Source organism: Helianthus annuus, chromosome 14 (assembly GCF_002127325.2).
Source record: "Helianthus annuus cultivar XRQ/B chromosome 14, HanXRQr2.0-SUNRISE, whole genome shotgun sequence".
In the NCBI taxonomy this organism is placed as follows: Eukaryota; Viridiplantae; Streptophyta; class Magnoliopsida; order Asterales; family Asteraceae; genus Helianthus; species Helianthus annuus.
This window is the reverse complement of record NC_035446.2, coordinates 101,909,624-101,981,712: the sequence shown is the minus strand read 5'-3', so window position 1 is coordinate 101,981,712 and position 72,089 is coordinate 101,909,624. Positions and strand designations below refer to the sequence as shown.

Sequence of the window (72,089 nt, the reverse complement as noted above, 5' to 3'; positions counted from 1 at the left end):
TTAGAGAATTTGTGGAGTGTTAAGTTTTGTTTACCTGTTCTACTTATATAATGATTTTTTTTTGCCGCCATGTAGGATGCAGTCCTATAACGTCAGGTAATTATGGCGTTTTTGAAAAGAAAAATAAATTCAAGTACCGATGTAGTGGGTTTTAATTATAATGTTAGTAATAAATTTTCAGTCGCTTCAGTTTACTGTTTGCTGTTTGTTTAGTTTCATCTGTTTTTATGGTTGTAACACGTCCCATCTAAAAAATGCTTGTAAAACCCCAAAATGCCACAAATTTTATTATAATTGTAGAGTTTGGCGTTTGTGGCATCTTGGCGTTTTACAAGTAATTTTTTAGAGAAATAATGTACTTTTTATAGGAAAATTAGAAAACAAACCACAGAAAGAAAAAAATAGAAGCGAAAAAAATAAATTAAAAATCCTAATCGAATTTCTCTTCTAAATCTTCACTGTCACCAGTCTCTTTCTTCTTTGAAACTATAAAAACCGTCACAAATGTATGGCGTTCTTGACTTTGCTGTGATTTATTTGTTTTTTTGTTGTTGAAGTAGCTTTTTTGTGGATGTTTTGAACATAAAATGATGTGGGATTTTTTGTTTGGTCTTCATCTTTATCTTCATCCCACTCTTCAGTGTCATCGGTCTCTTCATGCCATTCAAATATTCATCAAGAACAAAGCACAGAAAATGACATATGTCTGTCATCAGTCTCTTTTTCTTGAAGATTTGTCCATATCATGCAGCAAAATGTTATTGAGTTACACCCTCAGCTAACAATCCATTCGGTGAAACTTCACGCAAAACAATATTGAATATCCAAGAAACGATGTTTGCCATTTTTTGATTTTTTTAACTTTTTGGCGTTTTTCAGTGAGTGGTATTTGGGAAACCATGGAGTTTGTTTTTTGGTTTAATCAATGGAAGGTGCTGAGACGTTTCTGTTTATAGGATGTCTTTGACGCATAGTTTAGGCGGGATATTATTAATAAGTGCAACTAATAAAATATCCGTCGTTTTCAGTTACTGTTTGTATTTCCTGTTTTGCTCAGTTTTATCTGTTAAGTCTGTAACACGTCCCATCTTTAATAGCGTTTTATCTTTAATGGCGTTTTATCTTTAACATCGTTTTATATTTAATGGCATTTTATTAGTTGGTGTTTTGTATTTAGTTGGCGTTTTATATTTAATGGCGTTTTATGGGAGAAACGATGTTTACCCTTTTTACCCTTAATGAAGCACGTTCCAAGTAATAAAATTGATGTTATTTACGAAAACGCCACCTTTCCAATATTGTCCATAGATTGTTTTGATCTGACGATCCATAAGCGTTCTCACTGTTCTCACACTTTTCCCTAAATCCTGATGTAACGCCTATAAATTTTCTAAACATTCTTACTATGCGGAATGTAGGCCCATTTTTTTTAGCTTCAATTTCTAGAAACAATTATAGTGTCTTGACTTTCATTTGATAGTTACCATCATTTAAACACTTACATATTTCATGCCAATTTTTATAAAATTTCGGCATGACCCGTTCGTAATACGGATAACCGTTACGGTAACAAAACCTGTTTACAATCCATTTTACAACTCTAACTTGAACATAAACAAAACAAGACACTACGTCTGACTCATGAAGCTTACACGGTTTAAAGTTACCGAATGCCTAAAAAGCCAAGTAAAACATGATGACCCGTCTAAGTCGGCGATATAACCTGACGGATGGACGAACCGACATTGCTGACCCGATCTCGGATTTGTCGCCAAACCTTGTTCCATTCATCAGTCCGCGAACCTCTTGTTCCCATTATACCTGAAACCTAACATGCACGTTATGAGTTCTATATATAATATATATTAGATAACTTAAATAGGTGGATTCTAATCTATATTTTTCACAAACTTCCAACGAACTCGACTCCATTAATTTCATAGTCAACTATCGCTTCCAACTTGTGAATCAACCTCCACTAGAATTCACAATTAAGCCACCTGTGATAAAAATCTCATTCAACTATTAGACCATTAATATTTATTTCTAACAGATCCAAAGATTTCATTAATGCTTTACTTAGCCAGAATCCAAATCTTTTTCATTCATGTGGATCAAGTGACCCAAATCTACTTGCTTACCCCAAGTTAAATAATTCGAGACAATAGTTTAACCAGTTACCACTGTAATCTAATCCACTTACTAAATAAACATCATGGTTATGATATTTGTACACAACTTGGAATTATGTGCATATGTACTTATTTAATCCAAAGCATCCCATTTATTAAGATTGTGGTTTGGAAGCCACGTACTAATTTGACTTTTAATAAGTCAACAACCCTTTATTAGATTAACCGTTATCAACACATCTAAAATTCTACCCTTAGTTTAAAAAAAAACATAATAATCACCAGGAAAGTCATGTACCCATGACTTGAATTCATCTTACCAATTAAATAGTTTCTAATCTATGATATAGATACTTACCATACTCGTGGGTTGTGATTCCCTTGTCCATAGTATTCTCCTATGAATACCTCCAATTTAACATTTCATTCTTTAATATTCTCATATAAGTTCCACATTAAACCACAAAATGTTCTACGTATACAAGTACAAGAACCTGCAAACAATAAACCTATGTTCCTGCATACAACTATTAAGTGCAAGAAGCACTTACTTTGACCCGTAAGTAGTTGATACGTATTCCATATGTTCGTCTCGTTGCCTCCCGAGTTCGCGCCCAAAATGGCATGTACCTATCCTTTCATGTCCACGTTTACATGTCATTATTAGCAAACGTTATAACTCATATTATCAATTACTTTATTCATACATCGAGAAATTTTACACATGGTTATATATACCACATACGCGTGTTATAGTACACATTCCACCATACATTAAATTAAATACATTCATACATGCATAATTACCAATGATTACATAACAATACATACAATTTACAATTCGTAATGCCATAGACCATTACTAGTAGGCAACTACTAACATAATATGGCATAGATCCATTATCACATCATTCATAAGATAACCAATTCAACTTACCGTCATGTACGTCATATAATAATCTAGCAAATATTCACATGATCTCCTTATTCTCACAATAGTGTTAGGAAGTCTAACCTTATTATTCATACCTTGTTGACTTTCTAAAAAGTCAACTGTCAATCATACACACTTCCAATCCGATAAACATATAACCACTTAGTCACATTACTTTCATTAATCAATCATTCACTAACATGTATAGCTCAATTCACTGAAAATAGGCTGTTTTGTGACGTCCGTTTACTGTACTTACGAGCTTGCAAAAATTACAATCTTTTTATGTGACGTGCCCCTCGGAGGGGTTATCATTGTGTTAAATTTTTAGAGTCTAACTCTCTACCCAAAATTTATAAAAATTCATTTACTAAGCTGCAATCTGATTCGTCACTTCTGATTGCAGCTTACGGAAAAATTCATTTAAAATTCCTCGTTTATCCGATTGACGAAATTCCAGTTGGGGATTTTTGGACTCACCTGATGCTACCTACAGTAAAAATTTGAGATCATAACTCAATTCTTAAATTAAGTTATGACATTCGTAATGGGCTGCATATTCTGCCAGAAAACGCAGCTTGAACCTTCGACACGGAAAAATTCATAAAACGTTCTTTTTTCGTCAAAAAAATGCAATTCCAGTTGGGTTTGAAAGGTTTTTCCTGGAAGTTCATCACAAACTCAATAAACATCAGTTTGTGACCTGGTTTGACCCGGTTACAATCGATTAAATTTGGCTGTAACTTTCTGGACAGATTCTTTTTCATCAAATCTCTTCCAAAATCTCACCTATGCATTTTATCAAACACTTGGTGTGCATACAACTTATTAAGCATAGTGTACTAGTATTTTAAGCATGTTTCTTCCCAATGTCATCTCATGAATTATCTTATTCATACAAGATCACATTATCAACAATTCTACATCATAATCACTATTAAAACTTAGTTCCTAACATATAGTGTATCAACATAATCATGATATTAATATTTACTTGTTCATCATCATTACCCTCATACTCGTACACTTGGGTTTCACTCTAAATCATACAAATAATTAAAATTAAACAATGATTCATCTTCAACACAATAGGGTTAACAAGTACTCATTCTAATTTCAACTAAATTCATGGATTCATGATAACCCATGTCATCAAACATCATCAAAACATAAAAATTTTACTTACTTGATGTGTAGAATACTTGGGTGATCACCAATCTTACTTCATGCATCAATTTTTCGGCTAATTCCTCTTTCAATTTGAAGGTTCTTCATGAATTAGGGTTTGCACCCCCTTCCCCATCCCTCTGATCGTTCATACGCACACACCCAGTGTGTGTGTGTGTGTGTGAATTTTGATTTAATAAAATTCAATTTCCAATTTGGCAACCTTAGTCCCTCAAATTAGTTACTTAATCACATTGCCACCCAATTCATTCCCTTACTTGTTTTTGTTAGGCATTTAACTAGGTATAATAACCAAGTTATTATATTTCATTTAATTAACATGGCAACATACCTACGTTTTAAATATTTGAGTTTTGGGGTGTTACACCTAACCCTATATATATATATATAGGGAAAGGTTAACATACAAAAAGCCTTATCGTACTTCATGTACGCGACGCGCGTAACCATCGGATCAGGGCAAAAATCACGCATGGATCAGTTAATCACGCATGGGAGCCAGTTAATCACGCATGGGAGCAGTTAATCACGCATGGGATTAGTTTTTTGGAGATAATCACGCATGGGATCATAATTACGCAAGTTAAGTTGATAAAAAAATGTGATAATCACGCATGGGATAATAATTACGCACGTTCTATTTGGTCGCGTACGTTAGTGTACGTTAAGCCCTGAAGTACATTATACTTTCTCTCTCTCTCTCTCTATATATATATATATATATATATATGATACTACACCTATATTATACTATATCACAACTATAAGCATATACGAGACTTATACTACACCTATAGGTCTATACGATCTATACTATACCACACTACACTATACTACATTACACTATACATACTAGGTTATAGCTCGCGTCTCTACCCAGTTTAAGAAATGAAAATACTTTGAATTTCTTCAAATTTATAACAGTTTAAAAAAAATACATTAGAAGAAAAAAAACAAAAGGAAGAAGAAAAACAATAAATAATTCAAATTTCATTAAAAATTTCCTTGTAGACCACATTGGTTGTCTTATTCTTCACATTATCCACTTATAGTTTTCTAAACTTACGACATTCACAAGCATTTCGATTATCATCAACAAAAGAGGCAATTGTATAACAATTATTGTAACACCTCGAAAATTTGCGTCCTATAATGTATTGACACGTGTTATAAGCTTGGACGTGTTAAGGAATACTAAAGAGGGACTAAAGTTGACAAACATAGAAAGTATGTGAATTCAAGGGTTCAAAACGTCAACAAGGGATAAATATACTTTACAGTAACCCTACATGATGCTCGTACCTTCAAACGAATGAATCATGGATCATACGGAACGAAACATGGAAGAAAGTGAGAGATTACAAGCTACAGGGGGTAAATGTGTCAACATGTTTAAGTTATACCTCTGAGTGACCCTTTATCAAACCCGAGGCTTTGTAACGGTAAAGTATGCTCACTAGAATGCACGATATAAATTTCATCAAGTTCCGTTATAATGTGAGAAGGTTATGACCAAATTCGTTTATGAAGGGTTAAAAGCGTCAAACATTGAAAGTTACGACTTTTCGGGTAATAATAAACTAACCGAGGATTAATATGTTGGGTAAAAGTCACGAGGCCTTTATACGTAAATAAGAAAGGCCCAAAATGCAAAGTTACCCCTCCGTAAATCCAAGAGCCAACTGTAATAATTGTAAAAGATTTGAAAAATCTTACAGCAGGTCTCAGGCGGGCCGCGTAAAGGTTAGCAAGGGCTTTACGCGGGCCGCGCTAACAGTAAAAGATATGGGCTCTGACAAGGAGATTCATACGGGCCGCGTAAGAGTTGCAGGACCTCTTACGCAGGCCGCGTCAATGGCCCAGATGCAGAAAATGTGGACAGAAGCACTGTTTGGTGTTTTAACCGATTCTAGACATTATTACAAGAGCATGGGCGCCCCCTAAATGACCCCTAGCACTCAGGGACACTTGTTGATGATCTGGTTACACTTGTAGAGTTGTGTGGCATGATCTAATGCATCTAAGACTACTATATAAAGGCCTTATGTGCAACCATTGCAACCACACCTCATTTCATCACTCCTGATCATTTCTGGAGCTCAAGTGTATTCACTACTCATCTCTGGTCGTGCATAGGATTTCAGTAAGTGTGCCTAACCCTTCTTAGTTGAGTTTTTGCTTAGTTATTACTTAAAAGTCAATCCGTTGTAATTAACGATTGACTCAACGATTAATCACAAATGGTCCTGTGATTAGTCGAATCAAAGGTAGTTATATGTTGGTAATTATGTGGGCATTAAACCCCTAAAAGGGCACCCTCTAATTCCCACTCTAACTAGTCCAAATGTCGGGTCAAAGTCGCTTAGAAAAAGTCAACAGAATGCTAATTTTCGATTTAATGCATAATTAATAATGTAGATGGCATGTAACCTGTTTTATCCCTCATATAACTTGATAATAAGTATTATAACTGGTCTAAGCTTGTTTGATCCGACCATTTACTGTTTTGACCCGGTTCGGAACCGAAAGTCGCAAAACTTTGACTTTTGCTTTGACTTCAGTTCTGACCCGATTTAGTATGTTTTAGATATGCCTTAGGACTCTCTTAGGACCAGGTTACATGATGGTATAACCCTCTGTGGCTGGTTAGTTGTTTGTCCGAGTCAATTGCCCGTTTCCGTTATATGCTTAAAGTTGACCATAATGCCCTTTTGACTTTAAAACGAGAATTTTGGATATGCGAAAGGACAATAACCTTAGTTACTGACTTCTAAACATGTCCCTAAAATTTCATGTCAATCCGAGGTCTAGAATAGGAGTTATGCTAAATAGCGCAATTAAGAAAGCTTTAATGATTAAACGGCGCAATTAGCATAAAGCCTATCTAAACCCAAATTTCGACACCAAACCTTTTACACCCTGATGTAAAATAATATTTTGGGATTTTTAAAGATTTTTAATTATTTTTAACCTGCTCATAACCTACGGTTATGGCGTTGATTTGGTAAATACCGAATATACCCTTTTCGAACATAAAATGAGTTCTACATGGTATTTTGACCCGAATCCAATTGCTACTGATTTCATATAATAAATAAAGTATTTTGAACTTTATAACCTATTCAGAAAACTCAGATTTCCTGTAGAACCCGGAAATCTATTTTATAATCTTTAAAATGACCAAATTACCCCTACGGGGCGTATATTGGGATTAAACTCGTTATGGGCATAATGGAAGGTATCCTACTGATACCACAACCTCTTAGGAGCATATTAACTTAGGTAACCTGTGTAAGACTCTTACGGTTACCCATTACGCCATTTACGCGTTCGGTCCGGTTTATGTAACTAGTTTACATAAATTAGCCGAAACGGGTCCAACTTTGTCGTTTTTACCTCAAAATCCAGAATGTGTCTAGTTTACCCATAATATACAAGTCTCCGAACTTGTTGTGTCCAAACCACATTCCATTCCCGGTTTTCGCCTTTCATGCGATTAAACCGTATTTATCCTTTGAAACTAACCGGTCTAAGCTTAGGCTAAATTAAAGACCCGTTAGGATTCTAATAGGTTATTATAAACCTTCGTTCCAGAATAGGAGACCAGTAAAAGATACTTGCATTTGCTTGTTGTGGTTATTACTTGCTCAGGTAAATACTTTTAACTTATTTCCCCTTATACGGGCTTGGGGTATGGTATATAAAATACCGCTTGGTCGGGAAATTGACCTCAACTCATTTGTAGTTGGGTATTATCAATATGACCCGCTTGAAAATTGGTTTTGTTTGTTTTACGCCTTTGGGAGTTTAATGACCATGTCCTGGATATCTTGGGATCATTTTACGAAATGGCCACGACCTTGACACGCGGGTGTAGGCGTACACCCGACAATGTGTCCATATTTATAAAGGTATAACCGTTGGTTTTCCCGCCACCGTTTTATACTATGTGGTGTGTCAATTAACCTTAAACCCGGCACGAACCGGGCGACTGAACGCATAACGAACATGTAATTCTTTTACAAGATTAGATTTGATTAATTATCCCAAGTTATAAAAGTTTGTGCCACGTGCATTCAAATCAATTTTATTAAACTCTTTTTCCAAAAGTGTCGGTTGAATGTATTTACCAGTGTAAACTGACGTATTTTCCCCAAAAATATTAAATGCAGGTTCTACACGAAATAGGCTGGCCACTCCTTAGCATCGCTAGAGACTCGCAAGCTTGGATGCCATTATCTGTTGAACATTATTTCCTATTTTAATTTGATCCCCTGTGGATTATTTCGACTACTTGTGATACTTGGATATTACATTTGTTGGTTGAAATATATCTATCTTTATGCTTCCGCTGTGCATTTAAATATTGTGTTGTTTGACTATATTGTTGCCAACTACGTCACGGTAATCCCCACCGGGCCCATCGTTGAAACGTGTGAAAATTGGGGTGTGACAGGTTGGTATCAGAGCTAACGTTGAGTTACTATTCATCATCACTCGTCAACACTATATATATAATAGAATGATGGAATCTAACTTATAATAAAAGAATCCAAATAATGCCACATGGCATTCTCTCCTTCAACCTCATAAATTTTATTTATATTTCTTTAATAAATTTCTTTTTAATATTAATATTAATTAATTAATTAATAACCAATATATAGATATCATTTATTTTTATCCTTATCTTTATCTAAAATTAATAAATAACTTCAATTTTGCTATTTAGACCCTTTGTTTTTTTTTTTTACTTTTAACCTAAAGTTTTTCATTTTTTTCCAATTTAATATCAACTCTTTTTTATTTTCAATTTTGGTCCACCATACTTTTCATATTCCCCAAGTTTTTTCGTTTTGTTCTAAATTTTGTGAGTTAACGCACCGTAAGGTGCGTGTGGGGTTCAACATTTTTCGTATATCTTTTTCCCGTTTGGTTGGCCCATCGCGTGACATCTATTTTTCTGCGTTTGACAAGTTCGTCCAACACGCGTGTCCTGGATGGACTTAGTTATTTTTTCTATGTTTTACGTTTCGGTTTAATTTCTTAGCAACGAACGTGCGTGATTCAAAGATTTTACGTCTGTTTTTCGGTCGGCGTTATTTTTTCCGTTTTTTATTTATTTTGTTTTTACGAGCTTTTCCGGTGTTGGTAGTCGCTGACAGTGGTATAGCATTGCTACTACTTAACACAGTTTGATAACAACCGCTGCAACGCAGGGGCTTACTACTAGTAATATAAATAAACTTCAATATTTAATATAACATATAATTGACTTATGTATAATATTAAGAGTATTATGAAATGTATTAAAATAAAAAACATACTATTTGAAATGTTAGATAAATGAGTTCTTTCAACAGAATAGTTAAACTTATTATAATGTGGTTTATGAATTGTTATATGATTTAATTTTTTTAATTTTCTTGTATGCATAGCAAAATATAAAGAATATAAATCTTAGAGGTAGAAGTTTCAAGAGCGGAAGGAAATTTAGATGATTGTCCCTTTGATCGTTTGAACATATACCGATATACATGAAATTGAGGCTAAATATTAATGTAGATGGTATAAAGGTAATTTCACGTATAATGGGATGAAAATAGCAAACAATTCTCTAATTACCCTAGGTAAGAAAATATAGGGGTATAGTGGTAAGGGTGAGAGGGGCACTCCTCTCTTAAGGGAGTCTCCTCTCTTACTCACGGCCAATCAGCACACACCACGTCAATTCCTCTCTTAAGTTCCCATTTTGCACTCAAATGTTGGCATCACTCCACTCACACAATTATTTTTTATAAAAAAAGAAGAAAAAAATATGATTGGTGGAAAAGGAGTGGACCCACATTAACAACCAATCACCCCCTCTCTCTCCTATCTCTCATACGGTAACCTCTCACCGATCCCCCTCCCCGCTTACGTTCCCCAAGCCGATGGCGGTGGTGTTCCCGCTCGGGGACTGAGGTCCCCGCTCCCCTCCCCGAGAAGAGTCCCGCTCACCCTAAGTTTGTATCTATTTACTACTTAAAAAATATAATGTTAAACTTTTTGTGAATACAATAACAACGACAATAAAAGGATTAAATAAACTAACATACTTATTATAATGACTATAATTCATAAATATAATAAAACAATTAAATATTTAATTAGATATAATTAAAACTAAAATAAGCTTCAAAATTATTTGACTATAATGTGAATAGATGATGTGTTATTGTAATGTGAATGATGTAGAAGATGTATTTGTATGAAAAGTGTTGTAATATTTCTTAGAAATGATGATGTATTTATAATGAAGTTGGTTATTTCAATAAGGAAAAAAATCAAATAAATTTTTAAACTTCAGTTAAGCATTCACATCCAATCCATCAAATTATACATACATTCCACTAAAAAACAACTCCTATATCAATATATTTCCACTAAAAACAAATACTTTTTCTCTCTCCTTTCAATTAAATAATATTATCATTACCTTTTTCTCTCACTTCCACTCACAACCACTTTCAAAATATATTAAAAAATTATAACGGGTGAACAGTGTCCCCCCAAATATACAGATGAACAGTAACATTTTCTCTCTCCTCTACTCACAACCACTTTTTATACCCTTTATAATATAAAAACCCCTCCTCACATAATTTGATGGTTAGAATGTGAATGCTCTTATTTAGATAAGGAAACAATTTAATAATAGAAAACAAATTTCATCCACTCCCGTCCAAACAATAGCTAAAGTCCAAATGCATGAAACAATAATTCAAACATGGAAATAACAATTCCAAGACTAACGTCTACAACTTCTAAACTAACGTTCGTTTCTATTCTTGGAATTGAGGTGCCGCTTGTTCAACAAGGGGAATAGAGAATACAACTCCGATCATCTTCTCCGGCATGCTCCGGCGACAACCGCAACTCCGGTTACCTGTAACGGAGTTATTCAATTAATTTGGTTTGCAAAAGAGCAAAATTATAGGTTCCTTTCTCAGTTCTTGACTATTTATTGAAACTGAATTCCAATGCAGCTGTGTGGGGTTTCTAGTTTCTACTTTGTGTGGTTATCCTACAAACATATATATTTTCACTAAATTGATGCTAACGATGCTAAAAAGGTGTTTGATGAAATTCTTTAAGTGTTTTGATTAATGGGCCATGTAAAGGAAGTAAATCAAGTGATGCATGTCAGTTGTTCGATGAAATGTGTGGGGGGTTTTGATGAAACAATGGTTAACCGGGCAGGGTTAACACACTGGTCTCGTCAAGAAGGGTTAATCCCTTCCTCTCGAGGATCGCTGGCTGGATCACCGGTGGTTGATCTCCTACACAAGGAAACAAGCCGTGACTCGTAACAAGGAGGATGGGGTGGGGGGTGCTCCTTGTTACCACTCTCCGGCGTGAGAATCAGTAGTTTGCTTGGGAAGCAAAGTAAGATAGTAGTAGTAGTGAGAGAGTTGTGAAGAGATACCTCAAACCTGGTTTGGGGTTGGTATTTATAGCCGAGGAGTGAAGGAGGATGATGACGGATGGACTGACGACGTGCTGCACCTTTGCAGGTGTGTCAGGCTTGTCGGTTGTGGAGGTTACGCCACGTCAGTTCATTGCTTACGTAGCTCTGACAGGTAACTGCCATTGGTGCCACTTGCACTGTGGTGTCAGTCCCACTTGTTGAGTGCATAGGACGCGGTGCAAGCCGCATCGCTACATGCAGTAACGTCTGAAGTTACCGCGTCTCCTACTTGTGATCAAGGAATACGCGATATGCGGTGCTAGCCGCATCGTCGTCCGCGGAGACTATTTGCCTGCATCCCTTGTCGTGACGAAAATGCCCATATGGTGCGGTGCCAGCCGCACCGTTATGTTCATCTTCTTTTATGCCTAAGGTAAGGCTTTCTTGTATTGATAGAAGTGTTCACTGGATGCGGTGCGAGGCCGCATCGCTGTGAATACTTCCGTTTTCATACACCAGATGTGATGCTATGTCGCATCACTCTACCGTTCTCATGTTCCATGTAAGTCCTCCTTCGTTACTAGATAGATTGGATTCAACCCTTGTGCCGACGCGTTCTCGCATGGGCACAAGCAGGTTGTTAGCTAGTGGGGGTTTTGATAAGGGTAATGGTCACTCGCGGTCGATGCTGACGCGAGATCTGGGACCATACCCCTTCAAGTCCCCCCAGTCTAGTGTTGCTGCCACATACAAGTTGTATGTGGGAGGAGTACTGGACTATGGTGTTTGGAAGGTAGTTTGGAGTCTGGAGAAGATCCTAGACCATGTGTGGTCTTTTCTGTATGTAAATCAAGCTGGAGGTCTGGAAGGGTCGTCTGACGCCTCTTCCGTATCGGTGAAGGAATTTCGTCTGATGCGAAATTCTCAGCCGATTTATGTCACCAGGTGGCTTGCCACCTGTTGTTGTGCCGAAGGTCTCTTGGAGACTTTGTTAGTAATGCTGCACAAACTTCGAACCAACCTCTGAGATGGTGGTTTGAAGGTATGCACAGGTTTTCAACCTCTGAGAGGTGGTCTTGTCTTCAAACCAATTGTTGAATTGGTGCATGAAGAAGAAAAGAAACTTTTGGATCAATCTCTGAGATCGGGATCAAAAGTAGTTGATGCTTGTAAGTGCTTTGCTCAAGCTCTATGTTCAGCATCTAGTCATGAGATGACGATCCCTTTTTTGTTGGGTTTTCGTGTTCGTCGTCATAGCTCTCTAGTAACCGCACGTCCTTTGCGGTTACCTCGTTGCGTCATTGTTGGCCATGTTTGGTCGAACAATGTAGATTTGTACTATGGGTAAATAAACATGGTCATAGGCAAGGGTATGCCCACCATTGTTTATTCTATGCGGCCCATAGGCGGGCAAACAAAGTCATAAGCAGACTTGTTACCGCTGTTCGGACGCTTGCTGTTCGACAAGGGCTCGTTTAGAGCGCTTATCTGCGTTCGTTTTGGAGCCACTTACCTTCCCGCTCCAATACCGAGTTTGCCTTGAAGTAGCTTCGCTCGGTGATGTGGAGTTAGCTTGGCTCTTCCGTAGCAACCAGTCTGCGGAAGCTATGGTTATGTCCGTAGCTCCTCGTGAGTGTCTGCGGTTTTGCATTACCATATTCGCTCGAAGCGGGTGTGTTGCTCGGATGTAGCTCTTGAAGGTTCAGGAGACAGGGTTGCTGATGTGCGCGCGCGTACATTCCCTTCCTTCTTTATGTTAAAGAAGGTGTTCATGTACCCTCTGCGGTTGTGAACCGGACAGGAGGGATTTGAAGCTTGAAGAGAATGAAGGCAATGCGGTTTACCTGTGTCTGAGATGCGGTTCAGTCCAACGAACAACGCCGGTTCTGAGCATCTGACACACCTGAACGGGATCGTGTGTGTCATGTCCGCATATTCCACGTGTGCTCGTGGGTAGTGCGGATAGGTATTATACCCCCTTATAGTGTAGAGATATATATTTTTACCTATTTTTAGGGGTATGTTAAAAAACGACATGCGGTATGGGTTATGGTGCGGTATACCAGAGAAACCGCATGCCGCTTATAATTGGATAATGTAGTCGCTTTTTGTTGCATACGTGGCGGATCTCACGTGTGAGTTGGTGGAAGTTGGGGAGATCTTCCTGGCATGTGCTGAAATGAAAGGACGTTTGCACTGCCCGAGGCATTAAATGCACTGTAGCAAAGAGTGTAAACGTCTCTTATTTGAGGCGCGTGGGCGGCCACGCGCGCGTGATAACCGTCAGCGAAAACGGCGCTTGACACGTGGTGTCGCGCGATTCGTTATTTTTGAACGTGATGATTCGTTTCTCCCTCCGCATTAATTGCGATGGGTATATAAGGGGAAACCGTTCGTGGTTTCCCCTCACTTGTTCGAAATTTCAAAAATTTGCCGGTGAGAGAAAACTTGTTCTTTGTCTTCTCCGACGATATTTCTTGAAGTTCCGGTGAGGTTTTTAGTTTTTCCACTCACGGTCTTCTGTTTCTTTGATATACCTGATGGCTGAACCATCAAGTCCACACAATGTGGAGGGTGAAAACCCTGAACAGCCGGTAGTAGCGGCTGATGAAGACGGATATGATGACGTTGACGTTCCCGGTGGTGGGTTACCGGTGTTGAAGTGGTCAAAGGGTGGTTTTAAACTCCTGATGACCACTGTGCAGATGGCCGACGATTGGGATGCCACCTACCCACAAGAGGGGGATACCGGTGCCGATGCTCCGGCCGGTTATATAACCTTGTGGGCTGATTTTTTCAACGACGGCAACCTTAGGTTGCCGGTGACGGTGTTCGTTGCGGAGGTGTTGGAGTATTATCATCTCCATATCTCCCAACTTAGTCCCTTTGGAATGTTCCGAATTAGGAACTTTGAATATACATTTCGTGCCCATGGCTTGCCCATTACAGTGGAAAATTTCCGGCGATTCTACCAGTTGACGGTGAACACCGGTTTTTTCTCGTTTACTCAACGGCATGGGAGCTTGAAGTTGATGACGCCTCCTAAGGGTGTGACAGGCTGGAAGAAGAAGTTCTTCTATGTGAAAACCTGTGCGGTCTATGCCAGCATGTCTTTCAGGAATGTCAACGTTGGAGTTTCTGATGAAGATATTCCTGTTGCCACCGCAAAGACCGTGGACTGGTTTTCTAGGCTGCGGCCTATTGAACTCAAGAAATTGGATAACAATCAACTGTGGGTATTGCGGATGATGCTCACAAGACCAGATAGGAAGGCAAGGCCCGTTTTGCGGGAAAAGAGTGGTGGTAAGTTCTCTACTCTTTGTTGTTTTCCTTATTTCCTAATCCTTGTAGTAACCTGCATGCATGTGTTGTATCAGCGGATGCGGTTGGCTTGTGGAGAATGTTTGAGTCCGATTTCGAGGGCCGGGTTGAACTTATTGCGGTTGAGCTGAACAAAGGCTTCAACCTTGAAATTTTTAGCAACTTCCGCGTACCGTCGCGTGCGGTGCTGGATGCCCCGGTGATGGGAGACGCAAGAGGTAGTTCGTACGTTGCATTTGTTTTTCCAGTTTATCGTTTTGACTGGTTTTCTTGATTGTGTCAATCCAGGTATCCTTGCGGATTTGGGGAAGTTTGAGAAGCGCATTCCCAAAAAGAATGCGGAGAAGAAACCGGTGAAGAAAACCGCTCGGGGTCGTGGCAAGGGGAGTTCTGAAGGCTCAGTTACCCCTTCTTTAGTTTCTGAAGCCGTAGGTAACTATCGATCTTGTTATCGCGGATATACCGATTACGTGGTAGTATCTGACACCCTTGAGGGTTTGGGTGTTATAGGTAGTGGTGCGGCTGCGGGTGGAACTGTTGCGGTTCCCCCCATTGTTGGTGAGAAAAGAGGACAGAGCAGAAGGCTGCTGGTGGTGGTGAACCAAAGCGTCGGAGACTGCAGACCAAAAGGGCTGCTCCGGCGCAAAAGAAACCTGCAGTTTCTGCTGGTAAATATATCCCTTTTCATTGTTTTGCATGGACAATATGTTGGATTAACAATTGTTGCTCTTTGTGTTGCAGAATCCCGAGATGCAGGGTATTCTTTCTTTGACTTCCTTTCGTCTCCCCTGCATACCGCTGCTGCGGGTGCGGGGGTACCGAAGGAGACTGTTGTGCCCAAGGAGCCTACGGCCCCTTTTGTTGGGCCGGTTCGCGATCCCACCGTAGAGAAAACGGTGGAAACGACTGCTAACCAGATATTCGACACTGTGGATTCCTCACACAATCTGATCTCTCCTAATGAGGGTGATGGATTGGACTTGAGGTTTTCAGATGCTGGTAAGCAGAAGTCTGATGCTGAGGTGCGGCAGCAGGATGCTGAGCCGCGGAAGTCTCCTGCTGGTGAGAGAGGTACCGGCTCGTCTGCCGGTGGTGCGGGTTATGATGGGCCTCCAATTCAGCCTGGGGAGTCTGAATTGGAGTATTACTACCGCACCTATACCCAGGGTCGCAGTACTGTGTATCACCGAACCCCCTGGACTGTTATGCAGGGGGATGATATTTCCAACGACCCTTCGGCATGTAAGGAGATTCTGGGTGGTCTGGGCACCCCCTTCGAAGTTGAACGTGCCCGTGCCGCAACTCGTGAGCTGCGTATAAACCAGCTCTCAACAATGTTAATAGGATCTTCCATTGTGGCAAATGCCATTTTGGAAGATTATAAGGTGTTGGGCCGCCGCGAGGAAGAAGCTGCTCGCATGCGGGCTGAAGCGGAAAAATTGGTCGAGGCTGCTCGTGCGGGTGCGGAGCAGCTTGAGAAGGATAGAGCTGCTTTTGAGTAGCAGAAGCAAACCTCGGAGTGGGCTGCCACCGCTCAGCTGAAACAGGTTCGTACTCTTGCCATACTCCTTTCTGATGAACGCAAGAGTTGGAACGAAAAGTTGTCCAATGAGCGTAAGAAGTGGAATGAATCTTGGGCTAAGTAGAATGACACTCTGTTTCGTGCTCGGCAGGAGTTGACGAACGCCAAGGCAGCGAACGTTTACTTGGGTAAAGAAAAAGCTGCAGCAGAGGCCATTGCTGTGAAAGCGCAGCAGGCGAAGGCCGAGGCCCTAAAGGCGCTTGAAGAGGCCAAGGAAGCCGGGGCGCGTGCTGCAAAGGCCCTTGAAGAGGCCGAAGAGAAGGAGAGCCGTTCTTCTAAGGCTCTTGAAGAGGCGAATGCGGAGCGCATTCGTTTGGATAAAGTTGTTGCCAGCCTTCAGGTATGTTTCGTTACCTCTGTTGTATATTTCCTTCATTGTTTTGAAAATGTTTATCGAGTGAACTGTTTGCTGTTTTGTGACAGGCTGAGGTTCAGGCCCGGGAGGTCGCGGTTACAGACCTTACTGCCCGTGTGTCGGTTGCGGAGGAGCGGGCTCATGCCGCTGTTGAGGCCAAGGATGCCTTGGTGTCCTCTTTTGACCAGCTGAAGGCTGACCGTGAGTGGTTGCGGACTCGTGGTATCGCGCGTGTAAGTATCCGTTGCCTTTACATTTGCTTGGATTAGCATCCAAGACTTATAATCCTTTTATTGCAGATTGTTGAGGCTATCATGAATGCCCCTGAGACCGCAGCTGGTTTGGACCTGGTTAAGGAACGTGCGCGCAATGCTGGTTTTAAAGCTGGTTATAACCGCTGCATTGGGTATATTAATGTAATATCCGCGGGCGGTTATACTGATAAGCGATCCGGGTTCCATGGTGTGGACACCGAGTCGCTTTTTAAAGCGGCCGAAGTCTCCTTTTATGATACGTCCCTTGCCTGTGTGGAGGAACTGGACAATTGTTTGGAGGCTGCGGACTATGTTGATCGCCTGCGGATGCTTTATCCGGACGCAGAAGAGGAAGATCCCGCTGGTGGCGCCGGAGGAGATGCGGGAACCAGCGGTACAAAATAGGGTTTAGGTTGGCTAGTGTGCCTCCTTTTTGTTTTCCTCTTGTATAGAATAGGAACTTTATGTAAATTCATTAAGCATCACGTGGGTGCTTGAATTTTTTGAATATAAAGTTTTTTGTTCAGTTTGTACAAGTGTTTTTAATTCTTGCATGTCTGAACGTATGTATGCGTAACTTTACCCATTTATGAACGGGGTCAAGTATACTCCATACTTTTTGTCGTATGAGGACGCGTCAATTCTGTTATTTACCGTGTGAGGGTTTTAGAATTGCTTAAGCTTTGTAAACGCTTATATATCCGGAACTCTACCCATTTGTGAATGGGGTCAAGTGTACTCCATACCTTTGTCGTATGAGTACGCGTCAATTCCATTGTTTGCCTTTTTGGGCTCAGGAATTGTGTTAAGTGTTAACAAAAAACTTGTTTATCCGGCCAGATAAATATGCAAGTCTTTTTGCCTTCTGGCTGGCCTATTACAATATTTGTGTGTGGTTACCACTTTGTATGGGTATCGCGAATGAAGATTTTGCCAATCTGTTTTTGGGATACCGCAAAGTGGAACACGCATTTGTAATAGTAGTAACAAACAATAATGTATAAAATTGCTTATTTATTTATTTGCAAATGGCCTGCGGCCCGATAGGTTACATAGAGAAATGTAAGAACATGGCTTACATATAACAGCGTCGAAGCTGTTGTGCATTCCATGTGCGTGCGATAGGTTCGCCTTCTAGCGTTTGCAATTTGTACGCGCCTTTCCCTAAGACCTCTTTAATGAGGTAGGGTCCTTCCCACTTGGGGGCAAGTTTGCCTGGGCGCTCGGCATTGGATGCCTCATTGTCGCGTAGGACGTAGTCTTCTGGGTTGAAAGTACAAACGCGGACGCGCGTGTTGTAGTACTTTTCAAGTTTGGATTTATATTTGGCCTCGTTGATGGAAGCGTTTTCGCGCCTTTCTTCCAAGAGGTCCAAATCGATCCTGCGTTCCATGTTGTTGTCTAGTTTTTCAATAGCCAACATTCTAGGAGAGGGGAGACGTACTTCTGCGGGGATCACCGCTTCTGAACCGTAGACTAGGCTGAAAGGTGTTTCCTCATTGCTTGTTTTTGGGCTAGTGCGGTGAGCCCATAAGATACTTGGGAGTTCATCGACCCAGCCACGCCTGGCCGTTCCCAACCGTGCCTTGATCCCTTCGACTAGGCTTTTATTGATACTCTCAACTTGGCCGTTCCCTTGCGGGTGTGCGACTGATGAGAATATGTGCTCAATATGTAGTTCTTGTAGCCATTTTTGAAATTCGTCGGCAGCGAAGTTGGTGCCGTTATCGGTGACAATGCACATTGGTAAACCGAAACGGCAGATGATGTGTTCCCAAATGAACTTTCTTGTTATCATAGCGGTGGTTGAGGCGAGCGGTTTTGCTTCTACCCATTTTGTGAAGTAATCAACCGCTACTATGATAAATTTGACCGCACCCGGAGCGTCAGGGAATGGTCCCACAATGTCAATTGCCCATTTCTGAAAGGGCCAAGCGGTTGTGACGGGGACTAAGTTGTTCTTTGGCCGCAAGGTTTTTGGAGCATGACGTTGACAGTCAATGCCCTTGCGCAACTCTTTGACGGCGTCCAGGTGCATGCCGGGCCAGTAATACCCGGCATTCATGATTTTGGCTACTACCATGCGTGGTCCAGCATGTATGCCACATATGCCCTCGTGTATCTCTCGGATGAGGTATGTGGCATCCTGGGGGTTGACGCATCGTAGTAGTTGCCCTAGGTATGATTTGCGGTATAAGATACCGTCCCCCATTTGATAATGGCACGCTTTGTATTGTAGCTTGCGTGCCTCTGACTTGCTTTCGGGGGTCACACCTGATTGCAGATATGCGATAATAGGTGTCATCCATGATGTTGAACCGTATTGAATGACGTTGACTTGGCGCAGGGGTACCGAAGGATTTTGCAGAATTTCGATGCGTATCTCCTTTGCCAAGTGTTGGAAGCTGGTAGAATGAAGTTTTGATAGTGGATCTGCGGACTTGTTTTCGCTTCGATTAATATGTCGGATATTAAACGAAGCGAATTGGGATGTTAGTTGCAGGGCTTGTTCAAGGTAGAGGATCATGATGTCCCCTTTTGCGGCATAGTCACCGCGTATTTGTCCCGCAACCAACAAAGAATCGACGTGCGCTTCCAAGTGTTGCACGCCGAGTTTGACTGCTAAACGTAGTCCCGCTAACAGGGCCTCATATTCTGCCTCGTTGTTTGTGCTTTTGAAATCGAGGCGGATTGCATATGTAAGCTCTTGGCCGTCAGGGCTGACGAGTCGCAGACCTGCACCCGCACCTTCCTCGTTGGAGGCACCATCGGTGAATAGTGCCCATGTTTCTGAGGAGGATGGCGTTGGTGCAGGAGTTTGTGCTTCTTCGCATTCTTGGATTCGATTCACCGGTACTTCGGCGGCGAAATCAGCTAAGATTTGGCCTTTAATCGCGGGGCGCGGTTTATAGTGTATCGTGTGCGCGCCCAGCTCGATTGCCCATTTTGCTAATCTCCCAGAGATGTCGGGTTTGGATAGGATCGAGCCGATCCTGTAATTGGTTAGCACTGTGATGACGTGGTTTACGAAGTAGCGTCGTAACCGTCTTGAAGCGTGCACTAATGCTAGCACCAATTTTTCCATTATTGAGTATCTCGTCTCTGGGCCGTTGAGCATCTTGCTGATGTAATAGATGGGTGTTTGAATCCCCTTTCGCTCCACTATCAATACCGCACCCACCGCGTTATCCGCGGCGGATAGGTATAATATGAGTGGCTCATCCTTGCGTGGTGCGGTTAGAGTTGGGAGTTGTATCAAACACTCCTTCATTTCCCGGAAGGCCTGTTCAGCCTCTGCAGTCCACTGGAATTGTTCTTTCTTTGAACAGCTCCGCAGGGTCTTGATGAACGGATAAGACTTAGCTGCATGGTTGGCTAAGAATCTGTTGAGTGCCGCTAGCCTGCCGGCTAGCCGTTGCATATCTTTCATCGATGAAGGCGATGGCATGCGCTCGATCGCCTGGACTTTCTCCGGGTTTACCTTGAATCCATCTTTAGTCACGAAGAACCCAAGGAATTTGCCTTCTTCCATTCCAAACGAGCATTTCCCTGGATTGAGCTTTATGTTAACGCTTCGCAGAGTTTGGAATGTTCTTTCAATATCCGTGAGCATGGTATCCTCTTCCACGCTCATGACGACCAGGTCGTCCATGTTGATTTCGACACTTTTGCTTATTTGCCCGCGGAAAGTGTCGTTCATCAACTTTTGATAGGTTGAGCCCGCGTTGCGCAACACAAACGGCATCTTTGTATAACAGTAATTTCCGGTGGGAGTCCGGAATGCCGTTTTATCTTCATCCTCGATTGCCATTTGTACTTGATGGTACCCTTTGTAGCAATCGAGGAAACACTTCCACCTGAATGGTGCGAGATTATCGACTTTTTCGTCGATTTCTGGAAGCGCGTAACAATCCTTGAGGCAGGCTTTGTTAAGGTCTTTGTAATCGACGCACATGCGCCAGCCCCCGGACGGTTTTTCTACCATGACTGGGTTGGATAACCTAGTCTGGTATTTAACTTCCCGCAGGATGCCTGCGGAGAGCAGTTCTTCGATCTGCTCTTGCATCGTCTGATTTTTAGCGGACCCAAGGTGGCGTTGGCCTTGGATCACTGGCTTAATACCTGGCAAGGTACTCAAGTGATGTTGCGCGATATCACGTGGGACCCAGGTCATGTCCGCGGGTGTCCACGCGAAGATGTCTTGGTTCCTGAAGAGAAGCTGCTTCAGGTGCGCTTTGGTGGTCGGGGATAAGGCGTGACCCAATGTGACCTTTTGTTCTGGATATCTCGCGTTGAGAACCCATTTTTCTGGTTGGTCGTTGGGAGTGGGCCTTGCGACCTTGGTCGGACGTACTTCGTCCGACATCATGACGTCCCTGCGGGCATAGATTATCGCGACCCCCGATTCGGTTGGGAAACCAACCGCAGAGTGGGGGACAGACGTAATCATATTGAAATCTCCTTGGGATTCTCTCCCGAGGAGTACGTCATATCTGGAGGTGTGAGGTAAAACCATGAAATTTACCTCTTCTGTCCTTGTGCGATTTTCGCTGGAAAGACGCACAGGAAAAGTAATTTGGCCCAGGGGAAAGACAGTTTCCCCTGCGAACCCAGCCAATGGGTAATCTACTGCTTGCAACCGATCTTTGTCCTCCTGGTCGAACTGGTTGAAGCATTGTTCGTAGATTATATCAGAAGTACTGCCCGGGTCAATGAATAGACGCTCGGTGCAGTAGTGTGCCAGTTGGCCTGAAATAACGACGGCGCACCTATCGCGCGGTCCGCTTCGGACTTTTGGAAAGATGACTTGCTCGTCTTTCCAGTCACATTCCAGCCTTCTCGCCGCTTTGCGCGGCCTGCCTTTACCTCCGTGGATCATGTGGGTGGAAGCCACGTACATGGTTCTCTTCCCGGAGGAGGTACCTTCGCCATGAGGGGTGATGCGCTTGGTGGGTTTCTGCCCACCTGGCAAAAGGTGTTACAGTTTCCCCTCCTTTAAGGCCCGCTCAATCTCTAGCCGGAGACTGATGCAGTTGTTGGTGGTGTGGCCCGAGTCCTTGTGGTACTCACAGTAGAGTGTGAGGTCCTGATTTTTCTTGGACTTCATTGGTTGGGCCGGTCGCAAGAACTGTGGGTCCGCAAGGAGGACCTCACTTGGCGACATGGTGATCTCGGTCCAGTTGCGGTCCCGAGAATCTTTTTTTGATGCCCGACTGTCTCGGGCGGGGTTGTAGTTCCTTGGGTCGAACGTGTTGGTTCGCGGGAAATACGGTTTGGAAATATCACGATTTCCCACGTCCCGGCTGCGTTTATTGTTACGCTTGGACCCTTGGTGGGACGTTTCGGCTTGGGGCTTTGCCTTTGCCACGTGTGGTTCAAGTGACCGCTGTGTCTGGGCGTATGTCTTGACCGCGGTCATAACATCCTCCCATTTTTTGGGCAGGCCCTCCTTGCCAGAGATGGTCATGATCATCTCTCTGTCTTTGATGGCCCGGATGAAGTGGTTTCGTGCCATCTGGTCTGCCACGTCACCTATCTCCAGGCACTCTTTATTGTAACGGACGACGAATGCCTCGAGGGATTCGTCGTCCCTTCGCCAGATGTTCATGACGTCCAACGAATCACGTTCGTGGCGTCGCTGCTGGCTAAAATGGGCGAGGAACTTGGTATGCAAGTCCTCGAATGAATCCAGTGATCCCACTGGCAAAGAATCGAACCATGCCCTGGCCAGGCCCGTAAGGGTCTGGGGGAAAAAATTACACCAAGTGGGTTCATCCCACTGGCCGTTGATGCCCGCGCCCATGAAGATGTTCATGTGGTCGTCCGAGTCGGTCGAACCACTGTATTTCCCAACGTTGAATGGGAACTTTGTCGTGGTGACATGGGCGTTGGCAATCCGCGTGCCGAACTTGGAATTTTCGGCCGCTGCCTTTGGTCTGTATGGTTCATTCGCAGGGCGCTTAGCCGCCCTGAGGTACGTGTTGCGGGGGTGACTGGGAGGAACATAGTTGCGTCCTCCCGGTCTGCTGCTAGTGTCATGTGAATCCCCGCGGTAGGTACAGTCGTCCGGGTCGGTATGACCGTACCCTTCGGTGTATGGTTGTGGGCCCAATCGGCTCTGAATGCCTGGGCCGCGTCGGGAGGTTGATCGCCGCCTGTCTTCGCCATGGGGGCCAAGGCGTGTATGCACTGGTCCTCTGGTGTGGGACCCGTATGAGGAATCGTCCTCGTTGAGGGTGTGGACCGAACAGTAAGACGATCCGCGGTCTTCACGTCGGCTTCTTGAAGCCGGGCGTGAATGTATCCTGCCGTCGTATTGTAAAATACGCTCAGCAGGGGTGTGCGGTGCTGGGGTAGGCCCAGCTTGTATATTCGCTTCCGTACAAGCGCGGTTGTATGCTGCTGTTAGCAGGGCTGCCTGCTGCTCGTAACAGGTATGAACGCTCATGCCTGGTGGGATCACAGATGCGAACTGTGATAAGTCATGTCCAAACATAAAGGAGGGACTCCTTTGTGTGGACGTGCCGATGTGTCCGGGTTGGGAGGTCGAGGCATTGACCCCTACCGGAGGTGGGAATGGGGGATTTTGGTTATCCGCAGTGTTGTTTTGGTGATCAGTCATGATCTTGAGAGAGGGAAAAGGATGGTTGAGAAAATGCTAAGAGTAGCGGTGGGCGCCAATGATGAAACAATGGTTAACCGGGCAGGGTTAACACACTGGTCTCGTCAAGAAGGGTTAATCCCTTCCTCTCGAGGATCGCTGGCTGGATCACCGGTGGTTGATCTCCTGCACAAGGAAACAAGCCGTGACTCGTAACAAGGAGGATGGGGTGGGGGGTGCTCCTTGTTACCACTCTCCGGCGTGAGAATCAGTAGTTTGCTTGGGAAGCAAAGTAAGATAGTAGTAGTAGTGAGAGAGTTGTGAAGAGATACCTCAAACCTGGTTTGGGGTTGGTATTTATAGCCGAGGAGTGAAGGAGGATGATGACGGATGGACTGACGACGTGCTGCACCTTTGCAGGTGTGTCAGGCTTGTCGGTTGTGGAGGTTACGCCACGTCAGTCCATTGCTTACGTAGCTCTGACAGGTAACTGCCATTGGTGCCACTTGCACTGTGGTGTCAGTCCCACTTGTTGAGTGCATAGGACGCGGTGCAAGCCGCATCGCTACATGCGGTAACGTCTGAAGTTACCGCGTCTCCTACTTGTGATCAAGGAATAAGCGAGATGCGGTGCTAGCCGCATCGTCGTCCGCGGAGACTATTTGCCTGCATCCCTTGTCGTGACGAAAATGCCCATATGGTGCGGTGCCAGCCGCACCGTTATGTTCATCTTCTTTTATGCCTAAGGTAAGGCTTTCTTGTATTGATAGAAGTGTTCACTGGATGCGGTGCGAGGCCGCATCGCTGTGAATACTTCCGTTTTCATACACCAGATGTGATGCTATGTCGCATCACTCTACCGTTCTCATGTTCCATGTAAGTCCTCCTTCGTTACTAGATAGATTGGATTCAACCCTTGTGCCGACGCGTTCTCGCATGGGCACAAGCAGGTTGTTAGCTAGTGGGGGTTTTGATAAGGGTAATGGTCACTCGCGGTCGATGCTGACGCGAGATCTGGGACCATACCCCTTCAGGTTTGATGTTATATTACCACCTTGATTTATGGTTTATGTAGAAACTCATTGGCCTATGCATATATACCCGATTTGATTACTTTTAACACCCTTATTAACAACTTTGAATAAGGCTATGCGGTGTGGATTTACGCCTCCTTCACGGGAACACCACCCTGGGCGTGAATGTGGGCTCTGACATATGGGGTGAGGTGGATGTTTTCCTGCCAATTAGGGGGCACAATTGCACAAATGGAGGCTGGGGGCGTCATAAGGTGAGACCACACCATATAGCCTAACCGAACTAGATATTTGATTGATGAAATGACCCAAGTAGGATTAAAAGTCAAAATCTCTTCCTGAGGGGGATGCAAAGAGGGAAAATTGCATTTGGCACTTGAAGTTAAGGAGAAAATGGTCAACGAAGGCATTGGGCTCTGGATAATGTGGTTGAGATTCACATCACTTATATCAGGTTTATGCAGGGAAGGACTGGTCATTGATGTATAAAAGACACTGAGGGAAATGAGAACGAGATGCTGTAACTTACACCACGGTCATTAACGGGTTCTGTAAGAAGGGATATGCTAAGATGAGTTTTCACTTGCTCAATGCCATGTGTGGGGAGGAGTTATAACATATAATGTGCTGATGATCGGGTTGTATAAACCAAGGCAAATGAAAAATGCAAATAAGTTGTTGCAGTCGATGCTTTATTTGGGTGTGCTTCCTATTGTACTTAATTACATATAATATCCTTTTGGAAGGTCGTTGTAAAGGTCATTGCTCGAAAGATGGTCGAAGATGGTTGTTGGTGGTTGAAATCCGTCAATAGAGGTCGGTTTGTGTTAAATATTTGCCCTTGAAAATTAGATTCAAAATAAGAAGCTTAGAAACGCTAGTACGAGAGAGGTTATTACTCGTATGACCATTGTTCATGAGTTGCCCATTAACTTCGTCAAGTAAAATTTGTTTAATGTGACAGGAAGCTAATCCGGTATTTAACAAGATCTCAGCATTCTCAGGTGAATCAGTTAGGTAAGACCGTCTGAGTATTACAACTTATATGTGACATCGGTTCAAAATATTCATTGCCCGCTAGTGACATACCCTTTCTATAGACTCAAATTATAAACTTTAGAAATGCATGTATATCTGGCCGTGGCTAATGGGGTCTCTAAAGCTTGTTGGCTTCAGAGTGCTTTGCTTGAGCTCCACCGCCCTTTTTCTCAAGTAACTATAGTCTAAATTTGACTATGTATTATGTAAGTGCAGTTACCTCTCATCAAACCCATTCAACATCAATGTACAAAGCACACTGAAATTAATAGACATTCATTTTGTCGGTGAGAAGGTCATCTTAGAACGACCACTATTCACCATGTTCCATCAGCTCATCAGTATGTTAATACTACTTCACATAAAAGTATCGCCTTCATTGTTCGAAGAATCTCGGTCCAATCTCTCATTGTCCCTAAACAAGCAGCTGCAACTGTAATTAGGGGTATTCAACTGTTCGGTTTACGAAGAATTCGTTTTTTTCATTACCGAAAACCGAACCGAATAACTGAATATGAATTCGGTTTGGTTTTCGGTTTAAACAGAGTTAATCGAATTTAACCAGATTAACCGAATTCTACCACATCAACTTGTTTCCTTGTTTTGGAATGTGTTTGTGACTCAACACAACCACAAAAAGAAAACCGTAAAACAGATATTGGTATCGTTATCAATGTTGTTTGGGGGTATCAGCTCGGTTCGGAAAATCTTAAGTGTATTATAAGTTTATAAAAAAAAAAAATTTACAATGGTTGATCACACAAAAGTTGCTCATGTAACCCAAAGGTCCGCAGATAGTTTATGTTTAAAAACATTAGTTTTCAATGGTCTTATTACACAAAAGTTGTCTAATGTCACTCAAAAAAATAAAGACACGTATTACATTGACCATAACTATAAAACAAATATCGATACGAGTATCGATGTTGTTTGGTCGGCACAATACCAGTACTCATGGGAGGCTTTGATGGTGTGCGGGGAGGACCTCCGCACAAGGCCCACGATTTCAAGGGGCATGCGATTTAAAAAAAAATCCGATACGTATATGTTATTTTTTTAAATAGTAAACACACACCACTTTTAATATAGGCCCATTTATAAATCATTTTTTATGGTTTAGAATTTAGCTCACTTGGAATTATGTTTATTAAGCCCAATACTGATTTGATCTTTTTTAAATAATAACAAAACATAACAGAAGGACACATTTTTTCAATCTCGAACATGGTACATGAATTCTCAGAGACGCCTCTGCCAGTACTGTACACTACTCAATATAGATACCAAAAAGAAAAAAGAAACTCTATGAATACACATGTTTATAATCAAATGTATACCGAAATGTAACGTGTTTTTTAAGTCGAACGAACAAAAAGTTAGTAAAGAAAAGCAAATAAATAAAGAACTAAATGGGTGAAACCTGTAAATTACAAATTGTGCACGGGTTGAAACTGAAAAAAAATAAAAATTATAACTTTGACTAAATTCAGTATGGAATTGACTACACACCACGGATCTGTTAACCCCTCCATCATAGTCACCGCCGCCACATGTTAAAGCAAGACAATCGCAAAAGCAAGGTAATAATCTTACGAAACAAGACAGTTAAGACGTAAAGTCGAAACAGATTGTTCTTTGAATTAATTGTTAAATAGAATTTTTGAGAATAAGTTTATGTGAAACCAATCATTCAGGGAATGCGAAGCGATGAGGTCAGAATGTCATTAGATGACGAGGAGTTGTCAGTAGATAAGTTAATGATACTCGCGATGAGTATAGCATTATCAGAGGTATTACTCCTTTAACTCTTATATTTTGAAAATGTAAATTTTATTCACACAAAACACCAAACCAAACAAGACTACATAAATTTCCTTAATCTTGACTTCTTATTCCTTGCTTTCCATATTCTCCAACACACGATAACCTCAGGTGGACGGAGTCAGGGAAACGGGAAAATCCGGGGATGAGTGGAGGCGGAAACACGGGAATACCGTTCCCCTGATTTTGCCAAATACATTTCCGTCAAGTCTAACTGATGAGAATGCTAAAGTATGAGTCACCCTACACCATTTGCTCACATACCACCTAAGCCACCAAGCAATCTGAGAATAGGTGATCTGCACATTCGCTACACGAGCCGCACGTGATCCATATTTGAGATTAACCTGAATCTCTAATGCCTCCAAAGTTGGTAGCCTGTTCATCTCCTTGTTCCACGCGAAATTGTTGCATTTTAATAGCAATTTAGCACCCACCTGCACCACTCCATCACATAAAACCGACTTATGTCCCTTACCGAGATCAACATTCTTTTAACCAGAGTTATCAAAAGCGAGCGCTTTTGGCGCCCTAGGCGCTTTTTCTGGGCGATTGGAGGCTTTAAGTTTAAACAGATATATTAGTTTGTATTCAAGATTATTCAGATCTTAATATCAAGACTATTCAGTTCGTATTATCAGTATTGAACATTTTGGTTTTAAGTATTTTGTTATCTGGGACTTTTGAAGTGCGCTAGTATGAACATTATTGTTTTAGTTTTGAGTACTTTATTACGTTAATGAACTTTTTTTTATTTATGTGCGCTTTTTTTTTTCTCGGGCCCATGCTTTATTTGCGCCTATCGCCTAGGCCCTAATCGGTGCCTATGCGCCTAGAGTGCGCTTCACGCCTTTGATAACTATGCTTTTAACTGAGACTACAACAAATTAAACTACCTGTAGCGTCCCCCAACCAAACCCAAAAATCCTTCCTTGCGCACTTCCATGGATTTACCTATATCACATTTGTGGGGGCAATTATCAATGCCACTTGACCAGAAGGTTATAGACTTATAGGCAATACATTATACATATATTGAATACTTCCTTTAATTTTAAAGAAAAAAGAATTTAACCCAATTTCCGTATATTAAGAACACCATATTTATTTTTTATTTAAAAATAACCGTATGAATTAAAAGCGTATTAAACATTAAGCATATGCATCCCTAATACAATATTTGTTCTCTTGTGGTTACTTAGAGATACACTCTTGAAAAGATATTATCTGCCACCAATAACTTCTCACATGAGAATCTGATAGCAGAAGGTGCATTAGGAAAGGTGTACAGAGGACTCAACAATGATAATAATAATTTGGTCATACAAAAGTTTGATTGTAAGTGTGGACAAGGAGACGAGTTACAAAGAGAGATATTAACGATTAAGAGTCTCAAGCATAAAAACATCGTCTCTTTCTATAAGCATTTTGATGAGATTAATGACAAGATCGTCATTTATGAAGCATTCCATGGAACTCTTAATCAACATCTAAGTGATCCAACTCTCACATGGTCACAAAGACTTCAAATATGTTTAGGTGTTGCGCGTGGGTTGAATTACATCCACTATGATATCATACATTGCGACATCAATAGCTCTAAAATAATTTTAGATGGAAACTGGGAACCCAAGATATATGGTTTCGAAATTTCCACAAAATATCCTCGAAGTTTGAGGCATCGTCTTCTCTTCTCTCGCTACTTTGACACCAACAATTTGACACCCAAATATGATGTTTACTCTTTTGGTGTGTTAATGCTTGAAGTCCTTTGTGGGAGGAAACCGGTGATTACAAACGCTGGTGTTGACGAAGAACTAGCAGAAATCATTGATCCTAATTTAAGGAAACAAATGAGCGCACAAACGTTGGCACTCTTCACAAACATAGCTTATAAGTGCTTGAATCAACAACATGTGCAACGTCCAACTATGGATCAAATTGTCAAAGAACTTGAGGAGGTGTTGGAACTTCATTGGGAACATGCTGATCTTGTAAGCCAATTCTTTTGTTTTTGTTATTTCATCCTTTTCTCATTACTCTTAGCCGATAATTATCAATAGAATAGGATTATTATTTATTTTGTATTATTATGTATATCCAGATATGTTTACGAGTTTGTTTTCCATTGTGGTAATTTGTATAGAAGGACCTCTCAAAAGCTGCAGATGAAGGTACATCATCCAACAACTGGAAGGTAATTTTCTTTTTATTAGTTTTAGGTGATAATGGTACATGAAATTGATTTTTAGCACAACGCAGTCAACGCTTTTAACTAAGTTATTTTCTTTAAAGGTATATGCTCTATATGGTTTTAAGTTTTTCTGTTACACAGACTTGACACTTTCGGAACCAAAATGCTATTGTTGTTTCAACCTATTTAAATTAGTCCAATAGCGGTGTTTACCAATAACTTTATTTCAAGTTTTGATTTACATGTCTATTTAAATACTCCGTAATATTATATTTCTTTTTAGCATCTACAAGCTCCAATTCTGTCCTCGCTTAACTATAATTTTGTATATGGATTTCTTGAAGATCCCACTAAGAGAAATAAGGCGGGCTACAAATGGTTTCAGTAAAGCGTGTTTTGTTGGGTCTGGCGGGTATGCTGATGTGTACAAAGCAAAACTTGACTTCTTTAACATCGATGGTTTGTCATCCATGGAAGGGAAGAGTAAAGATGAAATGCCCAAGATAAGCAAAACTGTAGCTATAAAACGCATTTCTAGTAGAGTAGATGAGCAAGGTAAACAAGGGTTTTTAACAGAAATTGAATTGCTAACTAGTTGTAAGCATCCAAATATAGTTTCTCTCCTTGGTTTTTGTGACGAAGCTGGTGAAATGATTCTTGTTTATGAGTATGCCTTTAAAGGAAGTCTCGGTGATTACCTGGTAAGCGGTGATAAAACCACTGGTATTCTTTCTTGGGCGGAAAGAATACAGATTTGCCTTGATATTGCTCATGGAATTAGTTACCTTCACACTGACATGGAGGGAAAACCAAGGATAATACATCGAGATATAAAGAGTGATAACATTTTATTGGATGAAAATTTGAATGCAAAACTTGCTGACTTTGGGCTCTCCAAGTCCCATCCTATGAATCAACAACCTAGCACTATTTATTCAAAAAATATTGCAGGGACAACCTTATATATGGACCCAGAGTATATGGCTACAGGTAAGTATAAAAGGGAATCAGATATTTATTCCTTTGGAGTAGTTTTATTTGAGGTCTTATCTGGGAAAGTGGCGTATGATTCAACTTACACTAATGAAAATGACTTGGGGATTGCACCCGTTGCAAGGAGACGATTCAACGAGGACACGCTAAAGGAATTGATTGATCCTAACATAATAGAAGATGATAATGATCACGTTTTTTCTTTAAATAAAGGACCCAATCAAGATTCGTTCCACACATTTTCTAAAATCGCATATCAATGTTTAGCAGAAACTCAAGCCAAGCGTCCAACAATCGAAGTCGTCATTAAGGAACTTGAAAAAGCATTAGAATTGCAAGTAAGTAAATAGTTTATCATCAGCTGCTGTTAATTATTTATGTACTCACATATATAAATTATACATAATCATAGGGGGGTTATATGAAAAGAATTTAACATAAAGGGTGTACAAATAATTTTTTTATTCTTAAACTGATGGCACATTTTTTTTTCTGAATCAATCTCCACTAAAAATTTACAATGCTGATATAAACGGAGATATGTCACTTTCAAAAAAAAAAAAATGCATCAGTTTGAAGGAAAAGGCATGAACAAAGGTAATGATCTTTGTCAAACAATGTTGCAGGGGGAAACCGTTGTACTCTCAAGGCCTCGGTTCAGTGATTTAGTGTTGGCTACAGAGAACTTTGTTGAAAAATACTATGTTGGTTTAGACACAATTGGGATGGTGTACAAAGCTGAACTCGATCATTTTGGGAACAATCGTTTGTTGGAAACAGAAGGGAAGAATAGTGGTGAACCTTCTAAGAAACGCATTAGTGTAGCTATAAAACGCATCACTAGTAGAGAAGGTGAGCAAGGAAAACAGGAATTCGTTGAAGAGATTGAAATGCGTACCAGTTATAAGCATCCCAACATTGTTTCTCTTATTGGCTTTTGTGACGAAGGTGATGAAATGATCCTTGTCTATGAGCCTGTGTCTGAGAGAAGCCTTGATGACTATTTGAAAAGTGCTGATAAAATGGATATTTTTACGTGGATCCACCGTCTATACATGTGCCTTGAGATTGCACAGGGACTAAATCACCTTCACACCAAGGTGGTCAACCCGCAAAGGTTAATACACATTGACATAAAGAGTGCGAACATTCTGTTAGACAAAAACCGTGGGGTGAAAATTGCTTACTTTGTGATCTCCAAGTTACACAGTGTATTAAATCAAGATATAGGCATGAAAGTGTACGAAGATCCAGAATATGAAACAACAGGAAAATTGAAAAGAGAATCTGATGTTTACTCTTTTGGAGTTGTGCTTTTTGAAATCTTTTGTGGGAAATTGGCATATGATCTGGTTTACACTAAAGAAAATGAGAAAGGGCTTTCACCCATTGCTCGCCAATGTTTTGACGATGGAACCATAGAGAGTATAATGGATCCGAAGCTAAAAGAAGAAACCAATGAAGACATTTCCTCTTCAAATAGAGGACCCAACCGAGATTCTTTGGACACATTTTTAAAAATTGCATATCAATGTTTGGGGGAGGCTGCCAAGCGTCCTACCATGGAAATCGTGATCATGGAACTTAAGAGAGCAATTAACTTCCATGTAAGTCAATATTTTCAGAGTACAACATCTTTCTTCTCTTTATATGCTTCATCACTAGTGTTAAGTATTATGATCAGCAATATTTATTGTGGTTTTTAATGTTTATTATATTGTATTTCATGTTTTTTTAATTAGGACACCAAGCCTGTGGAATCTAGATGATGTGATACGGGTGTGGTCACAAGGGTGCATATCCTCTTTTTTCACCTTCCACTTGTGATTTCCTTGATGATCAATGATGGGGACATAGATTATTCTGAGATCGATCCCATCGATCGATTTTCCTGATCGTTGCCTGCGACGACTGCATCAAGTTGTGATGATCATCGATGCTAATTTATGTGTTGGAGCTGGATTTCACAAGGTTCTTTATCCCCATTTCTGTTCTTCACGTCTTGTTGTTGTAGCAACCAAAGAGCATCTGTTTCAATAAAGTATGTTTATGCATTTGTTTGTGAATTTAGATCTTGATAGTGACCACACGATAATGTATCAATGTCCATGATTGGCTTGAAGCATATGCCGCTCATTATATATGGCGATAAATTAGAAGAGAACAATTTACAATAGTTGTCAAGTTATTAAGGAATGTTTTGTTATGATTTGTCTTGCTAATTAAGTTTAAAAACTTACAATGAAGACCTGTAATTGCTTAAACAGGCTTATCAGACTTGCTTAATTTCCATGAATGTAGAGAATGATGAATTTAAAAACTACCGCTAATCCCTTTAGTTAAAAAAAAAAATGAAAAATCTGAGACCATCGCGGTTCATTTGGGTAAAGAAACAGGAGCAGATTATTATTAGTGATGTGGTTTAGGGCGTTCAACGAAGAGATTAGCCGGAATTAGTAGTGATAGAGAAACTAACGAACAAGAAAGGGGGTGCTATTTGTTCTTAGTTGGGCTGGATTTATGTTTTTATTTATTTATTTTTATATTTTAATTACTTAAAAGAGTAAAATGGACTTCTCACACGATTCTAAGGGTGAGAGGGGCACTCCTTTCTTAGGGGAGTCTCCTCTCTTACGCACACCCAATTAGTTTATGCCATGTCAACTCCTCTCTTAAACTCTCCTTACACCCTAATTTGATGACGGCACTCCTCTCTTAGGAGACTTGGTTTTTTATTTATTTTTGTTTTTTTATTTGTTGTAATTATGCATGTTTATAACAAATATTAATAAAAATTAAATAAAATTTAACAAAAGACATTTCAAAGTAGAAAATAAAAATAAAAATTAAATTCAAACTAGAAAATTAAAATTACATTCAAACTAGAAAATAAAAATTACATTCAAACTAGAAAATAAAAATTTTAGAAATTGCACAGCCACCCGTACTTGTTAGCGATGTCGCGCTTTCGGGCGAGGATGAACGGAAACATTTCCGGCGGAGCATCGTCGTGCGGCTTGAGGAATGTTTTCATATCTCGATCGTACGCGTAGTTTCTCATCGTCTCGCGTTGTTCCGTTATGAGCTCGCGAGCCTCCGACTCTCTTTTCTTCCTCAATTCAATCGCCTCCAATTCCATCGCGTGCTTCGCTTCTTTCATGGCGGTGTACTCTTTGAATTGTGCCGCCAACTCGGCCGAGCCCTCGGACGATGTCGCTTGACGCTTGTCTCGCCGTTGTGTTCTTTGTGGTGAGGGGTCTTCGTTCATATCGGGTATGGAAGGGTCCACGTCAACGGGCTTTCTTTTTTGTGCTGAACCTTCCCCTTCCTCACCCAACAATGGGACTTGGGCCCATTTTTCGTGTTTTCGAACGACCTCCCACGCCTCGACATGTTGAAAACCGTTCGGATATTTATCTTTAAGTTCCTTTAAAGCGACTTTCATCACGTTGAGATCGTTACACCCGCTTCCTCGTGTGCGATCCTACATATTATAAAATAATAAGTGTTAAAAAAATATGAACTTAGTAAACAAAATTAAAAAATATACAACGTTAAAAAATATAATTTTTACCGCTTGTTGGTATAGGCCATTGAAAAAGTTTATTTTGGTCATCATCGGTCCCCATTTAGACCGTACTTGATGCACGGTCCGGTTACTTCCGCTAACGGTGGCGTTATAATGATCTAAAATCTTACGCCAAAAACTATCGCGGTTTTGTTGATTGCCCTTCTTTTTGTTGGTAGAGCAATGTACCCACGCCTTCGCCAACGCCTCTTCTTGGACCTTTGTCCATTTTTGGCTCTCTATTTTTCCCTTTTTATCCCGAGCGTCATCTTCTTCGTTGCCGGCGTCTTCATCCACATTATATTCATCGTCGCCGGTGTCTTCTTCATAATCGCCCAAATTTTGAGTTTCGGGCACTACTTCCTCGTCCTCGTCGTCGTAAATAGGTAGACGACGTTCAACATTTTCTCGTGGAAATGGAACTTGTGGGGAACGAAAACCATACGGGTCGAAGGCGGGGGTTTGAGGATCCATTGATAACAAATTTTGAAAATAGCTGAAAGGGGGTTGTGGTTAGGTGTTGTAAAAGGAGGGGTGTGAAGGTTGTTGGTAAAAAAAAGAGGTTTGTGAAGTATATCCGAAAGGGGGTTGTGGTTGCGCACTTGCACCGCTCGAACCAGCACGAGACGGTTGCGAGCCGCGTCCCTTAGATTTTTTCTTGGCTTCGCGGGGTTGGTTCTCCATTACTCGGTTTGGCTTTGTGTTGTATTTGATAGATTTTTAGAGTATTTGAGAATGGGTGTGGTAAAAAATTAGATTGAAGTTGGTTATTTATATTGGTTAAAATTGAATTTTTTTAATTATTACCGTTTGCCAACGTTTAAAAAATTGACCGTTCCTCAATCTTTGTGCCATTTCAAGCGGTGTCTCCTCCCCGATTTGGGTCCCCGCGGTGATGGCGGCGGCGTTCCCGATCGGGGAATGGGGTCACCGATCCCCCTCCCCGCTAGTGCCCCGTACACCCTTAGATTTTTTCTTGGCTTCGCGGGGTTGGTTCTCCATTACTTGGTTTGGCTTTGTGTTGTATTTGATAGATTTTTAGAGTATTTGAGAATGGGTGTGGTAAAAAATTAGATTGAAGTTGGTTATTTATATTGGTTAAAATTGAATTTTTTTTTAATTATTACCGTTTGCCAACGTTTAAAAAATTGGCCGTTCCTCAATCTTTGTGCCATTTCAAGCGGTGTCTCCTCCCCGATTCCCCTCCCCGATTTGGGTCCCCGCGGTGATGGCGACGGTGTTCCCGATCGGGGAATGGGGTCACCGATCCCCTTCCCCGCTAGTGCCCCATACACCCTAAGGCCGGGTGTTATACCTCCACTGTTCACACGATTCTCACACGTTCAGGAGCCACATCGCTGAACGGTCATGCAGCTCCTTTCGTGATTGCTTTTACTCCACCAAGGGCACTGTAGGCCGGCACCTGGTATTTTTTCTGCAGTACTGTTTTTCCACCTCAATCACCCCGCAAGGGAGTAATGAACACATGGTCTAATAGAACATTTTAACAGACATCCACTCCATGGATCATTTGTCCATTCGTTTTATGTTTGGGCAAACAGTTGGACACAAAATGTAATAAATAAAACTTAAAAATCAAATTTGTAATATAACAATACCACTGGGATTAACTTTAAACAAAACTAAAAAAACAAATAGTAAATTAGCTAGAAATTAGGAGGGAAAAAAGCTACCCAAAATTAGGTAGTAGAACCATGTCCTTACCTTCACAACTGTTTCTCTCCTTTGATTCCGTCCTGTAAGATTACATGATTTCCCAAAACACAAATCTTCATTACATTCATCAAAAATTATATTATGCTTCTAGCTTTATGTTGAATGACTTACATACATTCCCAATTACATATTCTTGGATTGGTTGATGTACATTTTAATGGCGTCTATGCAGATTGAAGTGGCTGCATCTTCTTCACCATTTAGTTACGTCTCTCTAAGGGATCACAAGCGGTCTGCAAACATCATGGGATACGTTAATTCCCAACGTGCTAGCAAGAACAAATCTGTCGATAAAGATGTGGATTCATCATGGCTTCCCTCTCAGAGTTCAAAAACCGACGATTCTTGGCTGCCTACAATCAGCCACAGCTCGACTCATGTAACATCGGAATCCAAGGGTTCACGGAAAGTTGAAAATGATGTGGATGATTCTTGGCTTCCTGCCATTGGTGAAAGCAATGGGAAATATGGGACAAATGCAAATGAATTGGAGAATGATATTGATTATTCGTGGCTGCCGTCCACCTTCATTGACAATGCGAAACATATACAGAAGAATGGTAACATCAACAAGAACACGACCAAGATCAAGACAAAGAATACAAACATGAGCATGAATAAAAACAAAAACAATAGTGATAGTAACAATAATAGTAATAGTAATAACAGTCTAAAGAAGAAATCAGATAATGACCATTGGGCGTTGGCCCGTAAGGTTGTTTTTCAATGCGATCAACAAAACCAAAATGATTGTTCACATCTTCAACACAACGATTCGCGTTCGAAATCAAGATATGTTGTGGAATCTCCAACTTTGAGTGGAGTTTCTTCCATTCTTCAAAGATGGAAAGATTTGGATGAAGTCAAGAACTCGAACGGAAATGGAAAAAAATCTCCTAGCAACGATGACGGTTCCAGATCAACTTGTAAGGATAATAAAAACAACACTTCACATAGCTCTCCAACTTCAAGCACCATTGAAGATTCTGATGCCAATATCGAATCTAATAAAGCAAGTCTCTCAAGGTGGCTTTCATGTCCGCTTCCGAGCCGCCATAACAAGGATTCAAACCCCGATGGTGCGGAAAAGGAGAAGATTCGGGTGGTAGATATCATCAAGAAGATATCAAGAGAAGAAGAATTGGCTGCTTCTCATGCTACTGGACACGAAAACCAATCATTGCCTCCAATTCAAACCACTTTACACCATAAACAAAATGAAGGAGAACACAAAGGTATCAAGCATGTTAAAATTCCGCGCCATTTGATACGAGGACGACAGGCTTTTGAAACATTTCTTATCCAAATGGAGCGTGATAAGCATCGCGAGCTCAAATGGCTGGTCGATCGTAGAGCTGTCTCAAAGTTTCCTCATCGAGGCCGTATCCAAGTAATTTTGTAACAAACATTTGTTTAGACTTCTTTGATGTCTTATGTCATAATCTTTAGGAGTTTCCTTTGTGTTTATATAATCATATTGATCTTTGCAGTCTTTGCTTCGTTTTAAACTCCTACGTCTTGGACCTGAACCAAAACCAGAAGACAAAGTACATAGGTATCATGTATCAAAGCCATTGGAATCAAATAATTGCTTAGATATCATGGACCTAAGGTAATTTGCATTCCACTTCACTTGGTAATCACCGTAGTTCTCAGGGTAGTAAACAACCCGAGCTAAACGAGGCAGCTCAGCTCATTATTCTTAAAAATATGAAATCTCAAGTTCGAGCTGGCTCATTAAAAGTTTGAGCCGACTTGTGGCTCATCAAACTAATTCGTTTTTCTTTTAGTTTATACCTTTAAACATATAGATATTTAAGAGTATACATAGATTGGTAATATTTTTACATACACATAATGCTTAATTTATAAACTACATAATTTATAATTTATATCTATTATAATTTGGTCTATAGTTTATATGTAAAGAATACAAGCCTAAGTTCAAACGAGCCAAATGAGCAAGCCAACAGACAAGCTAATTAAGCGAGCTTACCTTAACTCGGGCTCAGATTGTTTACAAATTAGCTGATTTCAAATTGAATTACTTTTTTTTTTTCGAGCGAACTTCAAGCTGCAAAACTTTTAGACAACCCTAGATCTCAAGGATGTTTAGATTGTGTTAACCCTAATGTCCAGTTTTATGGATGGACAAAACATTAATCATGATTGAAAAACCATACTATTATCACTATTAATATAAATATCTTTAAATAAAAAAGTTTTAAGATATTATATAATTAAAAACATGCTTTAGAAGACTTTTCTCATCAATCTATTTATCTAACATATACAGAGAAAGTATTGTATAAAAACCTTGACATCACTTGAAATTTAGGGAAAGGTTTAACTCCGGAATTGAGAAAGGAGCAATTGATTCAACGAAAGACCAAAGAAATGATCTTAAGAACAACACCAACAATGAATCTCCGGCTACCACCACCTCTACTAAGTTGGTAGAATTTAAGACAAGGACCAAGACGACAACCAGCAACAAGAAACAAGAACCACAACCAGAACCTGAGCCCATGACTCCAAATCAATCAACACAACACTCCACGACTTCTAGTAAAGATGTGGTGCATAAAGCCAAATTTGTAGATAGTTATTCCAGCCCCATCACGCGTAAGGATGACCTGCATGATGATGATGATGAAGAAGATGAATTCTATGAAGATGAAGGTCAATTCATGTCAGCTAAAACCTCTTATAGTCAAATGGAAGATAGAAATAGGAATAGAAGGATGCAAGCATTAGAAAGCTTCCATGATTGGATGACAGATAGTGACTTGGATGATGACGAATCTTATGACACACAACGTTTCGACACATACTATGATTGGATCAGCCACATATCACGCCCAAAATGTGATTGGGAAGATATGAGGCAAGCAAGGTACCAAGAGATGCTTCATGATTACTCATCAGCAAACGGAGACATACAACGACTTCTTGAAAGGCAAGTTATCTATGCTACATTTCTTGTTAATCACAACGAAAATAAAATCATATTAAACATGATTGTGCATCACAATTAAGGTCACCTAAAGTTGATGATTTTATATTGCGAGAACAAAAAAATTGTTTAAAAACAGAATATGTATTTAGATTTTTAATGTATAATAAATATTATAGGTTATTAAGGAAATCCATCTAAACTAATGTAAAGTTTAAACCGAAAAATGTTGGAATGTCACCCTTGCCAAGGGCAACAACCCCATTTGTATAAAAGTTTTAATATAAAACCTTATGTAACATGATCATATTCACTTAAAGATGAAACAAGAGTGACCATGTATACTGATCATATATATCTAACCGATTGACCATGTAACATCTTATATATCTAACAGAGACCACTCTTTTGTTTGTATAGAAAAAGTGTGTCTAGTTTTCTTCAGAGTAGTTTGTGTGACCGTATCGAACAACTAATGGTGAGTCGGATCCAGCACTCACATGCCGAAGTAGAAAAACAAGGCGTAGTATTAAGAAATAAAGAAGAGTTGAGGAAAGAAGTTGAACACGAAGATGGTTCAATGTTAGATGAAGATTGTAGGAGCAAAATCAAGACAAAATGTAGTGACTACGTAGATCAAACTGTATATTCAGAACTATCATGGAGACCTAATGATGCTGCTTGTAACTCGGATACAACGACTACAACATCTCCATCTATAAACCGCTCTTTATCGTCTAATCAGTCACATAACAATAGTACTCCACGATCCTCTCCCGCCATCAGTCATCAAACCATTGTGAGTTAGTTATTGTTCCCACCCACATGTTTAGCCTACTAATTTTTGGGTCTGAACACAGTATGATGGAAAAATAGTGATGAATAAAGTTAACTTAATTTATGGTTGTCTTATGTCAGGAGATGGAACTCATATATGACTTGAGAGGACACATGGAGCAACTCCATCACGAGATTAAGGATCTACGAAAATCTATAAAAACTTGTGTTAATATGCAAGTCAAACTGCAACATTCTTTTAACCAAAGTGTTGGTGCGGCCACAACTCGTTCAGGTTAGATACTTTCTAAGTTCAGCCTTTTAACCTAACTTAATAGCAATTCGAAGCGACTATAGCAGAATGCAAGATTTGTAAACCGAAGAAAGCTTTATTGTTTTTCTAAGAGAATTTACAATGTGAGCTATGCAAAGGTAAACACGAAAGACTTGTAGGTGGTTTGCTCAAATGATCAGCCTTGAATTTATAATTGCTAGTCTAGTATAAAGGTGTTCCTATCTAGACAATTCCACCATGGTATTTACATGGGTTTTCTAGATTAATCCATAGAAGTAACTTGCCTAATCAATGAAAAAAAGATCTAGGTGATCCAAAAATTTCCACATGATCATAAAGCCTTAACAATGGCCTAAAAATTCCAAAATTTCTACTTCACAACCTAAATTTATGCGTGTTCGTGATGCTAAGGTGTTCATGGCACAATTTGGACATACATCGATCACATGATCATATGAGCCACACATTAATTGTGTTTTTGTAGTTGTTTGTTTCTTTTAACTTACAAAATCATTGTGTTCTCGTGGTTGTTTCTTTCTTTTAGCTTTATACCATCTTTTTTTACAATATTGCAACTATGATTGCACACAGTTCAAAGGAAGGAAATGAAGCCACCTGGTATTGTGAAACATAATTGCTTTATTTGCTATGATGCACAAGTCGATTCACTTCTATACAGGTACTTAATTATTTTGTTATACAAAATTGTATCAAGTTGGACGTACCATTATTATTCTATATATATAAGTGGTCCAAATACTGACAAATTTTAGATGCGGGCATATGTGCACTTGCTTCAAATGTGCGTTGGAGTTGCAACACACTAGCGAGGAATGCCCAGTTTGTGAAGCTCCAATTGTAGATGTTGTGAAGGCAATGTGCTCCTGAGAATTGATTTGTATATTCAACATAGATATAGTGAACCCACATATCATTGAAATCAAACATACAATCAAGAACACAAAAGAACAATATATTGAGTAGAATAGAGAAATTTTTATTATGGGTGTTAACCCTTCTGTGTTTACATCATGTCGTCGATATAGCGACATGCCCTAGTCAACAGGTCATTTGGAAAAACAACACACACAAACACACACACACACACACACACACACTACATTACATACATACATACATACATACATACATACATACATACATACATACATACATACATACATACATACATACATACATACATACATACATACATACATACATACATACATACATACATACATACATACATACATACATACATACATACATACATACATACATACATACATACATACATACATACATACATACATACATACATACATACATACATACATACATACATACATACATACATACATACATACATACATACATACATACATACATACATACATACATACATACATACATACATACATACATACATACATACATACATACATACATACATACATACATACATACATACATACATACATACATACATACATACATACATACATACATACATACATACATACATACATACATACATACATACATACATACATACATACATACATACATACTACATACATACATACATACATACATACATACATACATACATACATACATACATACATACATACATACATACATACATACATACATACATACATACATACATACATACATACATACATACATACATACATACATACATACATACATACATACATACATACATACATACATACATACATACATACATACATACATACATACATACATACATACATACATACATACATACATACATACATACATACATACATACATACATACATACATACATACATACATACATACATACATACATACATACATACATACATACATACATACATACATACATACATACATACATACATACATACATACATACATACATACATACATACATACATACATACATACATACATACATACATACATACATACATACATACATACATACATACATACATACATACATACATACATACATACATACATACATACATACATACATACATACATACATACATACATACATACATACATACATACATACATACATACATACATACATACATACATACATACATACATACATACATACATACATACATACATTCATAACAATCACTCAAACTTAACTTATGGATAATTACAAATCTGACCCATAACTTACATTCAAACTTTGATCAATCTATTAATCCCAACAGTCATCCCATCAGTTGTTGATCCAAGTCTGAGTGTCTTTGTCGATCTTTGTTCCATGCTCTCCCTATTTTCTTCTTTGCTTGAACCAATCACATGTGGTCTTGAATTTCTTTAAATTGTCCCGTATGAATATTCCAACTTGAACCGCTTGTTTCTACTTATGGTTCTTTCATACAAATGCAAGTTTGCAAGTCCCTTCGTAATTCCAATTTCCCTTACTTGAGTCTGATCTCGTATGAATCAATAGTTTTTTCTTTGGAACACGAATTGTGACTTCATAACAACTTGAGTGTGGTTCTTTGGTTCGTTCCGTATGAATGAAAAGAAAAACAATCAAGATAATGATCTTAACTGACAAAAACATCAACCAATTCAAATAGATGAGATCGAGCGATTCATAGACTTTTCAGTATGGTCTCCACAAACCCTCACTAGAATCAAGTTTCAAATCCATTTCCACAACCAAATACTAATTAACACATCAATTGTGACCCCTTTGGGCCCTATGCTAGAATCACCAATTGTATCATCCGTGCAAACTCATTTGAATTGATTATGATTTTCAAAAGTATATTATTTGTGGAAATAACTTGCATGGAATCTGCTTCTGATATATTTCTTGTTAATAGTTCCACTAGGGCTTTTTACTCATTCTTATCATGATCGGCATAGACACAACATCCCTTGACTTTGGCTTTTTCCTGCAAACGATTGAAACATAGAATGATTTCTTTTCATTTCCAAATCGTTTCTTGATTTTGATTTTGATTTTGATTTGGATTTGGATTTTGATTTTGAACAGAGGCGATTCTTGATTAGAACAAACAAAATGGCTTATTGATTTCTTGATTGAAACAATGATATTGATCTTTAGAACTTCGGCTCTAATACAACTATGGAACCCATAGATCATTAAAACCAAACATACAATCAAGAACACAAAAGAAGAAGAAATTGAGTATGGAATTTCTTTTTATTATGGGTAGTAACCTTTATGTGTTTACATCATGTCACTTATATAGCGACATGCCCCAATGGATGTTGTTTGGCAAAATGACACATACATACGTACATACAGTTTCCTAATTTACGATCCTTACAAAAAAAAACTCCTTAACCTAATACAAATTACATAATGATCACTAAAACTTAACTTATGGATAATTACAAATCCGACCCGTAACTTTCATTCAAACTCTAATCAATCTGTTAATCCCAGCAGATATTCAAGTCACTTTGTTCTAGAGGAAACAATTTTCTTTCTTCTTTCAAGTTTAAGGAATTGTAATCTCATATAATTCTAGAAAACAATCAAAACACTTTGAAATCTTATATGATGTGTATAATCCCATCACAATGGTGCGTGTAAAAAAACGGGTCAAAAGGGTTGCGCTCCTTTAGGACATACAAGGTGTGTCCAAACCTTTAGACAAATATGACAAACAATACAAGGTTACAATGGTATTATTTGGATTTGATACACACATTTATAGTTGTGTCAAATATGTATAATGGTAAGTTCAACCTTGTCGGTTGATTCATGTTACAGTGTGTTTTGATTTTTATTAATTAAATTTATTTTCAAATTTGAAATTGTTTCTTATAATTTTGTACACCATTTAAAATGCATGTTAATCATTGTTACTAATTAAATGGTATAATATAGTCTTAATAAGATCTAGAGTTAACTGCATAAATGGTTTCTTTGGTTTGATCATACTGCGTGTTTTGCTCTCTAAAGAATGTAATCCAAACGGTTTCCGGGCTTTTATTTATCATTTAGTGTTAATGGGCCAAATTGTTTTAAAACACTTGTTTATGTTTCAGTATTTGGTCGTAGGCCACTAGTGTTACTGGGTCGAACTTATTAGAGTCTATATTAGGTTTGTTTATGAAGCCGTGTGTTGTTCAAGAATAACCATATGAACGGTTATGGAGGAAACGATGTGACTTAAACAACACGTCCCAAGACGCAACACTCCACATCTTTAAATAGGATTATAGAGTCAGGAACTTGTATTCATTCGTACGCTACTTTCAATTCGATAATCAAGTGTGCAAGTTCTGATTTCATTGTTTTGATTAGTATTTTATTAATGTTTGAGTTGTTTAAGATTACAACATGTATTGGTGTGATGTTTGTGGTCATTATCGTGATGCATGTTATCATCCGTTGTCACCTTGATCGTGGTCCTGGGAGAACAATGACTTTGATACCAACATTGGTACAGAGCCCATGGTTCAAACGAGATTAGGATAGAAGACGACGGTGTCACATCCCAACCGATGGCGGAAACATCGGGGTGAGGCACTGAGCGAAACAGATTGTCCAAGAGAAATCCATAATAACTAATTTTACCAAATATTTAAAGTTATGTGCCATACCATAACATACTTAGCAAATCAGTTAATACAGACATAGTATCCCAAAGACAATAAATTGTTTCGACAACTCATGACATAAATTGTTTGTTTGTTTCTAGACCCATCCTATCTTGATTCCACAAGAGATAGCAAGCAAAGCACAGCATCCTAAACACCTGTTACATACGTTAAAATAGAGGTCAATACACATTGTGTAAAGGTGAGCATACAAGTTTAATAGTATAGTAGATAGCGAAATCGTTTTACGCATAACCAGCATGTAACATGTAGCAACGTGAAGCTAGTAGGTTATCGACAATGAAATATGCACAGACATGACTGCGACTTGTAGAATGCGCAACACATATCCCCAATGGGACACATGAAGTAAAGACCTTAACAACCCATGTCCACGACAGGCACTGAGTCCAAACTATAGTACTATCGTTGCTAAGGTGTCAGGCAACAATCACTGTGTAAACATAGCATACAAGCATTCATCGAGTAACACATATAACATGCAATAATGGTCAGCGTATAAATAGTGTTTGTGTTGTGTGTTGATTGTGATTTGAATAAGTAACGTATGTAACACCTAAAAGTGCGTAAAGCAAAAAGGGTTCAAGTATACTCCCAGATAGCGTTTAATAAATAAACACCCTCTTGGATTGAAGGGAGAATCGGAAAGTTAGCCTGATTACAGAACGATAGCATAAGCGATGAACGACGCGTTAAACAGTGATGAGTGACTGAATGACCAATTGTCATCCGATCGGATAACAATCCGGGCGGATGGTCATTCGATCGGATGACAATCCGGTCGGATTGACATTCGTTTGGGATGGATGTATTTGTGTATGAAGGCTTTGAAGTTTTCGTTGTAGCATTTTAAAATCAGAGAAGTACCTCAACCTTTCAGGTCGTTCGATCGAACGGTCATCCGATCGGATGGCGATCCGTTCAGTGAGATATTTCCTTAGAGAACAAGTTCACAGCAGTATGGTCATTCGATTGGATGGTCTTCCAATCGGATAACAATCCGTTAGAATTGATGATATTTGAAAATTAATTAATGTTTAAGTGTTGAAGATCATGGGCCATCCGATCGGATTGTCGTCCGATCGGATGACAATCCGAAAGGACGACAGTCCGTTTGGTGACCTGATCGTTTTGAAATTTGAAATATTTTGCTAAGTTTGAAAAGTTTTGCGGTTTGACCGAGACGGTATGACAACGTGTTAAACAACGGAAACCCCATCAAGTCCGAGTTACCCGATCGGATGGGAATCACCCCAGTCCGATCAGTTAACTGTTCGTGATGGTTGTTCATGTTCAACCCGTTAAGTCAGTTATTTCATTGATAGGAATCAGATCTCAGACCGACACATCACTAGAGAAGAGTGGAAGGCCTGAATGAACTCCAATTCTATCGGTTTTGAGTGCAAGAGTGTAAAAGAGTTGAAAGAAAGTTATGAAAACATCTTTCAATCCTTTTTATCCATGACAATGTTTAGATCTATACGAAATCAGTGTTTAAACATGTTGAAATCCCTTAGATCTAAGTTGTTCTTGGTGGAATGAAGCCAAATCTTGAAGTTCATAAGAACCCCATGATGACATCATCCTAGAACACCTCAAATCAGTCGGTTTCATGGTTAAAAGTTAAGATTCAAAGGTGAAAATGATGAAGAAGCGTGTGTAGATAATAGATGTACAAGATTTCAGAGTATTAGTTGAGTGTTAAAATTCGTGTGTGTTTTTAATTCAAATTGTTTGAATAGGATTTACAGGTTGTGTGGTTTAACGTTAAAATCCGTTCGCGCCAAATACGTTCACTTCGCACGGGGTATACTCAGGTCACGGGATTTGAGTTGAGGTCGTGTGGTTTTACCGAGGTCCTTGAAAAAGTCATTCAGTCCGCACAATTGGTCAACGTTCTGTCCGCTCAGTGTGTCAACTTTCAGTCCGCACAGAAAAATCATCAGTATTTCCCGAAGTATCATCTGATTTTTGAAACATGGAAAAGAACTTTTACAATGCTCTTGCTACACCGGTTGATGCAGTTTCAGCTGCGTTATTGAAGAAATCATTTGATACGTTTGTGGCTTTTGAAGATGAAACAACAATGCAGACAATTGATAGATATTGTCATCTGGTATTGGAAATGGATAGATTGAACATTAAGAAAGAGGATGATGAGTGGATCGATAAGCTAGCTGAGGCTTTACCCCAACAGAAGTGGGGAACCTATCTGTTGATTGTAAAACACATGAGGAAGTCTCAAGTTATGAATCTGGCACAGTTTATTCAGAAAATTGAAGAGCATGAGTTGGATATCCAGAAAAAAGCAAAAGTTAAAGAAAGTTCAACAAAGGAAGCTACCAGTGACTGAGAAAGAAGTTGAAAAATTAGTGGATATCGAATTTTGTCTCCTTGATCTCTTGTCATTTGATCATAAAATGGAAGCACACCATTGGTTTGTTGTTTGGTGAGGTCTCATTGGACCAATCTTTGGTCCACTTACAAAATAGCCACCATTCACCATAATAACCAAATACCACTTTGTCGTTTGCTGTTGTTTCAATATGTAGAAAGTATGTGATGACATCATGCTTGATCAGATACGCATCGCAACCCGGACTCGACATTAGACGAAGTTGACAGATGACTGCACCAACAGATCGGATGGCCGTCCGATCGGATGGTCATCCAGGGATGACCATTCGATCGAATGGTTATTCGATCGAAGGGTTGCCGCGAGTTGGTTTTTGATGTTTCGATTCATTCGTTGAGCGTTGCGATGCGTTTAAGCGAGTGTCGATTAAGCGATGAGATAGATTTAAATAATAGTCACACAAATAATATAACTAACACACAACAACATAAATAAACTTGCGTTTCTAGTTCGTGATGAGATTGCGTTGCTATAGAGTTGCACATGCGTTTTCGATTAATCACCACATACATAAAGTAAACATGCACAAGTAACACCTAAATATCACACACACGTAAGACAATATACAGGACCTATTATTCAAGCTGCGAATGCGATTTCGATGCGATTAGCGGTAAATAGATTAGCGATCAACATCGATTAAACTGTGATTATTATAGATACTCCACATAATACAACTAAAGCAAATAAATTAAAGGATTCAATTACAAGTCAAGAAGTACTATCAATAATTAAGCAAGGAGTGATAGATCGCAATTAGCAATCTTTTATTCCTTTGACTTTGACTTGTACTTTGACTTTCAAAACGCGGGTTGTTACAGCCTCCCCCAGTTAGGGAAATTCGTCCCGAAATTAGGCCGTAGGCGTAACAAACAGCTGTGGGTACTTCGCCTTCATGTCACTTTCGAGTTCCCAGGTGAACTCTGTGCCTCGTTTGCCTCCCCAGCGAACATTCACAATGGGAATGCGTGAGCGTCTGAGCTTCTTGGTTTCTCGATCCCTGATCTCGACAGGCTTCTCCACGAAGTGTAATGTTTCGTCCACTTGTAGATCCTTAAGTGGCACTTGTAAATTCTGCTCAGCCAAACACTTTCTGAGGTTCGAAACATGGAAAGTCGAATGGACGTTGCTAAGTTCCTCCGGTAGTTCAAGTTTGTAGGCCACCCTCCCAATCCTTTCTAGAATTTCAAAGGGGCCAACATATCGAGGCGCGAGTTTCCCTTTCTTGTCGAATCTGACCACCCTTTCCAAGGTGAAACCTTTAGGAGTACGTGATCGCCAACGTTAAATTCAAGGGGCTTGCGGCGTCTATCGGCATAACTTTTCTGACGACTCCGAGTTTTCAGGAGATTGTCTCGAATTTGGAGGATCTTGTCAGTCGTTTCTTGCAGTAGCTCAGGACCGGTTATTTGCGCATCTCCGATCTCATGCCACACAATCTGCGATCCATATTTTCTTCCGTATAGTGCCTCAAATGGTGCCATTTGAATGCTAGAATGATAACTGTTATTGTACGAGAATTCGACCAAAGGTAAGTGCGCGTCCCGATTACCACTGAAATCTATGACACACGAGCGAAGCATGTCTTCAAGGGTACGAATCGTTCTTTCAGTCTGACCGTCGGTTTGGGGATGAAAAGCGGTACTTAGATTGAGAGTAGTACCGAGAGCAGATTGAAACGTTTCCCAAAGGCGCGAGTTAAACCAACCGTTGCGATCAGAGATGATGTCACGAGGCATCCCATGTCGACAGATGATTTCATCAGTGTAGATTCGGGCTAATTTTTCTACCTTAAAGTCTTCTCGTATCGGCTGAAAATGAGCAGATTTAGTCAAACGGTCAATGATAACCTAGATGTTGTCGTGACCTGAAGGTGTACGCAGAAGTTTCGTTATAAAGTCCATGGCTATGCTTTCCCACTTCCATATAGGGATCTCGGGTTGCACATGCAAGCCAGAGGGTCTTTTTTGCTCGGCCTTGACTTTGGAACAAGTCAGACACTTCGAAACATAGATTGCGATATCTTTCTTCATTCCAGGGCACCAGTACCGTAGACTAAGGTCATGATACATTTTCTCGGCGCCAGGATGAATGGAATATCGAGACTTGTGCGCTTTAGTCAACAATATATCTTGAAGGCTATTGCTACTCGGAATCCATATGCGATCTGGGTAGTAATAGATACCGTTTGATTTGGCGACAAAGTGCGAATCAGCTCCACACTTTTTCATTTCCTCTCACATGGTATCTTCGACGAAGCAGACGTGCTGAGCGTCACGAATCAAGGCTTCGAGGTCGTCTTGGGCATGAGTATTACGAATGCTATGCAAATAGCTTCATCTGCTTAGAGCATCGGCCACAACATTTGCTTTGCCAGGATGATAACATATCTCACAATCGTAATCGTTGAGAAGTTCAACCCATCGGCGTTGGCGCATATTCAGTTCCTTATGGTTGAGGATGTGTTGTAGGCTCTTATGGTCGGTGAAGACCGTACACTTAGTAGCGTAAAGGTAGTGTCGCCAAATTTTCAGCGCAAAAACAACTGCGCCTAGCTCGAGGTCGTGGGTTGTATAGTCTTTCTCGTGGATCTTGAGCTGTCGAGAGGCGTAAGCGATAACCTTGTCCCGTTGCATGAAAACACAACCGAGACCAAGGTTCTAGGCATCACAATAGACAACGAAGTCATTGTTTTCGTCGGGTAAAGCGAGGATAGGAGCATTGCAGAGCATATGCTTGAGAGTTTGAAAGGCAGTCTCTTATTCGGTTCCACAAACAAAAGGCTTGTCTTTATGCGTCAAAGATGTGACACTTCGGGTTTTCCCGGATAACCTTTCGATGTAACTTACGTGTATATGTGTTTTTGAATGAAAATTTGATCTATTGTGTTACATGTTATGTGTATTTATGTATATGTGTATATAGATATTTATATGTGTGTTTTATATATTAGAGCCGAAACCTTAACCCGACTCGAGACATGCTCGGTCTCGAGTGAACAGTAGTGATGGGCCGTTTGGGCCTTGACACCCCTTAGCCCACCCGGAAACAACCCTTGACCCACTCGATATATATACCGGCCAACCCTCACCATTTTACCATTTTGCAACATCTCACACTCTCACACTCTCTACCTCTCACTAAAACCCAAAAACCCTAACCAAGATCACCTTCCTCTCCTTCCTTCTCCCTCTCGGATCAACCAACATCAAGAGCACCCTTGGTTCGAACTCGGAATCATCACTCGAAGGCTTCATCCTTGCACCAACTTGAACACCTTTGTGTCTCACTTGAATCGGTTAGTGTTATTATGTTCACTAGGTGTTTTGTTACATAATGATGATAAATTGCCTTGAAATGTTTGCATGATTATTGGTTATTTAGTTGATATTGTTGATTGTTACTCTTGTTTGAGAAAATAGAGTGCTTTCCGGTTGTTACAATGTTTGGCTAGATGTTTGGTTAGATCGATTATTGTTATATGTTTCGGATCATGTTAATAAAGGATATGTTATATTGTTTAGGTAGAATGGTTTTTGTTATCCGAATGATATTAAGGGTTTGGTTAGAGGGTTTATACATAAATTATGGGTTGTTTATTGATGAATGTGGTTTGAATGTTATTTGAATATGATGAACAGCTTGAATGCCACTTAAATATTTTGAAAATGCTTTGTTTGATCCGATTTAGACACAAAATAGACAAACAGACATGTTTAGTGGGTATAGTACACTGTTACATGAAAATGAAATTCTATTGGTCAGTACATTGCAGGTTCTAGAAGATTTGCTGTGCACGTAATCACGGTTGCGAGTCGTAACCTTTGGTTGCGACTCGAGACCACATCAAGTCTTGTCGAGATCTCCCGGTTGCGAGTCGCAATCAACGCGTATCGAATCCGGTTGCGAGTCGTAACCACTGCTGCTAAGTCGGAACCGCTAGTTGCGAGTCAGAACCTCTGGTTGCGACTCGTAACCAAAACGTGACAAACCGAGACCTCGGTTGCGAGTCGTAACCTCGGTTGCGAGTCGCAACCACCCTTGTCTCGACTGGACTATTTTGGTGTTATTGGGCTTTGACTGTTGGGCTTTCTGTTGACTGGGCTACGTGTTGTTGCTGCTGATTGTATGTTTAGGGCTGACCCAATAACCCAACTGTTTGTTGTTACGCATGATATACGTGTTTGCTATATGTGTTTGCCGTACGTGTTCGCTATGTGTTTATTTGTACCCAACTTGACCCATACTTGGTAACCATGCTAGGACGTGGTGACCAACGAGCTTAACCGAGTAACGTAACATACCGAGCAACCCGAGGTGAGTTCACAACTTAAAAGCATGCGTCCCGGTGGTTTGGGACACGAGACTAAAACAACCCTATCCCCTTGTAAAGGGGATACCATTTACATTCCTTCCCTAGTTACTGGGAACAAACTTACTTTTCCTTCCCTTGTCATTGGGAAACCTTTTAGTTAATTACTGTTTATACGGAATGCAACCAAACGGCACTAAACGCAACTCTATCACTCAAGTCCCTACTACATAATACCGATTAGTCGCCGGGGCCAGGCGAACGGGTTATTAGTTGATAGCGCTATTTAGGTTTTACCAACCTCACACCGTGCCATGGTATGGGATCGGTCTTGAACTAATGTACTCAGGCATCCGTCAATGATGATAGAACATTGACATCGGGGCATCCTGCGGAAACGCAAACGGTTACCTAGTGTTCGGTATTGGAAAAACAGTTTAGTCGCTAACTTTTGGGGTAGCTCCCCATGGCATGTACAAACGGATAAATTAACTGGTGAAACAAGTTTTTGGTAATTAAAACTGGACAACTAGTGAACTCACTCAGCATTATTGTTGACCCCTTACTGCATGCTTTGCAGGTAACCAGTGACTGAGGAGCTGCTGCTTGGGAATGTGTAGTGATCGTCAAAACCCGTGTGTTGGGTTTTATTTATCATGAACTATGAACCTTGTTAAACTATTTTACTTCTGCTTCCGCTATTTAAGTTTTAAACTCTGAACTTGATATTTGCTAATCTCATGGTTAGTGAGTATTACTTTGGTTATCAACTTAATTATTCAGTATAATTGGTGGCTGGATCCTGGTCAGTCACGCCCTCGAAGCGGGTGTTATCCGCAGGTGGAATTTGGGGGCTGTGACAGATTGGTATCAGAGCCATTGGTTATAGTGAACTTGGTTTTAAAAAGAGGAAAAATCTTTTTGAGAAAAACCAGACTATAACCCGTGACTCGTGACGACACTACACTCCAAGCGCAAGGCTCGACTTATCTGACCTCCTAGCTCGGACCCATATTTACTTGCTTATTTGTCTTATGCTTTCTGCTTTACTATACGTACTAGTTCGCCTGATTAGATAGATACGCCTCCCCTCTTCTATCTCATTCTCGCTATGTTACGACACCACACTCATACTATGTTTTCTGGTTATGAAGACAATGAGTGGACGCGGACGAGGAAACGTCAACATGACCCAGGCTCAGTTCACTAACCTGCTCAACACAGTGGCTGCAGCTTTCGCAGCTCACCCTATAGGTAAGCTCGTTGTTTTAGGATGTTTAGATCCTACCGCCACATCGTCCTTTCGCCTCTAAACCTATTTCGCTTCACTCCTCACAACAGGTCAGCCTGCGCCTGTGCAACCACGTGTCTGTACCTTCAAGACCTTCATGGATTGCAAGCCTCTTCCTTTCAGTGGCACTGAGGGTGCCATAGGTCTCCTGCACTGGATCGAGAAGGTCGAAGCTGTCTTCGCTGTCTGCGAGTGTCCCCCTGCTAATTGGGTGAAGTTTGCTACTGGTATTCTTGAGGGAAGCGCACTTTCATGGTGGAAGGCGCAAATTCAAATGCTTGGTTTGGAGACTGCAAACGCTACTGCATGGGAAGATTTCAAGGATATGATCAAGGAAGAGTACTATCACAGGGATGACATCCACAAACTCGAGGACGAGTACTATGAACTCAAGATGGTTGGGTCAGAGATTGAGACCTACACCAAGCTGTCCAACGACTATGCTGCTCTCTGCCCAAACATGTCCCGACCCATGTACCGAAGGATCGAATTGTACATCAAGGGCTTAGTCCCAGAAATCAGGAGCCACGTAACCTCGGCCAACCTCACTGCCATACAGCCCGTGGTTCGTCTTGCCCACAAACTCACTAACCAGGCTGTGGAAGAGGGCAGGTTGCCCAAAAGGATCAGTGCTGCGGAAGGAACTTCTAGTGATGGTAAACGAAAGTGGGATGGAAATCAGGGCAAGGATACTAACTCTACTCAGGCCCCAGCCCAGCAAAGGAAAACTGACAACAACAAAGGCACTCAGCAACAGGGTGGCTACCGGGGAAGCTACCCTAAGTGCAACAAGTGTAACAGGCACCACAATGGGGCATGTAACAAGGGCCAGTGTCAGCGATGCCACAAGATGGGGCACGAAGCCAAGGATTGTAGGAGTCAGTTCCCAGCAAGGCAGAATCAGCAACAACCCCAACAGCAACAGCAGCAGGGAAACAACCGGGCATGTTTTAAATGCGGGGCAACAGGGCACATGCGAAAGGATTGCCCTGAACTGAATCAGAATCGCAACAACAATCAGGGAGCTGGGAACAATGAGCAAAACAACAATGCTGGGAATGCAAGGGGAAGAGCTTTCGTGATTGGAGCTGGAGAAGCAAGGAACGACCCCAACGTCGTGGCGGGTAAGTTCCTACTTGATGATCGTTATGTTTCTGTGTTATTTGATTCCGGTGCTGATGCCAGTTATGTATCCCTTCGCATTAGTAAGAAACTTAAGCACTCGCCTGCATTATTAAGTTCTAAGCACATCGTCGAGATAGCTAATGGTAAGAACATCAAGGCCACGCACATGATCCACGACTGCACACTAGAATTGTCTGGCCACACGTTTAGTATCGATCTTTTCCCCGTCAAACTTGGAAGCTTCGATGTCGTCATTGGTATGGATTGGCTATCCAAACATCGCGCAGAGATCCTCTGTCAAGAGAAAGCAGTTCGTATACCTCGTCGTTCTGGCCAACCCCTCATCGTCCAAGGCAACAAAGGTGGAGAAGTCACAGGCATTATCTCGCTCCTGAAAGCCCAGAAGTGTTTACAAAAAGGGCACACCGCTATCCTAGCACTTGTCACCGACACCCACGAAAAGGAAAAGAGGATTGAAGATTTTCCTGTAGTACGTGACTATCCCGAGGTATTTCCTGAGGAACTACCCGGACTCCCTCCCCACCGTCAGGTCGAATTCCAAATCGAGCTAGCTCCTGGAGCAGCACCCATAGCTCGTGCACCGTACCGTCTAGCCCCTGCAGAACTGAAGGAACTCTCGACGCAACTACAAGAACTCTTGGATAAAGGATTTATCTGTCCTAGTTCATCACCCTGGGGAGCACCAGTACTCTTTGTCAAGAAGAAGGATGGCACATTCCGAATGTGCATCGACTATCGTGAGTTGAACAAGGTTACCATCAAGAATCGTTACCCTCTCCCACGCATCGACGATCTATTCGATCAGTTGCAAGGATCGAGCTACTATTCTAAGATTGACCTACGGTCAGGTTATCATCAGTTGAGAGTACGTGACGAAGATATTTCCAAGACTGCGTTTAGGACCCGTTATGGTCACTATGAATTTCTCGTTATGCCTTTCGGAATGACCAACGCGCCGGCAGTGTTCATGGATCTTATGAACCGCGTATGTAAGCCTTACCTCGACAAATTCGTGATTGTGTTTATCGACGACATCCTGATTTATTCGAAAAGTCAAGAGGAGCATGAACAACACCTACGCCTCATTCTGGAACTCCTTCGTAACGAGCAGCTGTACGCCAAATTCTCTAAATGTGACTTCTGGCTTCGAGAAGTCCATTTCCTCGGCCATGTAGTTAATAAGAACGGAATTCACGTCGACCCCGCTAAGATCGAATCAATAAAGAACTGGCCTACGCCTAAGACTCCCACTGAAGTTCGCCAATTCTTGGGTTTGGCAGGCTACTACCGCAGATTCATTCAGGGATTCTCAAAGATTGCACAACCCCTCACTATACTCACTCAGAAAGGCGTCGCCTACAAGTGGAATGAAGCACAGGAATCTGCTTTTCAGAGGCTTAAGGATAACCTCTGTAGCGCCCCTATTCTCTCATTGCCTGAAGGCACTGACGACTTTGTGGTTTACTGCGATGCGTCTATCCATGGGCTCGGTTGCGTGTTAATGCAACGCGAGAAAGTTATTGCTTACGCCTCACGACAACTCAAGACACACGAAAGGAACTACACAACACATGACTTAGAACTGGGGGCAGTAGTTTTTGCTCTTAAGATATGGAGACATTACCTGTACGGTACCAAGTGCACTATTTACACCGATCACAGGAGTCTCGAGCATATCTTTAGGCAAAAGGAATTAAACATGCGACAGCGCCGCTGGGTCGAACTCTTGAATGACTACGAATGCGCCATCAAGTATCATCCGGGCAAGGCCAATGTCGTGGCAGACGCCCTCAGCCGAAAGGACACTGTACCGAAGCGCGTGCGAGCATTGCAACTTACCATCCAGTCTAACCTCCCTACCCAGATCCGAAATGCTCAAGCTGAAGCGTTGAAACCGGAAAACATCAGGGCTCAGTCTCTGCGAGGGTCGAGGCAGCGACTAGAACAGAAGGAAGATGGCGCTTACTATGTAACAGGGCGCATTTGGGTCCCTCTCTATGGGGATTTGCGTGAACTCGTGATGGACGAAGCCCACAAATCCCGCTACTCCGTACATCCTGGTTCGGACAAGATGTACCACGACTTGAAGACTACATATTGGTGGCCTGGTATGAAGGCCCACATAGCAACATACGTCAGCAAATGTTTGACTTGCGCGAGAGTCAAGACAGAATACCAGAAGCCAGCAGGCCTACTTCAACAACCAGAAATCCCGAAATGGAAATGGGAGCAAATTTCCATGGATTTTGTTACAGGGCTACCTAGGTCTCAACGCGGAAATGATACTATTTGGGTAATAGTAGATCGATTGACCAAGTCCGCGCACTTTCTGGCTATTAAGGAAACAGACAAGTTTTCTACCTTGGCGGAGATTTACTTAAAGGAAGTAGTTTCGAGGCACGGAGTGCCAACCTCAATTATTTCCGACCGAGACGCTCGTTTTACTTCGGAATTGTGGCAAGCTATGCACAAATCCTTTGGCTCACGTCTGGACATGAGCACTGCTTATCACCCGCAAACGGATGGACAGTCCGAACGCACCATCCAGACTCTAGAAGACATGCTTAGAGCATGTGTGATCGATTTTGGCAAGAATTGGGAGAAGCATCTACCGCTAGTAGAGTTCTCGTATAACAACAGTTACCACACTAGTATTCAGGCAGCACCTTTTGAGGCATTGTACAGTCGTAAATGCCGGTCACCTATTTGCTGGGCAGAAATCGGTGATAGTCAAATCACGGGCCCAGAGATGGTGGTAGATACAACGGAAAAGATTGCCCAGATCAGACAACGCATGGCGGCAGCTCGTGACCGTCAGAAGAGTTACGCTGACAAGCATAGGAAACCATTGGAATTCCAGGTCGGTGACCGGGTTCTACTTAAAGTCTCACCCTGGAAGGGTGTGGTTCGCTTTGGTAAACGGGGCAAGCTAAATCCGCGATATATCGGACCATTCGAAATTACCGAGAAAATCGGTAAGGTTGCTTATAGATTGAACCTGCCTGAGGAACTGAGTGCGGTACACAACGTTTTTCACGTATCTAATCTGAAGAAGTGTCTATCAGATGAAACGCTCGTAATTCCTTTCAAAGAACTAACCATTGACGAACAGCTACACTTTACTGAGGAACCGATTGAAATCACTGATCGAGAGATCAAAATCCTCAAACGTAGCCAAATACCTCTTGTACGAGTCCGTTGGAACTCGCGACGTGGCCCAGAGTATACCTGGGAGCGGGAAGACCAGATGAAGCACAAGTATCCCCAGTTGTTCCCAAACGAAAACCCCAGCACTGAAGCTACGACCGAATTTCGGGACGAAATTCCAAACTAACGGGGGGATGATGTGACGCCCCGTTGAAACGCTTTCACTTACGCTAGCTTGACAGTGGCTGCCTTAACTTTCGGGACGAAAGTTCCTAAAACTTGGGGATAATGTGACACTTCGGGTTTTCTCGGATAACCTTTCGATGTAACTTACGTGTATATGTGTTTTTGAATGAAAATTTGATCTATTGTGTTACATGTTATGTGTATTTATGTATATGTGTATATAGATATTTATATGTGTGTTTTATATATTAGAGCCGAAACCTTAACCCGACTCGAGACATGCTCGGTCTCGAGTGAACAGTAGTGATGGGCCGTTTGGGCCTTGACACCCCTTAGCCCACCCGGAAACAACCCTTGACCCACTCGATATATATACCGGCCAACCCTCACCATTTTACCATTTTGCAACATCTCACACTCTCACACTCTCACACTCTCTACCTCTCACTAAAACCCTAAAACCCTAACCAAGATCACCTTCCTCTCCTTCCTTCTCCCTCTCGGATCAACCAACATCAAGAGCACCCTCGGTTCGAACTCGGAATCATCACTCGAAGGCTTCATCCTTGCACCAACTTGAACACCTTTGTGTCTCACTTGAATCGGTTAGTGTTATTATGTTCACTAGGTGTTTTGTTACATAATGATGATAAATTGCCTTGAAATGTTTGCATGATTATTGGTTATTTAGTTGATATTGTTGATTGTTACTCTTGTTTGAGAAAATAGAGTGCTTTCCGGTTGTTACAATGTTTGGCTAGATGTTTGGTTAGATCGATTATTGTTATATGTTTCGGATCATGTCAATAAAGGATATGTTATATTGTTTAGGTTGAATGGTTTTTGTTATCCGAATGATATTAAGGGTTTGGTTAGAGGGTTTATACATAAATTATGGGTTATTTATTGATGAATGTGGTTTGAATGTTATTTGAATATGATGAACAGCTTGAATGCCACTTAAATATTTTGAAAATGCTTTGTTTGATCCGATTTAGACACAAAATAGACAAACAGACATGTTTAGTGGGTATAGTACACTGTTACATGAAAATGCAATTCTATTGGTCAGTACATTGCAGGTTCTAGAAGATTTGCTGTGCACGTAATCACGGTTGCGAGTCGTAACCTTTGGTTGCGACTCGAGACCACATCAAGTCTTGTCGAGATCTCCCGGTTGCGAGTCGCAATCAACGCGTATCGAATCCGGTTGCGAGTCGTAACCACTGCTGCTAAGTCGGAACCGCTAGTTGCGAGTCGGAACCTCTGGTTGCGACTCGTAACCAAAACGTGACAAACCGAGACCTCGGTTGCGAGTCGTAACCTCGGTTGCGAGTCGCAACCACCCTTGTCTCGACTGGACTATTTTGGTGTTATTGGGCTTTGACTGTTGGGCTTTCTGTTGACTGGGCTACGTGTTGTTGCTGCTGATTGTATGTTTAGGGCTGACCCAATAACCCAACTGTTTGTTGTTACGCATGATATACGTGTTTGCTATATGTGTTTGCCGTACGTGTTCGCTATGTGTTTATTTGTACCCAACTTGACCCATACTTGGTAACCATGCTAGGACGTGGTGACCAACGAGCTTAACCGAGTAACGTAACATACCGAGCAACCCGAGGTGAGTTCACAACTTAAAAGCATGCGTCCCGGTGGTTTGGGACACGAGACTAAAACAACCCTATCCCCTTGTAAAGGGGATACCATTTACATTCCTTCCCTAGTTACTGGGAACAAACTTACTTTTCCTTCCCTTGTCATTGGGAAACCTTTTAGTTAATTACTGTTTATACGGAATGCAACCAAACGGCACTAAACGCAACTCTATCACTCAAGTCCCTACTACATAATACCGATTAGTCGCCGGGGCCAGGCGAACGGGTTATTAGTTGATAGCGCTATTTAGGTTTTACCAACCTCACACCGTGCCATGGTATGGGATCGGTCGTGAACTAATGTACTCAGGCATCCGTCAATGATGATAGAACATTGACATCGGGGCATCTTGCGGAAACGCAAACGGTTACCTAGTGTTCGGTATTGGAAAAACAGTTTAGTCGCTAACTTTTGGGGTAGCTCCCCATGGCATGTATAAACGGATAAATTAACTGGTGAAACAAGTTTTTGGTAATTAAAACTGGACAACTAGTGAACTCACTCAGCATTATTGTTGACCCCTTACTGCATGCTTTGCAGGTAACCAGTGACTGAGGAGCTGCTGCTTGGGAATGTGTAGTGATCGTCAAAACCCGTGTGTTGGGTTTTATTTATCATGAACTATGAACCTTGTTAAACTATTTTACTTCTGCTTCCGCTATTTAAGTTTTAAACTCTGAACTTGATATTTGCTAATCTCATGGTTAGTGAGTATTACTTTGGTTATTAACTTAATTATTCAGTATAATTGGTGGCTGGATCCTGGTCAGTCACGCCCTCGAAGCGGGTGTTATCCGCAGGTGGAATTTGGGGGCTGTGACAAAAGAAGTAAGCGGAACAACGATTTTTGAAAACTCAACGATGAATCGACGGTAATAGCCCGCCAATCCGAGGAATGAACAAACATCGGATGGTGATTTTGGAGTAACCCAACTCTTAACTGCTTCGATCTTCGCGGGGTCGACGTGTATACCTTGACTATTGACGATGTGACCGAGGAATTGAACCTCCTCCAGCCAAAATTCACACTTTGAGAACTTGGCATAGAGTCGATTCCCTTGGAGTAGTTCGAGAACCAAACGTAGATGCCGCGCGTGTTCGGCTTTCGATTTCGAATAAATAAGGATATCGTCGATGAATACGATGACGAAGCGGTCAAGAAATGGTTTACACACATGATTCATCAAATCCATGAAAACCGCGGGTGCATTGGTTAAACCAAAGGGCATTACGACGAATTTATAATGGCCGTATCGGGTTCGGAAAGCGGTTTTCGGTATATCTTCCTCCTAGATTCGTAACTAGTGATAGCCTGAGCGTAAATCGATCTTCGAGAAACACGTAGCACCTTGCAATTGGTCAAACAAATCATTGATTCGGGGCAGGGGATAGCGATTCTTGATAGTCAGCTTATTCAACTCCCTATAGTCGATGCACATTCGGAATGACCCGTCCTTCTTTTTGACGAAAAGAACTGGTGCGCCCCACGGAGAGGTGCTAGGGCGAATGAAGCCTTTATCAAGTAATTCCTGGAGTTGACTTGAGAGTTCGCGCATTTTGGACGGAGCGAGGCGATAAGGAGATTTAGCAATAGGATTGGCTCCAGGAATGTGGTCAATACGAAAATCAATATCACGACTCGGGGGTAAACCAGGAAAATCATCAGGAAAGACTTTAGGAAAATCACGAACGATAGGCACCTTATCAATTGCCTTCTTTTCCTTTTCCTCTGCTGTCACACCCTGGCTTTGCGGAAGCGTGGGTTTATTTGGTGTGACTTCTTAATACCTTAGCATAATCACAATAATGCTATATGAAAATAAAACCATGATGATCATCCATTAATTCAAGTTTTAAAAATAAAACACGACAACATTTTTTTCAAAAGTCGACACATGCAACGAATTACAACATGATATAAAAATCTTGTTCATACGACACAACCATGAGACATGAAATAAAAACATAGTTTAGGACTTGTGACTCATCCAGGCAAAAGTCAAAATCCCTAAACTCGGATGACATCATTTCTTCTACGCAGCTTGAAGACATAGCATACTTTGCCAGATCCCTAATTTCCTGAAATACATGTAATTTGAAAAATCAACAAAAAGTTGAGCGAGTTCATGTAAATGTGAGTATGAATAAACCATTGAAGTATGTATAAAAGTCCCTGGTATGTAGCAATAAGGAAAAAGAGATCACCAATGGGTTGCAAAGCCACTGGTATGTGTGAGAAAGTGCAGGGAAACTCAAACCGAGCAAATTTGTACCGGGCTTCCGGTTGTAAGACACAGTCACCTCTATGGGCCTCCCCGGCCTCACGGGTGTGGGCTCGCTACACCCAAATAGATCTATCACTCTTGTGTCCCTCGGTCCTAATAAAGAGGATTAATGACCTCGAGTGTTGTACCCACCCCTCACATGATCTAGTAGTAATATAAACCCTCCCTACGCTAACCATACCATGTAATAAAAGTTGTAATAGTTGTCGCATCTATTTCACCCCCGAAGTATAAAACTGAAAACAGTAAAGAGAAAAGGGGGACATGAATTCACAGAAGTGCGTCTCGAAATAGTCTGTGACAACCCGTAACTTCAGGTTAATGCTTTAACTTAACACAATTAAGTTGGTCTCACAATCTTTAGCATTGCATGGAACTATGCATTACTTTGTGCATTATTTGACTTACATGAGAACTTTGTGCCTTGACTGTAAATTATATGTGGTGTGTGTGTTTTATGTAAAAGATGATACTTAAGGGTGAGTAGTGTAGTTAGTGAAACCTTAATAACTCCTAACCCTAACCCCTCTCACAAATCATTATACGTATTGTCAATCTTCCTCTACAATCATCTCCTGCAATCATCTTTTCATCATTCTTGGTGGCACAAGCTCTCAATCACCGCTTTTGATCTCTCTCTTCATCTACAATCAATCTAAGGTAAATGTTTAATGATTATTTGTTGTTAATCCTTGATTATTTGATTCATGCAAAACCCTAGTTCTCCAAACAATGGTTCTGTGTTTGTTGATCATCCTGATTGTTTTTGCAATAGTTTGTGGATAGTTGTGTAATCAAATGCCTGACAATAGGATGTCTGAAATGTTAGAATTGTTTGATTGTTGATTAGATTACAGCATTGCCAATGTATGAAAATTAGGGTTTTTGATCGTAACCTGCAATGTAACTGTTCCATTGAAATTCTGTAAAATGGTTTTGGAATTCACGCATGTTGATAACTCGGAGTTAAGTGTCAGGACTTTGTGAAGTCACAAGTCCGAATTTTGTATGGAACACTAGTCTGAGCTTTGTACTAAACACATGGTCTGAGTTTTGTATGGAACACATAGTCTGAGCTTTGTAAACACATAGTCCGAGTTTTTGCCATGATCCGAGTTTTAGATGGATGTTTGATCCGGGTTTTGTGTTGTTTGTTGGTCCGAATTTTACAAAGGGAACTCATGGTCCGAGCTTTTGATGTTTATAAGGTCCGAACTTCATTTAAGGTGTCTGGTCCGAGTTTTAAGAGAAGGTGACTGGTCCGAGTTTTAAGAGGGGGTGTCTGGTCCGAGTTTTGTGAAGGGGTGTTTGGTCCGACTTTTACAAGTGATGCATGGTCCGAATTTTGTTGGTGATATATAGTCCGAGTTTTTGTTAATGCTTGAAAGGTCCAAGTTTGTTGATGCCTGTAATGTTAAACGTAATACTTATGAACTCGAATTTTTGCATGACTAATAAGACCCGATGATATGGTAAAGCCTGATACAGTTGATTTAATCTGATTTCTCGGATTGTGAATGTTCAATGTTAAACAGAGCATGTTATCAGTTGTATAGCGTATTCATTGGATTAATTTGAACTTGTATAGCCGATAAATGCAATGTGTTGGTTGTTACTTGCATGTACGTGATGATCTTGACTGTTAGTCGAACCTTGTGAATGTAAACTAATTGCGAATACGTGCATAACTTTAGGACTCGACTGATTATTTGTGAGCATATACCTAGCATACCGAGCAAACCAAGGTGAGTTCACACTCTTACCAAGGCATGGGATTTCCGGTGGGTAGGGAATGGGATTGAAGGAAAAGGATTGATGAATTATTTGATTTACACTGTTACTAGACTATCTACCATCGTCCTCGGTTGCGAAGGACCCTTACGTAAAACCTACGAAATACTTGTGCTTACTACTGTCCTCAGGGTTCGAGGGACACTTACGTAATACCTACGTAAACTCATCCATACTACTGTCCTAGGGTTATGAAGGACACTTACGTAAAACCTACGTAAACCCCCGCGTACCACTGTCCTCGGGATAAGAAGGACACTTACGTAAAACCTACGTAAACCTCGTACGTACTACTGTTCTCGGGTTAAGAAGAACACTTATGGTTACCTCTAGTCTAGTACATACACACATGGGAAGCCCCCACTAAATGAACATAAAATTGACTTAGTTAATAACGCATGATGATGCAACGAACTTACTATTACGAACTTATTTACTGTGAACTCGCTCAACTAGTTGTTGACTTTCTGTTACATGCCTTGCAGGACCATAGGTATTCATGGAGCTTGCACGGGAGGCGCGGTCGTTGTGGACATGGATTGTGGGTGTTTCGATGAAAACATTATGACTCTTTAAACTTAACACTTGTGTTGGATTTTTCATACTATGCTTCCGCTACTTATACTATGTTTTGAAATGAACACCAATTGTATTGTGATGAATTACATTTACACTTAATTATTATTACATGTTCAATATGATTGGTGACTTGATCTTGGTCAGTCACGCCTCCAAGCGGTGGTACTCCGCGCGTGGATTTTGGGGGTGTGACAAGTTGGTATCAGAGCCATTGGTTATAAAGAACTTGGTTTTAATACGGGGAAAATGTTTTTATTAAAACCAGACTATAACCAGTACAGTGCTCAACGATCCACAACGACGCCTTGCTCCACGTGCAAGACTCAACATCCTAGGTAATATGGTTTATGTTTGTTGCCTACATGCTAGAATTACATAGAACTTTGCTTGTGGTATGCTTAGATTACATTGCCTACTATTCGTTATTGCTTGAGAACACTTGTGTGCTTACTCTCTTCTGTCATCGCACTATTCGCGAACCTCTCTCACTTATGTTACCTTGCTATGAAGATCATGGCCGGATGTATTAACTTGACTCAAGCCCAGTTGACGGCTCTCATCAACGAACAAGTTGCTGCGGCACTTGCAGCTGCACACGCAGGAGTTATACCCTGCAGTCGTATCTCACACTAGGATCTTTAGATCCTACATTCCTAAACCAACTCTTGTGTTTAACCTTGTCCTATTCTTACACAATAGGTCAACACGCTCAGCAACCCGTTTGCACTTTCAAGAACTTCATGGACTGTCGTCCAAGCACATTCAGTGGCACTGAAGGAGCAGTTGGACTCCTCCATTGGTTTGAGAAGCTCGAGTCGGTATTTGAAATGTGTGAATGCCCTGAGGCTCGCAGGGTGAAGTACGCCACTGGTACTCTAGAAGGAATTGCGCTGACTTGGTGGAACGCGCAAGTTCAGATTTTAGGGTTGGCAGCTGCTAATGCCACCCCTTGGAATGATTTTAAGGAACTCATCAAACGGGAATACTGAACACGTGATGACATCCACAAGTTGGAAGTGGAGCTCTACCATCTGAAAATGACAGGGTCAGAAATTGAAGCTTATACGAAACGGTCAAACGAGCTGGCCATCTTGTGCCCAACTATGGTGGACCCTCCAGTCAAGCGTATTGAGTTGTACCTCAAGGGGCTAGCACCAGAAATTCAGAGCCATGTGACATCGGCTAACCTTAATAATATCCAGGATATCCAGCGTCTTGCTCATCGCCTCACGGATCAGGCAGTGGAACAAAACAGGCTACCTAAGCGCATCAGCGCTACTGCTACCGTTACCACTTCTGCTACTCCCGCTACTCCCAGTGACAACAAGAGAAAATGGGAGGGGGATTCCAGCAAGGGTTTAGCTACAGTCCTGTCTCAGGTTCAGCAGCAAAAGACTGACCACTACCAGAGTCCCATTCAGCAGTCTTCTGGTAGTCGCGGGCAGAGAGTTTATCGCGGAAATCACCCCAGGTGCAACAACTGTAACAGACACCACAGTGGCCAGTGCAACAACGGTCGTTGTCAGAGGTGTCTCAAGATGGGTCATGAGGCGAAGGATTGTAGGAGCCCACGGCCTGTAACTCAGAATCAGCAGCAGCAGCAAACACCACAGAATCAGCAACAGGGCAACAAGGGATGTTTTCATTGTGGCGCTGAAGGTCACTTCAAAAGACACTGCCCCCAGTTAAACCGAAACCAGAACAACAACAACAACAATAACCAAGGCAATGGCAACAACAACGGGGGAAATAACAATGATGGGAACAACGGTGCAAGGGGTCGTGCATTTGTGCTGGGGCAGGGTGATGCCAGGAATGATCCCAACGTGGTTATGGGTAAGTTTCTTCTCGACGACTTTTACGTTACTGTTTTGTTTGATTCGGGTGCGGATACAAGTTATATGTCTCTAAAAGTTAGCCAAATGTTAAAACGTGCACCGACTCCCTTAAACACCAAACATGTCGTAGAGTTAGCTAACGGTAAAAGTCTAGAGGCCACACACATAGTTCAGGGTTGTAATCTTATCCTCGCTGGTCAGACTTTCTCTATCGATCTCATTCCTATAGTTCTGGGCAGTTTCGACATCGTTATTGGTATGGATTGGTTATCCCAACAGCAAGCAGAGATCTTATGCAAGGAAAAGATGGTTCGTATTCTCCGTTCTGGCAAAGAACCTCTCGAAGTTCAAGGCGACAAGAGTGGTGCTGTGGTTGGCATCATCTCCTTCCTGAAGGCTCAGAAATGTTTACGAAAGGGTCACACTGCCATTTTGGCACTAGTTACTGATGCATCAACGAAAGAGAAAAGAATAGAGGATATCCCAGTTGTACGCGATTTTCCTCAAGTGTTTCTTGAAGATTTACCTGGGCTACCGCCTCATCGCCAGGTCGAATTTCAGATTGAACTAGCTCCTGGAGCAGCACCTATAGCTCGTGCACCATATCGATTAGCTCCAACTGAACTGGAAGAACTGTCTAAGCAACTGCAAGAACTCTTGGATAAGGGCTTTATTCGTCCAAGCTCTTCGCCTTGGGGAGCTCCAGTACTATTTGTGAAGAAGAAGGACGGTACTTTCAGGATGTGCATTGATTACCGTGAACTAAATAAGATGACAGTGAAGAACCGCTACCCTTTGCCACGTATTGATGACTTATTCGACCAGTTGCAAGGGTCGAGCTACTACTCCAAGATTGACCTGAGGTCAGGTTACCATCAGCTGAGAGTCAGGGATGAGGACGTCTCTAAGACAGCATTCAGAACTCGCTACGGCCACTACGAGTTTCTAGTTATGCCATTCGGGCTAACGAACGCGCCTGCAGTCTTTATGGATCTTATGAACAAGGTGTGCAAGCCTTATTTAGACAAGTTTGTGATTGTTTTCATAGACGACATCCTGATCTACTCCAAGAGTCAGGAGGAACACGAGCAGCAGCTACGACTTATCTTGGAACTTCTTCGAAAGGAACAACTGTACGCCAAGTTTTCAAAATGCGACTTCTGGCTCCGTGAAGTCCACTTTCTAGGCCATGTGGTAAACAAGGATGGGATCCATGTTGATCCATCCAAGGTAGATTCGATCAGGAACTGGCCTGCACCGCGTACACCGACGGAAATACGCCAATTCTTGGGTTTGGCGGGTTACTACAGACGATTCATTAAAGACTTCTCAAAGATTGCGCAGCCGGTTACACTACTGACACAGAAGGGTGTCACCTATCGTTGGGGTAATCCCCAGAAACCACTTTTCAGCACTTAAAGGACAGGCTCTGCAGTGCACCTATTCTTTCATTGCCAGAGGGCACGGATGATTTCGTGGTTTATTGCGACGCATCCATTCAGGGTCTTGGTTGTGTATTGATGCAAAGGGATGAAGTCGTTGCCTACGCTTCGCGGCAACTTAAAGTTCATGAACGGAACAACACGACGCACGATTTAGAGCTGGGAGCTGTTGTTTTCGCCCTTAAGATATGGCGACATTACCTGTACGGTACCAAGTGCACCATCTACACCGATCACAGGAGTCTCGAGCATATCTTCAAGCAGAAGGAATTGAACATGCGTCAACGTCGATGGGTTAAACTACTGAACGATTACGAATGCGCCATCAAGTACCATCCAGGCAAAGCCAATGTTGTGGCTGATGCTCTCAGTCGAAAGGATACTGTACCTAGACGCGTGCGAGCATTACAGCTTACTATTCAGTCTAGTCTTCCTGCACAGATACGAGATGCTCAGGTGGAAGCATTGAAACCAGAAAACGTAAGGGCTGAAGCCTTACGTGGCTCAAGGCAATGATTAGAACAAAGGGAAGACGGCGCCTACTATGTAACAGGGCGTATTTGGGTCCCACTATATGGCGGTTTACGAGAACTTGTGATGGATGAAGCACACAAGTCTCGCTACTCGGTACATCCAGGTTCGGATAAAATGTACCACGAAATCAGAACTACGTATTGGTGGACTAGTATGAAGGCCCACATTGCAACTTACGTCGGCAAATGTTTGACTTGTGCGAGAGTCAAGGCGGAATATCAGAAACTATCAGGCCTACTTCAACAACCCAAGATACCGCAGTGGAAATGGGAGGAAATTTCCATGGATTTCGTTACTGGCCTACCTAGATCCCAGCGTGGAAACGATACCATTTGGGTGATCGTGGATCGACTCACAAAGTCTGCACACTTCCTGGCTATTAAGGAAACGGATAAGTTCTCTACCTTAGCAGACGTTTACTTGAAAGAAGTTGTTTCGAGGCACGGAGTGCCAACCTCTATTATTTCGGATCGGGATGCACGATTCACTTCAGAATTATGGCAAGCAATGCACAAAGCTTTTGGCTCACGGCTAGACATGAGCACAGCATATCACCCTCAGACGGATGGGCAGTCTGAGCGCACGATTCAAACCCTAGAAGACATGCTTCGGGCATGTGTTATTGATTTCGGCAACAGCTGGGAAAAGCATCTTCCTTTAGTGGAGTTTTCATACAATAACAGTTACCACACCAGCATTCAAGCCGCTCCATTCGAGGCATTGTACGGACGTAAATGCCGGTCACCTCTCTGTTGGGCAGAGGTGGGGGATAGTCAAATCACAGGTCCAGAAATGGTAGTTGATGCTACTGAACGGATTGCACAGATACGACAACGCATGGCGGCAGCTCGTGACCGTCAGAAAAGCTACGCTGATAAGCGCAGGAAACCACTCGAGTTCCAAGTTGGGGATCGAGTGCTAGTTAAAGTCTCACCCTGGAAGGGTGTGGTTCGTTTTGGCAAACGAGGCAAACTCAATCCGCGGTATGTCGGACCGTTCGAAATCCCTGAAAGAATAGGCAAAGTAGCCTACAGACTAAACCTACCAGCTGAACTCGGTGCAGTTCACAACGTTTTCCACGTGTTGAATCTGAAGAAGTGTCTGTCAGATGAGACCCTCATAGTTCCTTTGAAGGAGCTCACTATTGACGAGCAGTTGCGATTCGTCGAGGAACCAGTAGAAATCACGGACCGGGATGTTAAGGTCCTCAAGCACACCAGAATAGCTCTTGTTCGAGTTCGTTGGAACTCCCGTCGTGGCCCAGAGTTCACCTGGGAACGAGAAGAGCAAATGAAACTCAAGTATCCCCAGTTATTCAGAAACTATGCAACTACTACTGAGGCTGATGCTACTATAGAATTTCGGGAAGAAATTCCAAATCAACGGGGGGATGATATGACACCCCAGGAAACCAGTAAACGATACAACTCAACTAGCTTCCTCGGTAACCGCATGCTAAATTTTAAGACGAAATTTCTTTCAAGTTGGGGATAATGTGACAACCCGTAACTTCAGGTTAATGCTTTAACTTAACACAATTAAGTTGGTCTCACAATCTTTAGCATTGCATGGAACTATGCATTACTTTGTGCATTATTTGACTTACATGAGAACTTTGTGCCTTGACTGTAAATTATATGTGGTGTGTGTATTTTATGTAAAAGATGATACTTAAGGGTGAGTAGTGTAGTTAGTGAAAGCTTAATAACTCCTAACCCTAACCCCTCTCACAAATCATAATACGTATTGTCAATCTTCCTCTACAATCATCTCCTGCAATCATCTTTTCATCATTCTTGGTGGCACAAGCTCTCAATCACCGCTTTTGATCTCTCTCTTCATCTAGAATCAATCTAAGGTAAATTTTTAATGATTATTTGTTGTTAATCCTTGATTATTTGATTCATGCAAAACCCTAGTTCTCCAAATAATGGTTCTGTGTTTGTTGATCATCCTGATTGTTTTTGCAATAGTTTATGGATAGTTGTGTAATCAAATGCCTGACAATAGGATGCCTGATATGTTAGAATTGTTTGATTGTTGATTAGATTACAGCATTGCCAATGTATGAAAATTAGGATTTTTGATCGTAACCTGCAATGTAACTGTTCCATTGAAATTCTGTAAAATGGTTTTGGAATTCACGCATGTTGATAACTCGGAGTTAAGTGTCAGGACTTTGTGAAGTCACAAGTCCGAATTTTGTATGGAACACTAGTCTGAGCTTTGTACTAAACACATGGTTTGAGTTTTGTATGGAACACATAGTCTGAGCTTTGTAAACACATAGTCCGAGTTTTTGCCATCATCCAAGTTTTAGATGGATGTTTGATCCGGGTTTTGTGTTGTTTGTTGGTCTGAATTTTACAAAGGGAACTCATGGTCCGAGCTTTTGATGTTTATAAGGTCCGAACTTCATTTATGGTGTCTGGTCCGAGTTTTAAGAGGAGGTGACTGGTCCGAGTTTTAAGAGGGGGTGTCTGGTCCGAGTTTTGTGAAGGGGTGTTTGGTCCGACTTTTACAAGTGATGCATGGTCCGAATTTTGTTGGTGATATATAGTCTGAGTTTTTGTTAATGCTTGAAAGGTCCGAGTTTGTTGATGCCTGTAATGTTAAACGTAATACTTATGAACTAGAATTTTTTGCATGACTAATAAGACCCGATGATATGGTAAAACCTGATACAGTTGATTTAATCTGATTTCTCGGATTGTGAATGTTCAATGTTAAACAGAGCATGTTATCAGTTGTATAGCGTATTCATTGGATTAATTTGAACTTGTATAGCCGATAAATGCAATGTGTTGGTTGTTACTTGCATGTACGTGATGATCTTGACTGTTAGTCGAACCTTGTGAATGTAAACTAATTGCGAATACGTGCATAACTTTAGGACTCGACTGATTATTTGTGAGCATATACCTAGCATACCGAGCAAACCAAGGTGAGTTCACACTCTTACCAAGGCATGGGATTTCCGGTGGGTAGGGAATGGGATTGAAGGAAAAGGATTGATGAATTATTTGATTTACACTGTTACTAGACTATCTACCATCGTCCTCGGTTGCGAAGGACCCTTACGTAAAACCTACGTAATACTTGTGCTTACTACTGTCCTCAGGGTTCGAGGGACACTTACGTAAAACCTACGTAAACTCATACATACTACTGTCCTAGGGTTATGAAGGACACTTACGTAAAACCTACGTAAACCCCCGCGTACCACTGTCCTCGGGATAAGAAGGACACTTACGTAAAACCTACGTAAACCTCATACGTACTACTGTTCTCGGGTTAAGAAGAACACTTATGGTTACCTCTAGTCTAGTACATACACACATGGGAAGCCCCCACTAAATGAACATACAATTGACTTAGTTAATAACGCATGATGATGCAACGAACTTACTATTACGAACTTATTTACTGTGAACTCACTCAACTAGTTGTTGACTTTCTGTTACATTCCTTGCAGGACCATAGGTATTCATGGAGCTTGCACGGGAGGCGCGGTCGTTGTGGACATGGATTGTGGGTGTTTCAATGAAAACATTATGACTCTTTAAACTTAACACTTGTGTTGGATTTACTATGCTTCCGCTACTTATACTATGTTTTGAAATGAACACCAATTGTATTGTGATGAATTACATTTACACTTAATTATTATTACATGTTCAATATGATTGGTGGCTTGATCCTGGTCAGTCACGCCTCCAAGCGGTGGTACTCCGCGCGTGGATTTTGGGGGTGTGACATAGTCGGTCCCAAATCAACATGTTGCATGACGACCTACACGTACTAACTTCTATTAGACAACTATTTCGTATTTACACTTCTTAATTATTAAATAAGTATATTCCTTCCCAAGAATGGAGGTATTAATACATGTGTATTTTATAATTCCGAAAATATATTTTTTAGTCTCACTTGAAAAATATATTTTTAATTACTTCGTCTAAAATGTTTTAGTTTTTCCAGAAATATATATATTTTTCCCAAAAATATTATATTTTATTTCATAAGTTTTTCCAAAATAATATTTTACCAAAAATATTCTAAATAGGGTATTTTTCCGAAAAATACATAAGTTACATTTTTAAAGTCTGCGTTGTATACGATACTTATATAACTTAAATATTTATTTTGTGGGCGCGTTGGTATTATTTTGGAGTAGTAATTTATTTTACCCTAAAAGTAATATATTCAGTTCACAAAATAATCACATAATCACCCAAGCGTCTTTTTACAAAATATATATTCTAAATATATATTTAACAAGTTTTATTTATGAAAATCCACCTCCGATACTTTGTAATTTTTGTAATGGCGAAGTTTATTTTGAAAACCAAGTTAAAAATATATTTGTAACCATTTGTTATAAAAATATCTCTAAGTGTTATATTTCTAGAAAAATTTCGCCAGAGTTTCCTCTGTAAATGGAGGTGTCCATGCTTTTAGCATATCATTTTCTTTTTGTAAAATCAATCAACCAATTTACCAATCAACAACATACAAAACTAGTATCTTCCGCTTCATAAAATGTCCGGTTTTAACAAAACTAGTATCTTCCGCTT

General features: G+C 41.0%; 2 protein-coding genes and 1 long non-coding RNA gene across 4 annotated transcripts; 2 read left to right on the top strand and 1 right to left on the bottom strand.

The window, feature by feature from the left end:
- Positions 1-1,439: 1,439 nt before the first annotated feature.
- LOC110905650 lies at positions 1,440-4,391 on the bottom strand. 2 transcript variants are annotated; one of them, XR_004878249.1, is made up of 4 exons: positions 4,253-4,391; positions 2,684-2,762; positions 2,491-2,530; positions 1,440-1,821 (listed from the first exon to the last, which is right to left on the bottom strand). It is a non-coding gene; the product is annotated as an uncharacterized LOC110905650 (long non-coding RNA). The 2 variants fall into 2 exon arrangements; XR_002573310.2 differs by lacking the exon at positions 2,491-2,530 and having other exon boundaries at positions 1,440-1,828.
- Positions 4,392-27,395: 23,004 nt separating this feature from the next.
- Positions 27,396-33,073, top strand: LOC110908814 (ribosomal protein S6 kinase alpha-5). Its single transcript, XM_022153801.2, has 7 exons — positions 27,396-27,469; positions 27,584-27,679; positions 28,913-29,704; positions 29,857-29,907; positions 30,249-31,235; positions 31,524-32,504; positions 32,640-33,073. The coding sequence occupies exons 1-7, from the start codon at positions 27,440-27,442 to the stop codon at positions 32,664-32,666; spliced, it is 2,964 nt and encodes a 987-aa protein (XP_022009493.1). The 5' UTR covers positions 27,396-27,439; the 3' UTR covers positions 32,667-33,073.
- A 3,286-nt stretch (positions 33,074-36,359) lies between these two features.
- Positions 36,360-41,118, top strand: LOC110908816 (putative uncharacterized protein DDB_G0282133). Its single transcript, XM_022153802.2, has 7 exons — positions 36,360-37,592; positions 37,693-37,814; positions 38,541-39,161; positions 39,579-39,957; positions 40,077-40,230; positions 40,822-40,909; positions 41,004-41,118. Exons 1-7 carry the CDS (start codon positions 36,360-36,362, stop codon positions 41,116-41,118), a joined length of 2,712 nt encoding a protein of 903 aa, XP_022009494.2.
- The last annotated feature ends 30,971 nt before the right edge of the window (positions 41,119-72,089 follow it).

What these genes read in the sequence shown, in the direction of transcription:
- LOC110908814 (XM_022153801.2), top strand. Translation starts at nt 27,440, where the DNA reads ATGTTAAAGCAAGACAATCGCAAAAGCAAG. An exon ending in ATTGGGAACATGCTGATCTT is followed by an intron (nt 29,705 to 29,856) that starts GTAAGCCAATTC and finishes TAATTTGTATAG; the next exon opens with AAGGACCTCTCAAAAGCTGC. An exon ending in AAAAAGCATTAGAATTGCAA is followed by an intron (nt 31,236 to 31,523) that starts GTAAGTAAATAG and finishes ACAATGTTGCAG; the next exon opens with GGGGAAACCGTTGTACTCTC.
- LOC110908816 (XM_022153802.2), top strand. Translation starts at nt 36,360, where the DNA reads ATGGCGTCTATGCAGATTGAAGTGGCTGCATCTTCTTCACCATTTAGT. An exon ending in CCATCAGTCATCAAACCATT is followed by an intron (nt 39,958 to 40,076) that starts GTGAGTTAGTTA and finishes GTCTTATGTCAG; the next exon opens with GAGATGGAACTCATATATGA. An exon ending in GTCGATTCACTTCTATACAG is followed by an intron (nt 40,910 to 41,003) that starts GTACTTAATTAT and finishes GACAAATTTTAG; the next exon opens with ATGCGGGCATATGTGCACTT.